General features: G+C 39.2%; 1 protein-coding gene across 2 annotated transcripts; it reads right to left on the reverse strand.

The window, feature by feature from the left end:
- Nucleotides 1-2,117: 2,117 nt before the first annotated feature.
- AHR (aryl hydrocarbon receptor) lies at nt 2,118-59,445 on the reverse strand. Of its 2 annotated transcripts, none has more exons than XM_048510659.1 (11): nt 58,587-59,445; nt 50,115-50,302; nt 32,009-32,124; nt 30,329-30,418; nt 28,323-28,446; nt 26,623-26,753; nt 25,094-25,296; nt 24,570-24,679; nt 23,697-23,838; nt 20,791-22,027; nt 2,118-3,364 (listed from the first exon to the last, which is right to left on the reverse strand). In XM_048510659.1, exons 1-11 carry the CDS (start codon nt 58,640-58,642, stop codon nt 3,326-3,328), a joined length of 2,436 nt encoding a protein of 811 aa, XP_048366616.1. In that variant the 5' UTR covers nt 58,643-59,445; the 3' UTR covers nt 2,118-3,325. The 2 variants fall into 2 exon arrangements, with proteins under 2 accessions (XP_048366616.1, XP_048366615.1); XM_048510658.1 differs by lacking the exon at nt 2,118-3,364 and adding an exon at nt 7,664-10,466 and having other exon boundaries at nt 58,587-59,434.
- Nucleotides 59,446-72,089: the final 12,644 nt, after the last annotated feature.

Below are 72,089 nucleotides of genomic sequence, written 5' to 3' on the forward strand. Positions count from 1 at the left end.
GTGCCATTTGAGGTATAAAACTAAGGCATTTGAGTGGGAATAATCAAAATTTAAAAGACAGTTGACACAATTCTTTAATTGCAATAGAAAACAAGTGGTATATAATCATATGCAAATACAAGTTATATCTGAGGCAAACAATAAGATCCATTGAATTGTGCATATCAGAGCATTGAACATAAACATCTTGATTCCCCACTAGTTCAACATTTTATTGAGAAAGGATACACTTAAAATGACTTCCAGTTTTTTTGTTCAGAAAACGTTCACACACATCGGTGTAATCACTAATATACAAAATAAGTTACTGCAACAAGAATTTCTGAGCTGAACACATTAAATCCTGGAGGACTGAATTCAGTAGTGAATTTTTCTGTTTTCTCCAGGGCCGCTTCTGCACGGAAGCGGAAGCGGCCGGAGTAAAGCTGTGGAAGCTGACACCGACCTGACGGTACAGCTTGGGACCGTTCTCGCATGGACGGTCCCAGAAATTTTGAACCGGGAAGATAGGCGCCGCTGGGCTGCCGTCGCTTGGCAATGGATTCTACCTGGTCTCCAGCCTGTCAGCCGCCGGGCCTGGGGACACGCCTCGTTGCCCTCTTGGCGCCTGCACTTCGCTGCTGCGTCGCAGGGTAGGGCAGGTGTGTCCCCAGGTCCTCCGGCGACTGGCACCGCGAGTGGCCGGGGACAAGGCAAGTAGAAGAGGAGGGAAGTGGGGGAAGCCTGGAAGCCGCTTTCGCCGCTTCGCACGATCATTAGCGCTGCTCCCAGCCAGCGTTCTGCAGGAAAGTAGCGCTTCCAAGCGCGCGACTCTGGAAATGCCAGCTTGCGCTACCGGGTCGGTAATCGTTATCATAGCTCCCTGGGGACGGCGTTTTTGCCGTCCCCAGGGCGTCATAAAATGCCCGTGCGGAAAGGGCCTAGGTTAGATTGTAAGTATTTGGAGAAGTGGGAGTGTTGTGGGCAACAGTGCCCATAAAATAAGTAGAGTCTTAGCTGCTGATATTAAGTGTGGCACCCATGTGAATTTGTCTGTTGGAGGGACTTTGAGTTTTTCCTATTGTGTTATGGTGAATATAGTTATACTGTAATTTATTTTGGTGTAAACTGCTATGCATTGTTATATATTCATGCTATGCATTTATAATTTATATAATTTATAATTTACATATCATTATAATTTACATGTAATTTATAATTGTTTCAGAACATTGGGGGGACAGAACACCATGTTTCATCTTTAGTGAAGACAGTGGTAAGCTATGCTAACAAGTAGAAGCTTTGTATGTAATATGCATATGACAACTAACTATAGTGTGTTTGTCTTTAGACATGGCAGTGCAAAGTGGGATTATGGCATGCGTTTGGGAAAAGTTGTGAAGAAGCATGTAAGAGCGGAATGGATTTACAGCGCTTTCCGTTGACTTCTCCTGAAGGTAAACTTTTTTTCTTCTTGACTTCGTGTTTGGCTCGCCCAGTTAGGAATCTGTTTGTAATATTGTTTTTGCTGCAGTTGGTTTCTTTCTTGCTACAAGATCTTTATTTTGGAGTTCCATGTTCTGATCTACACTATCTTACAGTTTTGGTTGAAATATGGACTATATATGTTTGATGTTCATAACACAATTTGGATATTTGGAAATTGTTGCGTTTATATGTGGCTGATAATGAAATCATATTAATTTGCAACATGATATCTTACTAACTGTTGTTTACCTGGGCCAGCACACATGGTACACATTGTATTGTTTTATTATAAAAGGCTTCACAAATTTATTTGGATACATTGTTTGGGGCTGTGGTACTATTGTGCATAGTTTGCTGTGAGTTCGATCCTATTGTGTAATTTTACATGATTTGATTGTTTCTTTTTTATTGGATGTCCCATCTTGTTGATTATATCAACTCACTTGGTTGTGATCCACCTTAAGTCCCAATGAGAAAGGCTGACTGTAAATAATATAAATAAATACATTTTAAAACATCTTGATATTTAGCCCTAGTCTCACTATGGTGTTCAAGAGAACATAGTGATATTAAAATCCAATACCAAAACCATGCCTTACCTTTTATTAGGACCAAGCAAAATAGCACAACACATTGAGCAAACTTTGGAGTTTTCTAGAACTGTTTATTAAGCCAAATTAAACCAAAAACCAAACAAGCAACAATAGGGTGGAGGAAAAAAACACACAAACAACTTGTTTAGTTCTATTCAGCTGATTAAGATGTGGCTTTAGCAAGAGTGTGAATATGAAAATGCCACTCAAGGTAATGACTACCTCAATTGACTGTATACACTCTTGACAATAAGCTGTCAATTTCACCTGACTTATGACAACCCAATATTTTCTAGGCAAGAAGCATTTAGAAGTAGTTTGTCACCAGAATTTCAGTGCATCTGGATAGCAACTCTGGTATTCCTTCATGGTCTCCAGTCCACATTTTGACAAGGGCCAAACCTGTTAGCTTCTGAGATCTGATGAGATCAGGCTATACTATATTATTCCACTCCACATTCCCATATATACCTTACTCATCTTAAGTCTATCTCCTGAGAATAAATGATATTTAAATTATTTCCATTTCATCTTCTGAAAATAAACTTCTCCTAAGTGAGACTTCCTCACTGATTAACAGGGAGATTAGGAACATTGGGAAGAACTGTTGCTATGGAGTCTGCTTTATTCCCTCTTCTTTTTACAGACCCTGCCCAGCAACAACCTGGAACTTGAACCTTTGCCTGCCCAAAGTTCCACTACCGCTTGACATGGCAGAGACTTAAGATCATGATGACCTGAAAAATCTTTTTTCCTCTTTTTATTTCATAACGTTTAGACTGATAAAAAATTCTGGGGAACTCAAAATCTTGTATACCTGTTATGTATCATTGGGCTAGTTCTAATAAAGGGTATTACATAATATTCTCGGTGCTCTCTGACTGCATAGGTTAGTTAGCACAGCATGTGGAAGGTGATATCAAATTTCCCTTGGGGTTGTGGTGAAGAAGGAGCAAGATGGAAGTCCTCTAGTTGAATCTATTGGATGGTAAACAAGGACCCTTAAAAGCTGAGGACAAAGACAAGAATATAACAGTCCTCATATTAACAATAGTGGAGAATAATTTTACTAGGTGTGTTAAAACAGATCTCTTAAGAAATCTCTTAAGAAATATATTTAATGGCTCAAATGTTTAGGACTACAGCCTGAGCAAAGAGTCAGTTTGTATTAAATGATGGTAATATTGCTTGGTGCAGTTTCCCAGATCTCCTCATCCAGTTGAAATGGCTCTTTCTTCACTGGCTTGAATTCTTGTGTTCTCAAATTAGTTTTTTTTTTTAAAGTCAGTAGTCATATTCGTTCTCTGCAAAATTCAAGATCCAACATTTTTATTAACTTGAATTCACTGGTACCCAAATAACACAATACAGGATGTAAATGTTCAAATTTTCTAGGCACTAACTGATAAAATAAACAAAGTATCTGTGAAACACAGTATCTGTGAAAACCATCTCAGGTGAACTCCAAAATTTTGAAATTGATTGTTACAGCTTTTGTACTTAATAACCGTCATTCTTTTCTAGTTCATCACATACCTCCAAACTCTTTATCAAATACCTCAATCTTAAGACACTGCCCCAATTTTATTGAATATACTTCCTTTTGATGGAATCCCTTGAATCTGTTGTTATTATCGTTGACTTCCATTAAATATGATTCAAGAAGTGGCTGAAGAACTGAAGTTGAATTTCTATACAACAATTTACAATTCACTGGGATGGTGGATAACTGCAAAAGAATAGGGACAGACCAACCTCTTTGGGTAGAGAATTCCAAAGTTTTGGTATTGTGACCAAGAAGACTCTGAGGTTGTCACCTGCCTAATCTCAGATATCACTCAAAGCAGGGCCCCCAAAGATGACCATATTTGTCTAGTAGGTTCATGAGGGAGTAGCCAGTCCTTTGGGTATGTTATTTCTATTGGAAGCTACCTTGAGTTCTGCAAAGAAGAAAGAAGGCTAATAATGTTTTAAATAAATAATAAATAAATTCATCCCATACCATTTAGGGCTTTAAAGGGCAACAGCAGCACCTTGAATTGTACCTAGAAACAAATTGGGAGCCACTGTAGATGGGTCAACATTGGAGAGATATAACCTATTCCAGTTAACATCTTAGCAGAAGTATTCTGCACCAATTGAAAGTTTCCAAACATTTCTCAAGGGTATTCCTATGTATAGTGCATTGTACTAATCAAATCTAGATGGAGCCAGGGCATGCACTGCAGTGGACAGATCTTTTCCACCCAGGAAAAGGCACAAATGGCTAACCAGTTGAAGGTGGTAAAAGACCTTCTGACCACAGTTGCCACTTGCTTATCCAGCAGGAAGCCTGGATTCAAGAGCATCCCCAAATACCTGTTTGTTCAAGGGCAGGCAACTCCATGCAGAATGGGTGACAAATAAAGTCATGCACCAGAATTTTGGCTCACCAGTAGCACTTCCACCTTGTTGGGATTAAACTTCAGTTTATTAGCTCAAATCCACTCCAAGTTATGCAGTGGCTTGGGGATGAATCATAATCAGCAACATAGCGGCACAATTGTGCAGCAGGCTAATGCCAAGGAATTTCAGCATGTTTAAACAATGTATTTCTCTGCTGCTACAGTATGGACTTTATTCTTTTAAAACATTTCCAATATTTGTTCTCTTTGAAGTGTTGGTAACTATGGTAATGAATGTGTCATTGGCATGGATTGGATACTTATTATTATTTTATTATTTATTGAATTTGTTGTACTGCCCAACCAATTTCAGAGTAAAAATTCTACAAACAGCGTTCCCCTAGGTATTGGCAAAAAATGTTTGGTGAAAAACCTCACAAAAGCATGAATAATGTTTTTCTATTTTTGTTTTTACACACAGTGGAGAGAAAAGCAAACGGTGTTCTAACAAATATATCCAGGTAGGTCAGTTCCAAACTTATCTGTCATCTTTTGACAACTCAGCAGTTTTCTCCCCAGACAGGCTGACTAATGCACTGTGATAGGGCCTCTGGAAAAAGAACCCAAGTAATGAAAGTAGAAGAAGATGAAAGGGCAGAATGCCAGAGGGAGAAAAATTCAGTCCACCCAAGTCATAGTTCTTAAAAAAAAAGTTCCACTGTTTTTCTAAAAACACTTAGAAAAAGAGGTAGATACTAGAGAAAATCTTTTTTTTCACATGTAATGTTTTGTGCTAGTTTTATTCTGTTTCCAAATTTGTAGAAATTTAATTTGGAAGGGATCTACAGGGTCATCTAGGCCAGCCCCTACACAATGATCTTCAGTTTTGAATAGTAAGATAGGATTTTCCTTATGTTATGGTGGTAGAATCACCACCCTGAATGTCTGAGCATCCAGTGTGTTTTAAATGTCATGGCAAATCTCACTCTTTGAAGTGAGCAAGCAGAGTGTGGAGTACTGGCCAATGAGCATCAAATTAGTTTTGTTTAAACACTTTTCTCCAATGACTGCCCTCAAGGGAACAAAATTAAACAAGACATGATGAAAACTCAACTTGTTGGGCTTCAAACTGAAAGTGAAATTTACCAGCAAATACTCTTATCATATGACGGAACAAATTTGATCCCCTGCTGCTCTAATTAAATAGCAGAATGCATTTGCAGCATCTAATGATCTGAGTGACTTTAGCTTTGGGTATGACAAAGAGGCAGACACTGAACCATTAAGACAAGGAGAGAAGAGTTACTACAAAACACATTTTTTCCTATGATACCAGAACGGGAGTAATACTGTAACCATTTCATAAATTTTAGAGTGCATGATGTAGAAAACATATTCACAAGTTATCCCATAAGGCTTAGAGCTTCTTAGCATTTAATTCCTTATGCATTTTCCTTTTCTCGTGTTTTTTTTCAGTTTGCCAAATTTTAAAAAGGTTGAAGTTGTTTTTTTCGGATTACACAAAACAGTATTCTGCAACAAACATACCCAGCCTGAATGTTCCCTGAGTTAATTTCATAGCACATAAAGGCAATTGCCATTTAATAAATAGTACAGTGCTGCTTTATGTATGCAGGCCACTTGCAAAATCAGCTCAGGTACTGCAACTCTGGCACTCAACTTGATTTATGATGCATTTGAGTATTCTTTGATGAATGGCAAACTATATGCATCTGTATCTATAGCATGCTGCAGATGACTATGCTCCGTTTCACAGAAAGATGATAGTTTGTGGTTGAGAAAGTTGCATACTTCCACATTAGAATATAGTCCTGGACGAATATAAGAATTATCATTCATTTTTATGCATGGTCTTTGTCAAAACCATTTTGTACATTATCAACATGGTACTTTGATACAAGAGCATTTACGCCAAAATATTTTTTACTTTCAAATGGATGTTTCATGTGGGAGAGGGGCTAGGTAGGCACTAGGACCCAGGTGGAGCATTCTACAACAAAGAAGGTCTCACATGCCTTGTTCTGTGGCAGAGAAATATACAATCTACTGACATCTTTTTGTGGAACAGAGTATAAATGAAACATGCATCATTGCTACAAGAAGTGTGCAAGAAGACTATATAACTGAGGAACAGAAACCAAAAGAGAATGTTATACTGCAATGATTTGACAGATAAATATATTATCTGATGTGATTTTAAACCCAAACATAAAAAAACCAAAGTTGGTTCCATATAAGATAGGACAAAGAACTGATGCAGCTCGTATTTCTTATGCTAAGTAAGGCGGAGTCACAAATTTTTACAGAGGAGAGTTGCATGTTTGGTTTGGTACATACTGTATAAATGATTATTCCTAGATGCCTCATGTGACACATATATGTAGACGAATAGGAATGTCCTTTTGGTATAAACTCCAAGTAATTATATAGCACCACAATAGTTTTTCTATGTTGATATCAATATGTAGAACTTTAGAAAGTACTATATTGGACTCTATTACAACTTTAGACAGGACACTGACATATAAAATAGCATTTACAAAAAAACAGCATTTTTTTCCATCCTGATTGAGAGCAAATATGCACGGTGTAGACTCTAGGATAATGCATAATTACTTAGTGCTCTGTCAGTCATCTTGAGCACATAGTCCTAATGTAGCTGAAGAGTAAGCAAAAAAAATCTGATTCTGGGAAAAACATTAGTCTTGCTTTTCATCAAGCATCATGGCCAATATGGGATTTGAACTATGGATTTAATATGGAAACAAAGTCAGGATACAAAAATAATTTCTGCTTTTATTTCTTTGTCCTTTAGTGTGGCATTTCTAACAAGTAGCACAAGTGCAATAGATAATTTACCTAACAAGCTACCCTTCTTTCCTTTCTACTGCATAGTCAAAAAGTTGATTGTATCAGTGAGGAAATTCCAGAATAGTACTGACAGAACTAAAATAATTCCATTACTGGAGAGAGGCACCAATTCTTATCTTCAATGTGGACATAAGGTAATCTGTGGGAAATATGCAATACATGGCTTGGGAGACAGAGATGTAGTGCTAATAGGTCTTGTGGAAGAAACAGTGCTGAGAATTCTTCAGTAGGATGTTCTTCTGGAAACCACCAGCTAAAGTACCAAAGGTACTATATTTTGCTCTAATGATAAATATGGTGTACTGTGAAAAAAAACTACATTTCATCTATATTCAGGTGATATTTTATTACCATATATTATGCTTTACAAGTTTTATTGAAGGCCATTAAAAGCACTATAAAATTATGCCCTAAACACAAGAAATTAATCACATGATATAACACAGATGACAAAGTGGAACAGAAGAGAAAAAAGCTAAGATAGGATATACAAAAGTAGGTAGTAATACTGATTGCATCTAATTGCTGATTTGCTTGGAATGGAGGAAATAGTTGCGTGGGGCAGGATAATAAATTTATCCTCTCTGAGAAGAACATCTTGGCTTAGATAAACAGTGCACTACCGATACATCAGTTTATAGCTTGTCAGTGCAGCTAATTCAGAAAAACAAGCTGATATTATACCTATAACAAAATTAAACTAGCTTACAATAAGGCAGCACACCAGTTTGTACTGCACCCTTGGCACTTGGTGATAGGATATTTTGGTTTAGCAGAAGCGGCATGATATATACACAAGTCTTGATTTGTTGGATTTTTTTTGTGTATTTTTTCTGAAAAAATGTACATCATCCCTTTGAACCTTTAACTGTTAACATTATTTTCTGTAAAAAACAGACAAAAATATACTACAGAAACTGTTTAAAAACAACAGTACATTAAAAATTCAGGAAGAACCAAGTTACTGCTAATCTATTACATTTAGTGATAGCCAGTCTTAAATACTTTGAGACTAATGGCCCCAAATCATTACACTTTTTTACATCTGTTACTAAAAATACTATTTAATTAAAAGGTATTGTCTTTAATGTTTTTTAAAGTAGTGATAGAGTCCTAATTCTATGAAGTGTTCTACCACCTTTCCCAGAAGTACAAATGGTAAACCAGAGGAAACAAAATTTAACTGCACGATAACACGTGGTGAAAAGAGCAGCAGGAAACCAAGTCTGTGTTCTTAGTATCACTAGCTCTCCAGCAACTTAAATGAACTGACCAACAAACTGTTTCCCCCATTAATACACAGCCATGTCCTTACAACTATTATTTGCTTTTTTGTTTAAGTTTCAAAAACTTCAAGCAGCTGCTTTTTCATGAAAAATGTGACCACCGCCCTGTAAGGCATGGTTTATTTTTTTGTTTCTCTTCTTTTAAAAGAATCTACACTATTTACATTATATATAGGTATGTAATAGACATTTTATATAGTGTAACACTTCAAAATTAATTGGTATAGATTATTCTACAAAGACATTTATAGTGCTTATTACATACAAACTATGTAGCACATAAGAGTATGCAATTATATGAACATATGCACATTTCCACCCTCCTCTGTTTAAACTACTATGAACCACCAAACATTGGTGTCTACAGTTCTAAAACTTCTCAGATAAAACTCCAAACACAATTTTTCAATTTTTTTTTCAAAAAAAGTTTACAACATCCTTTTTTTATTACAAGGATTCTCTTTCTAAATTCAAACTAAAATACATTTTCAGACTCATCTTTTGAACAAAAGACTGTTAAAGTGAATTCACATACATAGATAGCTTTTTTTTCTTTAGAGTGCAATTATCAGGGATATTTAGTATCAGCAGATCCTTTTCCCCATCTCAACAGCTGAAAAGCAGCAGCCAAACAAAACATGACCCTTGGTGTAGAAATCTGTACAAAATTAATTTTAGTACTATTTACTATTGAGACACTGCTTTCTACTGGTTTTTTTAAAAATTAACCTCTCAATACGCATTTTAATGGAAGTTTTTGCATAAAGCAGCCTTGCAGTTTTTAAAAAGACTGTTTAATAAGTACTGTAACACAAGATAAGGCACATGTTTTGTTCATTATTTGAGATTTAGAGATAATCCTGAAGGAATTTTCTCCTACAAGATAATTGTTTTTACCCTGTTCTACCTGAAAAATGCAGAAAAACACAAAACATAATTTCAGTCTTTAACCATGTAAAAACTCACCATACAGAGGATTAACTGAAATTCAAGAAAAGTGAATACTGGCTTAGAATGAATACACTGCTTTTAAAAATAAAATCAAAGTAGCAACTGAACTGTCACAAAGTATAAATGATTAGGTTCAGAGTGATCCCCTTCTATGCTCCTTTCAGAAATAAGGTAGCTAAGTTGTGAGGCACTTAAGGCTAACCATAAATGAGGAATTGATTTGGTTGTACAAAACCAAAATGTTGCATATCAAATTCCTTGCACTGAACTTTCTACTGAAGTGCGACAACCCGAAATCTAATGTAAAAACAGGAGCTGAAAAATAGTAAACAAAGGAAACTAAAGGAAAGAAATTATGCAATAGCATTGAATACTTTACTTGTTCTTCTGTTTGGAACACTGGCTTTATTTTAAAAGCCTTTAAAAGTATAAGAAAACTGTTTTCTTATTCCACACCAAATAAAATTGTCTAAGTGCCTATTTTTTCTTCAAAACAATAAAACCATTTGCCTTATCTTATGTTCTACAATGTGATGCAGTACATAACATTGCACCAGTGCATATTTTCAATTTCTGAAGATTATCGTGCACATTTTAGGCCAAGATTGAAACTCCAACTTCCATTCCTCTTAATATTATGTTTCGGATGATAAAAAAATCCTATATGCATGCATATATGTGCAACCACTTCAAACTCCATTTTGGGTTTTCAATAATCCAACCATGATTTTGCTCTTGAATTACATAAAACCACTGGAAGCCAAATCTGAGAAAGATCTGGATTCTGTTGGATGATGAACAGGCTGAAGATGTGTGCCAGGCTGGGTGCTGACGACATCCAACTGTGGTGGATATGCATCATTCAGGCTTTCTCCATTAAAACTGTTCTGGAACTGAAAATGAGGCAAGACTTTATTATACAGAAATGGTTTCCTAATAAAAAACTAAATATACACAACCAAGCTAAGTAAACAATTTACTTTTTACTACTCAACTAGCGATTTCACTACTCATTTCACTACTCAACCAGTAATTGCAAAGTTCCTGCAAATATGTTACGAAGACTCTTAGATCTTTGTATTCCATAGAATGTCATCCCAAAGCTTTTCCCCAACTGTCCTCTCATTGAGGCAGATTTTAGGGAAACCCAGAAGACTGGTGCAGGGAGAGGAAACTGAAATAATTCTGTTTGCACATTATACATTGTGAATGGCCCTTTGGCTCCCAGTCCCTATAGAGTACAGTGTTTGTTGTGAAAGGGGAAGGGAAAGGAGTTTGTGAGCCCCTTTGAGTCTCCTATAGGAGAGAAAGGGGGGATATAAATCCAACTCTTCTTCTTCTTGATGTGTAACTTGGCAACCTATTCACAGCTTGTGTGTTTTACTACCAAACCAATATTGCTGTTTTTTGAACTGGTGTCTGGTGATCACTGAGAGTCCCCCAAGGGGTCAGAAAGTCCTCTGTAAAGGCGGAGATTGAGCCCCTCTATGTTTTCTAGGAATGGAAATAGGGAAAGAGTAAGCTTCTCCTTCCTTCAAAGGGCAGAAGTTCTCTGAGCCATTGCAGCATGGAGTCACCTGGCTTTTATACTGGTCGCTGACCATGAATTAATTATCTTATCACCTAGCTTTCAACATTACCACAGAACAATACCAAGAAAATACATTGACTGGTTACTGGAATCCAAAAGCTCACACCTAGAACTCTAATTAGCTGAGTGGTATCCAGAAAGCAATTTGGTCATCAAAGTTATTTCAGGAATAAATTTAAACTGGGTTTTCACGCTTTTTCAGTACAAAGGATTTTATCATAGAAATATTACTCTGCATTTCTAGACAATTAAAGTCAATGGTGGTTTTCAGCTGAATACTGAAAGTTTGAGTGCTGTACAATGCTGGTATTTTTTCTATTTCTATGATCAGATCTGAAAGTTTTTAAAGGTCCCTTCCAAACCCTATTCAGCCAGCCTCTGGGTAGAAGTTATTAACCATTACTCCCCCCCCCCCCAAAAAAAAATTAGGTTTTAGGTTCACTGGATTGTAAATATCAGCAAGCCAGTATAATAAAACACTACAAATGACGTTTTACAATGAAATACTAAACAACTCAATGGTACTTGGGTGCTTTGTGGTTTCCGGGCTGTATGGCCGCTATGGCGTTCTGCTACTACTGACCATACAGCCCGAGAATACACAGCACCAGTATTCGATCTCCGCTGTGAAGCCTTACGACCAATACACTCAATGGTACACTTGTATATTTCCTCAAGGTTTCAAGTTTACTTTAACCCAGTCAAAATATAACAAGGGTTGTCTTAGTGTTCTGCAGAAAAGGCAAGTATCTTATAGCTGATAAGCCATCTGGATTCTTACATAAACACTTGCTTTACACTGAAAGCATCATATTTTCTTCTGAAGCATTTGTATAAGTCTTCCATGAACATATGTTCTGCTAATATTATGAGGGTGCACTGTACTTAGATTTGATGAGAAGCATAAATCCATAAGCAATAGTACATTATGTAGTCAAAATTAAACAGGAACCTTGAAAGGCTTTCTTTAGTCATGACAGTACGTATTTCTCAAATACATTTTATTTGAAGCTTTAACCAAATTGTCTGTGTATTCTGTCTTCCTTTGACATTACATAAGCAAAATTAATATTGATGAGAAAAACATACTACTATTTTGCATTTGTCCCTTAAAAGCTGATAAGCACAGCATACAGAGACACCGATGTAAAGTCATGGAAAAGAATTTAATTTGACAGTAATAAAACAACACCTCCACATTTGGAGGACAAAGAAATGAGATCTACTTCTGACAGTATGTAATCAAAAACTCAGTAGATTTCCTCCAAACTTCACCACAGCCCCCTCCCTTATTTCGTCTTCCATTTCCCTTTAGTTATCATAGGCGTGAAAGCGATTCCATTCTAAAAAAGGGCCATTTGCTACTATATGCCAAGCATTATTTTGAGAATAGCTTTTCTATTAAACAGATAAGTAAAGTAATTTTTATTAAGTCTTCCACCATTTTTTGGCGGCCGGGGGGGGGGGGGGGGGGGGATATAGCTGTGAATCTAGACCTCTTAATCAGCCCTGTCAAAGATCTGAAATTTTCTTCTCCTAGTTATAGAGAAAAAAATATGGAGAAATCTGATACTTCATTGAAATACCTCCAAGCAAGTTCTTAGTCTGAACTTGCATGATCTCATCTTAAGGGACGTGGACCTGAGGTAGGGGTAGGGAGGCTGCATCGGAAACAGAACTCCTGTCCAATTGAAGGGGACAGACCAAGTTTGTATAAATTATGAAAACAAAGGCAGCAACCTAGTCTCGTAGATTAAGTACTTTGGCTGAAAACTTATTTTAAGGTCTAGTTTAGTTACTTCTGACAATACATGTCGCTCAGGCTGAGCCAGTGTGATCACAGCAAATTAAAACCACAATAGCTGGTTTGGCAAAAGGCAATCTTAGCACCCATAAAGAAATAATGAACAATTCTGAACAATATCCAGTTATAAGAGGCAGATCTAGGCACCAAATTTTCATCTTCTGGGGGTAACTTGGGATGTTTTGAAGAGAGGTATTACAAATTTCACACAAATCAGAACTAAGTTGTTTTTTTTAAGACTTTAGCTTGTCCTTTTTTCTTGACCCAGAGCTCTGGCACCAGTTCTAAAAATTTTTTCCAGACCATTAAGGGCTATTCAGGTAAGGACAAAAGAAGAAACCACTCAGCAAAGTGAGAAGGGAGGGGGGCATGATATCTGGTATACAGAAACTAGCTGTGGAATGATAAAAAGGAAACTATCTTAGGAACAACTATGGGCCTTCAAAGGTGAGGTAAAAAAGGGAAAACTCAATTAGTAGGACATAAAAGTTTTCATAAGATGCGATCATCAACACCCAACCATCAATAGGGGAAGGAAAGCTGTACAGCAGTCTTACATGGGTCACACTAAGCCATGTGCATTTTGTAAATACAGCCAAGGCATAATCCCAAATAAGAAACATTGGAATTCCACCCCCAATAGCAAAGAAACTCAGGGTAGTGAGATCTGTTAATACGGCAGCCAAGCTAAAGGTCTGAACATAGGCCTTTTCAGGTTCCCTACTTAACACATATGAATCATTCACACTAGCACCCAGGGGAAGAAGGTGGGGAAAAATTGGGTCTGAGCCCATGAAGTGACATAGATGTGAAAATAATTACAGGAAATCTGTAAGTGATAGACAAGGCAGCAGACCACCGAGTTCTTCTCTTTCTCTTGTGATAATAATAAATTTAAAGGATTTTTGACAAGTCCAATCACCAGAGACTTGAGATGCCAAGGATGGAAACTGGCAACTTCAGTATGGAAAAAAATGTGTGTACAACTCTGAAAAATGTGTGTACAACTCTGAAGCAGGTGAAGATGAGGCAATTCTTAAGGATCTGACAGCAAGCCTGTTACTCCCACAGAGTCTTATCAAATGAACCTGTGGAATCAACCTGGACCTCTCTTTTCTTTTAAACACTAATTCTTAGCATGGACTAGGGCAGTCTAAAAAGAGTGACCCAGATTAAAGGCACAGACATACACCAAAAGCATAAGCTGTGATATGCATGGGTATCAGTAAAAGTTCATTAATTTGACAAAAAATGTACCACAAAATGAATGTTAGTGTCACTGAACTCTTATTACACACAGAGACAAACTCTCATTGGAGACACTAAATGGCCTCAATTTACCACGATGGGGCAAAAATTGTGTGTAAAGCTCCCTTCAAGGGGATAATAAAAGGACCACACTGACCTGTTTATCAGCAGTCTAAAGGGAAAGTTTGGCAAAGAAATTCCAACTCCCACCAAGGTTAACAGTTTACAGCATTCACACTGTGCAGTGGATGAATCAGATATGAAGCGTGTTTAATATGCAGGCCATTAACAACAAATGATCACTTGAAGCAAACCTATATTGCTGAAGTAGCAGAGGCTGCAGCAGCAACCAATTTAATGAGAGTTTGCATATCACAGACTTCATCCAATGGGGCACCTGTTTTGAGTAGAAATGTAACATGTCCTTCAAAAAATTGGTATGGAGTTTATTTGTACTCCATCTTACTCCTCAGTATGGCCTCAAAATGGCTTATAACATTTTGCATTTTTCCACTCATCCCCACCAGAACACTGAGAGGCAGGTTAGGTTGAGAGAATGCAACAGTCCCAAGGTAAAATTTTCAGGCAGAACGGCATTCGAACCTGGGTCTCCTAAATCCTGACCTAGTCCAACACTCTAACCAGTGGTGGGATTCAAATAATTTAACCACTGGTTCCAGTGGTGGGATTCAAATTTAACAACTGGTTGTTTACAAGCACCATTTTAACAACTGGTTCTGCTGAAGTGGTGCGAACCTGCTGAATCCCACCACTGACTCTAACCACTATACCACTCTGGCTTTCATTCCAAATGGTGTCACACAGGATTGACTGCAAAGGCAATCTGAACCCAGCTGAAATAAGAATGCTCTTTCAGAAGATGCTGTGAGATTGAGGAGAGTCAGTGTCATTCCCTGGTAGGAAGAAGGGAGTGTGGACATACATTTAACAGAAGGGGAAAATTGCCTACAGAAGGACTGGGCTTAGCGATAGAGGTTTATCATTGCTACTGCAACAACAGAAACAGCCAAGGAGTCTCAAACCATTGCTGATGGTCCCAAAGTCTACCATGGAACTGAGAGGAAAAGCAAACTGCTTAGGCTTCCCTCCAAAAAGCATACTTGCTGAGCTGTTCTGAGTTTTCCGTGGAGATGGCAACTGCAAGCCTTGCCTTGGCTTGAAACAGCACCTGTGCTGAAAGTCCCTGAGGATTAAGATCAGTACTGTCAGATTGAAGCAAGGTGGTGGAACCGAGGCTGCAGCATCACTATGACAGCTTTTAGAACTAGGCATTAACAGGAGGATTCAAAGCTGAGGTCAACAGAGAATCTGTTCTGACCTTGGAATCTAGGCAGTTCCAGGACAGTGACTCATACCTTTTGCTATGCCTGGTAGGGGAGGTGGGCATTTGGCTAAACAAAACAGAATCCCAACCCCAGTACCATGTTGATATTCTGTTTTTTTTCTGTCCTGAAAAAAAGCGCGTGTAGGAAAAGTGGATCCTGAAAAAAATTTTCAGCATTTTTCAGGTCGCTTTGGCCTTTAAAAAAAGAGAAAGCAAATCCCTCTCCTCCCTCCTTTATCTGGTGCCTGGAAAGGTCCACTGTTGAACTGCAGGTGCTGCATCCAATTCCCTGTGGACTTTGCAGGCAGCACCAGCAGTTGAATGCACCTGAGCCTCTAAACTTCACGTTGGTCTTGGAAGCAGTAGGTGGTGCAGGTTCAGTTCTGCGGCACCTGCTGCCTCCCAGATCTACATGCAGTCTGGAGACAGGAAGATTTTTCTGATTTTGGTTTAATAGCCTTTTTTTTTAAAGGCCAAAAATGGATAAGGTTTTTCAAAAAAAAATCCAGTTATATTAAACCTGAATCCAAAATATATTCAGGTAGTGCTAAACTGGAAAGGGATGAGTGCCTTTATACTGGCCATCATGCAGACAAAGATTTGTAGAGAACAGCCCTTATAAAATCCAAGGGTATACCAATCCCCACCTCCAGGATTTTCAACGGAGAGTGGCCAAAGCGGGAAAGAATTCCTTCAGACAGGAAGGCTGTAACCAAAGATTTTAAAAAGAGCCATTCTTGATCTGTGGCTCAGAAACATTTCCAGGTTTCTCCCCTCAGAACTACCACAGCCATGAAGGGGAAAAGACCAGTGAATTGGAGGGTCTGTCAGATCACACTTCTTCAGGGAGGGTACCGCTGGTTCCAGGCTTGATGGTCACCCAAAGCCTTTAAAAAAAGACCTTTTGATTCAAGCTCCATCAAATCATGCCTTCAGGGTAAACTGGTGACACAAAGAGAAGGCAATGTTTATCAGCACCATTTTAAAGCCACAGCTGCCACAATACTGAGGATGTCCTTTTTGAGCCATAATAACAAAGCGTAAAGTCAGAAGCGTTTCTTCTATAAATGTAGTTTATTCCTTTACTAGAACGACTACTGATGACCCAAAACAAACAAAAAACACACCCTTTTCAGGAGAAATAAGTCTCCTCTGCCTCCAATGACGAACTGGAGGGAAAAACAAAACAGCAATGGAGATCTTCTCTTCATTGCAGCAAAAACAAAACTGAATGAACAGCGCTCCTTCCCGTACCATGTGAAAGTATTGGTAGGAAAGCAAAAGAGGAAAGAGAGGAGCTCCCAGTCCACTAGAAAGCTTTGGAAAACTTTTCCATAGTTGGCCTGCGCACAGAAGCCATGACGATTATTGCTTTAGAGCCGTGGTGGCGAACCTTTGGCACTCCAGATGTTATGGACTACAATTCCCATCAGCCCCTGCCAACCCATTGATTGTCCATGCTGGCAGGGGCTGATGACAAAATTATGATCCACTAACATCTGGAAGCATCAAAAGGTTCGCCTCCTACTGTTTTTTAGAGAGAATAGCTGTCAAGTCTTCATGACCCTCCAGATGTTATGGACTACAGCATGCTGGCAGGGGATGATGGGAACTGTAGTCCATAACATCTGGAGGGCTGCAAGTTTTATACCTGTGCTTTAGAGACTCTCCATGCAGAAGGAGAAAACTCCCCTCTACCATACAGACAAAGGATTTTTCAGGCTGCCTCATTTTTAAAACCCCACATTTTTATTGCCCTAAATTTCATCGCTAACATCCTTCTACTCCTTAGTCTCAGCCAAAAGAGTATTAGAAGTTACCCCTCAGCCCACTTGTTATAGCAGGCTTGGGACTCATTCAGCTACCCAGTTTCAGCTCCTGGGTAATTCCATGGTTGGCCTCTTGCTTCTTTTTTCCACAGACCTGCACTTTCTTCCCTATCTTGTCAGTTTCAGCTCCGGAGGCTGCTTTAGTGTAGCTGAGGACAAACTTCCCTCCCTTCTCTCTGAGATCAGGCTTGCATGTCTTGTTTTTCTCCCTTTTAAGTTTTACTCCCCAGTTGGCAGGTACTTCTTTTTGAGGGAAAGATTCTGTGTGATATTCATCACCGCACATTTCCCCTTATGTAACCTCAAATTTTTTAGGCAAATTGCTTAATTTGGTCTTTTTTGTTAATTACATTTTAAAATTTGGTTCAATTGCTTATTCCCCTTCATTCTTTCAATTGTTGGAATGAATTTGGACCTTGATATACACAGGCTAGATCCTTTATTATTACTTTTAATTTTTCTCTTTGTCAAAGGCACTCAAAATAACTGTGTTTGCTCTATGTTAACAGGACCATCACATGTAGACCAGTTTAAGCAATAGTTAAAAAGCTCCACTGAAGAAACAGCTACCTTTCTGTCATGGCAGCACATTGTGTAATGATTAATAGTTCTTCCGCTCTTGAAATAACTGCCCTCCTGTGTAGCTAGGAAAGGATCTCTCTCTCTCATATTTTCCTTTGTAACAAAAATAATGCAAGATGTACCATTCCACCACTTCATCTGAATCAATCGTTTCCCTTCTTGTAATGGGACTCTAAAGCTGAAAGCTTTTTAAAGTTCACTTCCGGCCCCATAAAGAACAAATCCAAGTGGTGACAGCAGCACTTCTGCATCAAAAAACATCAGTAGGTGGGCTCGAAAGTGATTATAAATTATTGTGACCACCCAAAATGCAGACAGTTCAGCTTCATTAAATACGCTCTGCAGTGCAATGTTAACTTAAACATTAATGATCACATCACTCTAATTAGATGCATTACAGAGACATAATAAGACATCAGTGGCAGATGAACACAGAAAGCACCAGATTCTTCCAATGCAAACTAACAGTATACTTTCTAATAAAAAATGGGCTCCAGGAAGAGCTTTCCAGCCTCAAAATCTGTGGTTCAGAATGATTAATAGCATAAAACACAGGCAAGAAGAGGGCAGCCAAGTGCTATACATGCACACTCTCCAAATTGTGCTGAAGTCTGCCTATTCAACTCTTAGTTGTTAACCTTTACAATAAGATATGCAAGCCATACAACCATGACCTGAGTTTTAACGTAAGCTCAATGACACAGCATTACATTACTATTCCATTACTATGATAATTATTTAGATAGTTTGATCAGCGCCTGCGATAAAGGAGAAGTTGTCAGAGACAACAGGAGTTGAGATACTCTCAGGAATTCCAATTATTTCATGGTAATCACAGTTCAGATAAAGACGGAGGCTGCATCCAGATGTCAGAAACAGAGGTTTGCTGATAATGGACACAAACCTGGCTTCTTCTTGTGCTTCTGCACTTTCCCCTCTCCTTTCCTTTCACATGTTGAGAGTGACTAAACAGTTCCTGTTTTCAGAAGTGTTCAATCTAATTCCAATTTGTCATGATGTCCAAATGTGGATGCTGAACAAGCGAGAGTTAACAGTGACATTTTTTGCAATTAAAAAATCGTCAGCTGCTCTCCAAATGTAAGGGGAAAGTGAAGCGGGCTTAGAAGCCAGGCTCTATCGTAAATATAGGACTAGGGCTAGAGAAACGAGTTTTTAAATCACTGTAGTAAAGTAAAAAAATAAATAACCTGAAACCTAAGCTTATATTTTGTTCAGGGTTTAGGCATCACTGAACCCACAAGGACTCCAAGATTTCACTCGTGTTTTTCTTTCTCATGGTTTTATTTTATTTTATAGGTGACACTGGCTGACTTGTTTTCTTTTTAAATTTTGTAGCTTTTCCACCATCCTACTCAGACACGGCATGCCCACTGAATGTGGTGGCTCAAAAATGAACACATGGAACACAAGTTTCTCAATAATAAGCTGAAAACAAAACATCATATGTGATAGTTTTCAAGCATGATTAATTCTAAGTGTTTCTTGATCTGAACCAATAATGATTACTGTGAAGTCCAATTTCATTGAAATAAGAGAAATTTGTTTGCTCAATTGATAGTTGTTATATATAGGAAGATAACTATGCACTATGACCCAGTCCAGAGCAAGCAAGAAAGATCCCTAAAGGCTCAACACAGTTCTGTTCCATTCCTATTCCTATAACTGGCAAGAACATGAGAAGAAATATTCATTGAGAAAGAGAATTTAGATTTGTATTCCAAGATAAGCAAGAGATCTGATGCAGAATGGCAAACTAAGGAAAAGACCTACAAGGAAATTCTACATCATATAAACTTTATTTAGTGACTTGGCCAACTAAGAATGAAGAGCGCTAGAAACACTCTTCGAAGATACTCTGGGAGAAGTCATCACTCGTGAAACTGCCTAAAAGTAACAGTAAGCTGCAGAAAACAACCTCATTGCACTGTCTAATTAAGCAGCACCAGGCTGGAGGAGGCCGAGAACTACAGTTAGAGAGAAAAGTAATCACTTGAAGGTAGCCACTGCTGCATTCCAAACAAAAAAATGTGAAACATTACAAAGACTGAACTACAGTTCTAACTACATAATCTATACTAAAAGCAACAAGCTGCTACTACTTCAGTATTGACTTTTTGTCCAAAGCAACCAATTCTTTCTTTGTACACTAGCTGTTACCAAAAGGAAGTCACACGGGTTTCCTCCATCGTCTGTTGTACGGAAATGTTAACAAGATTAAAGGCTAAAATAGCCTGAGATCACAATATCAACACAGCTCTATAGCAGAAGGTATTATGCTTTCTGGTGTCTAACCTAAAACTTGTTGCTGTAGCCAGTAAAAATACTAATGTTGCACTTTACATTCAAACTGAAGTTCTTAAGCATACCTTTTTCATGGGTCTGACACTAATATGGAGTATTAATAAGATAACGTGAACACATTTTCATGCAATCTTCTGAATCGTTAGTAGTTTAATGTTACATTGAAAAGCATCAGAAATAAGTTTCTGGAACAACCCTATCCTGTATCCTAAATATAAACAAAGTCTGTGCAAGAAATGAAATATTTCCAGCAAAAAAACAAAACAATTTTTTGCCTTCCCTCAACTCCATAAATGTCTTTAGAATGCCCCCTTCCCCTTACAATTTTAAGTACCTGCAGTTCTAAGGATACTAAAATGGTGTGGGTGGTGGGGAGCAGATAACCAACGACAGTTCATTTGTACAATGCAGAGCATATGAGAAATTGTTATCTATAGAAAGTGCCTTTGACCCAATCAAATGCCAGAAGATTATTTTAACAGTTCAAATGCCATACCTTGCTTAGCAATGTCTGCTGTTCTGACACGACAGGATTATACTGCATTTGTTCTGTGCAGTCCGTTTGCATTTCAGAAACACACTGGTACATTGATACAGCACCAGCATAGCACGTCTGAGGAGTTACTATAACTGGTTGAGAATTTACTCCACAATCTTGACTTTCAGGGACTTGCTGCAAACAACTGAGAAAATCCTCCAAGCCAGAAGAACTTGAATACGCTGATCTGTCAAAACTTCCCACTGGGAAATCTATCTGTGCAAAATCTGAAACCTGGGACACGTTCGTGGGGTGTTTGTATGGAATGAATTCTTGCCTGCATGCATACGTCGCAGTGTTGACTTCAGACTTGTAAGGGAACTCCTGAGTTAATTCTTGCATGCCAGAAAAGACACATGGGTGTGACTGTTGCTGTGAAGCATTAAGAGACATGCTGCTGACTGAGTTCCAATTTGTGAACATCTCGCTGACCTGCATGTGGTTCATCTTCTGACACAGCTGCCTTTGTTCTGCCAAAGGTGGGTGTTGCTCCAACTGTTGCTGCATTAAGCAGCTTGAGTTCTGAACCATGGGCTGTTGTTGCTGGCACCCTGAATACAAAAGGTCACTCTTATTTAAGGAATCCTGAACGTAGGTCAAGATTTCATCAGTAATGTCAATGTCTCTAATATCATCCATACCAGAAAGTTCATTTTTAAAAAATTCTTCATCCTGCTGAAAACATTTTATATCTTCAAAATCAATGCCTAGTGTCTTCATGATGTTATACAGCTCACTGTTTTTGCTATCTTGAAAGAGCCCCACGCTGTCGTCAGGGAGCATCAAGTTATTGTTCTGTGGACACACAGTTTGTTCTTGTTTGAGAATGCTGCTATTTCCCATTGGCAAAACATTATCCTGCCAACCACTGGCGATGGCATTACTCAGTTCATCCCTGGCATCTGTAAAAATGTTCTTCCCAAAAGGAATTTTATCTGAAGCAGGCGGACAGCGGTACACAGATTCATCCTGCTGCATCATTGCACCCAAAAGTGAACTGGGATCAACAGACTCTTTGGGTTGTGTAGCCTTGGAAGCTGCTCCTTTTCCAAAGCTGCTTTTAGCCTTTGCTTGAGAAGAATCCATTAAGCCAAGCTGAGGAAATGATACTTCATATAAGACGGCCTCACCTGTAGCGAACATGAAGGGCAGCTTCATGTTTCGCTTCCGTAAGTGCTCTGACCCTTCTTCTTCTCTAAATGGCAGAACACGAAAGGTAGAAAGTTTACCATAATTGCAATATAGAAACAGATTTTTAAAAACAATCCTCAACAGGTAAGATATTTTACATATAGGCCATTTATGTACTTCTGGTCCGCCCCTCACTGAGTTACATTCCCTTTGGGTCAGATTCTTGGTTGCACACACGTTTTTCTCCTCCCAAATTCACTGCACCATAGATCAGAGAAGCCCCACAGCTTCCAAAAAGGTGACTTTTCTTTTTTTCTTTGCTGAGAAAGCAAAGATATTTTGTGTGTATTCATCTCACATTGGCTTTGTTTATCCCTTCCGCCTTCCCTCACCCACCCCATAGCAGTTCTCTTGGCCAGAAGCAGGCTGAAGGGATGTTTGTTTGTCTCCTCAGAGGAAAACAAGTGTTAGGGAAAGGAAGTGGTGGGCAAGGAAACCACTCAACAGAAGCTCCTCCCTCTCTCAGTCAGCAGAGAGGCCAGAAGGATTTTTTTGCTTGTCTTTAGATAAAAAATTAAAAAGGTAGGGGGGGAAAGCATCAGGCAAGGAAAATGGCAGCTGGGAAAGCTTCACAGAAGGAGAATCCCGTTTCAACTAAAACCTGTGAGAAAAACCCACTGTGAAGAAAAAAGCCACCAGGTTAGTACTGCATGCACAATAGGCTGTAGTTTACATATTATGTTAAATTAGTAATGAAAACCTAAATAATAAATTTTATTTTCAAACTATTTTACTAGGGGATCATAAGATTTGTTCCATGAGCTTTCTACAGCACAAGAACCTTTCTCCTAGTGGAAGCAGCTTGCTTGTCTGAGCAATGCTCCTGTTCATTGTTAAAAGCTTTCATGGACAGAATCAATCAGATGTTGTGAGTTGTCCGAGCTGCATGGCTCAGGTCTGATAGTTTTTGCTCCTAACTTTGTGCCATTACAAGCAACTACCAGACCATGGCCACACAGTCTGGAAAGCCCACAACAGCCAATGCTCTTCTGTTACTGAAATAAAACCTTCAGATCCAATCAATTATTACTATATTTTGACGTCCTTGTTTGCTAGGGATGCTCAGACATTTGCCAGTTCAGCTTTGTATTACTTTGCTAATTTTTTTTGTTAATTAACTTTTTGTTCCAAATCCAAATCCAACTTTTTGCAAATTTGTGGTGACCAGGTGATCAGTTAATCAATGGGGTATTTGGCTGTTTGCAATCTGTTTTATATATTTGTAGGAACAGGCTATCTGCAGCCATCAGATGCTGACTCCCAGCTGGTAAGGGATCCCTCCTTGTAGGATTATAATGTTGTGATAAGAGGTCTATCAAGTCCTCTGCATTAGTAGCTTTCATCGAACAGAGCCTCTAGCTCTTCTCATCCTGGAGATATGCCTTTCAAGTAACAAAACCAGGGAATTCTGTCTGACAGGCATATGGTTATAATGCCATAACCCTATGTCAATTGATGTTTTTAAAAAAATCAAAAAGTCCCCCTTGGTATGTATGAGGGAATGGGGTGGGGAAAAGCAGGGAAAGCTGCCACGTGGAACCCCTGTTCCTGCTGTCTGATATTAGCAGCCACAGTGGAGAAATCAAATACGCTCTTCTTCCTGTGAAAAGCACCTATGGTAAAAATTGACTGGAAATTTAGGGTCTACCAAACCTGTCTTGAAGAATACTTACGTCAGAGGTCTCTGGGTGGCAATAATATAATCTGGTCTTCCATTTTTGTAAACGAGCCGTGCATTTGCTTGAACCCACGCCCATCGATTTTCTTTGGTAAGAAGTCTAAATACAGTCATACCACTTTCTCCGGTCTTTATCACTAAAATCAGAAGTGTCAAATACTGTCAATTTTTTCCCCAAGCTGACTTTACAGCTTTATACAGAAAATGTATATAGAAAAGTGTGTGTTGCAGAATCATAGGTATGTACAGCATTTTGTAATTTAAGAGAAAATAATTATACAAACTCGCAAATTAGTTACAACTACATTAAGCCTTTTGGAGAGGTGATAATTAAATAGGAGCTGATCATTTACCACTGTAACGGCAATCTCCCTTTTTCTGAGAGAAGTCTTTTTGGCTTTTATTAAGACAAAGAACATCAATACATCTTCTAAAGGGAGGAGAGCCTTGCCAAACATTATATAGGTCAAGGAAAAAGCACACCCTTTCAATGGAAATGTATACACTGAAATAAAGCTTCTGACAAAAAAAATCCCAACTATATCAAGGTCAGAGTACAACCTAAATTTAGACTTGGCAAAAATCTCTCAAAAGTAGTCGATCAGCTTGAGAGAACTGCTGAACTAGCAGCAAGAGAGAGGCAGACGAAATACAAAGGGTGAGAAGTGACAGGGACACGGAGATTAAAGCTAAAGGGATCCACATTAGAATATTAAAATAGTGCATATTCCAACATTAGCTTAATGTTTAGTTGGAAGAAAGTTCTGCAGAAAAGCTTTTTTTAAAAAAGAGAATAATTTAAGATAAATTTCAAAATTTATCTTGGCAAAGATTCTTCTGCTTTATAGGTTAGCACCACATTTCTTACTTCGGACGTGATTCTCAGCACAATAAAGCATATCAGCAGCATGGATAAACTGATATCCTGTTCCCCTCATGCACAGTTCTGCTTCAGTGTAACCCAGCACAATTCGCCCTCTGTAAAAAATAATAATAATAATAATTTATGTTTTCATGACATCTTTCACAATGGTTCGCACTAACCCCCCCCCCCCCAATGATTTTAAATATAATAGAAACAGTTGTAATCCAAACGGAGCAAGCAAAGAACAAATACCTGAATGTCATCCAAAATGAATATCTCTTACTTCCTTTCCAGAAAGATCAAGGGATCATCCTAACTACAGTAACACAATACACCATATGGGAGACAACAAGATACAAATGTTACAATCATGCCCTATTCTAAAACATTTGGATACCTAAAAATGAGATCAAAGCTTTTTTAAAATCAACAATAATTCTCTGGTGCCAGATCTGCTTCTACTAAACACAAATCCAGGTGGTAACACTCACATGAGACATAATTAATCAATGACATGGTGCACTTACTTTGCATCACATCCCAAAGGCGTGAAGTCCAGTTTGTGCTTTGTTCGGAAGATGAAGTTTTTGGTACGGATTTCAAGGATGGATGGAGGTTGAAGAGGGGTGGCTACAGCAAACAAAGCCAGCTGAGGAGATATAGCACCTCCATCTTTACCCTTCTTGTTCTGACCGTGAAGAAACTTTAATCTCCCTTGAAAATTCATGGCCTTCAGAAAAAGAAAACCAGTTGTATCTATATGGTACACTTCTCTCTGCTCGTCTCACACATTTACTTAGCTGGGTCGATTACGGAGAAGCGATGCCACTATAATATTAGATTTCATTCAAAAATGAATCAATGATTATTTTACTGCTGCAACAATAGCGCTGAAGTTTACTGAACTTCACATTGAATTCACATTTTAAAAGTAAATAGAGATGGAGGAAAGCCATGGTATTGCGAACTCCCTACTGTCGAGTCCATAACTAACTGTTTAATCCAAAACCACTTTTTGTCCAAGAGATTGCATGCCTCATCCTTTTATCCTCAGAACAAACCTGTACTGTAGGTAGAGGTTGACAGACACTGACCGGCCCAAGGCCACTCAATTAGCTTTGGGCATACACAAGGATGGGAAAGAATCCCAATCTTAGTGAGTGTGTGTATAATTTTACACCCAGACAGCACTTTTTCCTGATATGTCTAGAATATTTTATCCTACATAAGGAGCTCTGGCAGGGTACATAGTTCCCCTTCTTCGTTTTATGCACCCTGTGAAGCAGTCGAGGCTGAGAAACAGACTGGCTCAGGGCCATTCACTGAGAATCAAGGCAGGGGGGAGATCTACATTTGTGTCTTCCAGTTCTGATCTGACACATGAACCACTGCACTACATTGGCTCTGATTTTTTAGTCATAGCAGTTTCTTTTGAAAATACTTTACAGATTCAAAAGTGGAAAAAGACAATTGCTGAATTCATTAACACGTGTATTAGTGTTCACTGATAAGATCTGCACCACTTCCAACTACCATTAAAATTCTGTTTTTCAGAAATGACACACTTTTTACTGAGAACAGTGGGCAAATTCTACACTGATCAATTTTTAAGGTTAACACTCAGTTTACTGTAGCCTGTAATACCCTTCAACACAATAAAATCTTTCAAGTGTCTCTTTTTCAACTATGACTAGCTGTGACTCAGCACCAATAGGACAAGAGCTATCTTTATGAATGGAACTAGTACACTTTAATAGTGCAGTTTTCCAACAGTCACCACCCCCTACCAATAGATATGGGGGGAAATCACAAAACAGTGGGACACTGGCCCACTGAAACTGGCTTTGTAAACAGGAAAAGCTACAAGAATGTTGTAGCTAATGTTGTAGCTAATGTCTCCATTAGTACTGTAGATAGTACTTGAATTTTAAACTTAGAAGTATAACCATGCACTGGCTGGGAATGCCCATAGAGAAAGAGAATGTTGCCACACACTATCATTAAAAAAAGCCCCCAAACCAAATACATGAAAGTTTCTTCCTCTTGGAACTCTTACCAAGAACCCAGAAGAATTATCCAGGAGACAGCGTAATCTGCAGATGAAGTTTCGTTCCATAAATGAAGAATTCTCTGGAGGTAGCTGTTCCGGGCTATAATATGTTGCTGATTGTGAAAAGCCATTATCTCCTATAGAAAGCAGGAATTTAAAAACTCTCTCAGAGAAACTTCTACTCTAGTCCTGCAAAAGTAACTCTTCCCAAATCAAGTTTCAAATTCAGTGCCGAACAAGAACACAAAAAAAGGACATCCTTAAAGGTGCTTTTAACTGTAAAACAAGATGCCTCAAAAAGTGTTTAAACTAAAATGATCATTATGAAGCATAATTTAAAAACCCTTGATTTTCCTTCTCATTATATTGTTTTATCAAACTGTGTTAAATGGAATTATGTAGAATTTCTCTTCATCTTTTAATACCAATAACACAAATAGTATCAAACAAATAGAGTTGAGTCCTATGGAGAGTGGGAAGCTCAACTTGAAATATTTCTACCTCAATACTGCATTCCCATTTTGGCAGTCCTTTCGGGGGGGGGGGGGGGGGAAGAGGGGAATTAAATAGAAGCAAAAGTGTTTACCACATCCACACTACTATGGAAGCTAGATCTGATCCTAAAACAGTAGGATTGCCTCATGTACTTTAAATAAGTGGTTCAAACATCACTTCTCTTCCCCATTCAAATGTGTGTTCTAAAAGGGGGAAGAATCTAATTTTGTAGCAATGGCCAAATTTTATACAAAACATTATGCATTGCAAAGTATCGTTTATTGATTGATTGATCGATCAATCGGATTCTTATATCGCCCAGCCCTGAAGGCCTCTGGATGGTGTACAACATATAAAATTCAACAGTATAAAACCCAATTACAGACAGAAAACCAGTCAAAATTAATAAGTTAAGAAACAAGCCCTGCAAAATTTCAATCCCAAATTGATATTTAAAAGGCTTTTTTTTGGTGACCGTATGTACCAGTACTGAGTACAAGCACCTCTTCTCATCACCCTCCAAAGTCCTCATCCTCATGTGCTTGCCTGCCCGATTCAGCCAGAGAAATAGAGTTATCTTTCTCATAAATCAAAAAATTAATGTTTGAGTTAAGCTTCTGAGCTCCTTCTCAAGGCATGTTTGCAACTGGACCAATTTTTCAAATAGTCCCTGCTCCTATGTCTTTAAGGGCAGCCAGAGCTGCATAAATTTCCTATTTATTAGGTCATGGTTTTTCCCTCATCAGTAGGCAATTCTACCAGCAACTCAACAATAATAGAGTCTAGTGCACTTTTGGAAGGGCAAGTTGAACTCACAGGTAGCTTTAAGTCAGGCAAGCCACAGCCTCTCAAGTCTCACTGCTGTTAAAACCCTGGAGATAATAGTACTGATCTACTTCAGAGGCTTGTGGAAAAATTACCAGCTTAAAACATGTGTCCAGCCACACCATTAAGAAAAATTAAGTATCCTTTTTTAAGCAGGGTCAGCAGCAATGCCTCCCATCTACTGCATCTTACTGAGGTCTCGAAAATGTGGTTACTGTGGTTTATTGGGCCTCAAGAACAGACCAGTAGGAATCTGCAGAAGGAGGGAGGAACTGGTGGATCACAGCTCAACATATGTAAGTACTGGATACCTCTTTAAAAACAAAACAGCATTGGGTAGTTAGCAAAATAAAATATTTAATTATTTGCTACTATGTCTCTCTTACCTTCTACCATCTGTCCAGAATCCATAGACTGTGTGGGATTAAGAGCCCAATGAAGCTGTCGTTGAAATTCTGGTCTGTCTTCTGTATGAATTAATTCAAATACACTCTGGTGTATAATGTCAGACTGTATAAAAGAGACAATAATACACAATAACAGTGTCCATTATAATCACTCTCACAGCTGTTCAGGAGGTCTGCTAAATGTACAGTAAATATGCAATTAAGAAAAGTTAAACCTGAAAGAAAGGTTTAAGAAGACGTTCCTGACAAATTGTAATTTTGCAGTTAGGTTTATGATGGCTGTTACTACTGGGAGTGAAACAAAAAGAATATTTTGCAAGAGCCAAAGCGATGCCAGGGAGATATGCCAAACTTACCGAACCAGTTTATATCTTTCAGTACTACTGAGTGGTGCCCTGACCTGGAAAGCCCAGGCAAGCTTAATCTCATCAGATCTAGAAGCTAAGCAGGAAGGACCTGGCTAGTATGTAAACAGGAGGCCTCCAAGGAATACCAGAATTGTGACACAGAGGCAGGCAATGGCAAACCACTTCTGAATGTCTCTTGCCTTGAAACCCCCAGTAGGGTCGCCGTAGGTCAGCTGTGACTTGTTGACAAAAAAATTACAGTGGTACACACTCCAATTAATTTGATGCTAATTAAAAGCAGTGTCTAGTTTCAGTTGACAAATTTCATAAGCTATGTACTGCATTCATGTCATTTAATTTGAAGCTGAAGGAAGCAGTGGAGACACTGATCTTTTAAAAAAAAACCTCTGGTTCCTACTAATCCTGCCAACTACCACCCAATGTCCAACTGTTCATTTCAGGGTAAGGTAGTTGAGAGAGAAGCAGCTGAGCAGCTCCAGGTTTTCCAGGAGGACACATCAGTCCAAGACTTATTCTGTCCAGTTTCTGGCCAGGTCATGGGCTATCCTTGAACTTGATCCAGAAATTCCAATTGGAACAGTATGCAGCAACCCAGGCCCTTTCTTCAAGAAATGAATATCCTCTCAATGGATGTTCAGCAGGTATTGCTAGGCAACCGCAACAATATCATCAGCCTTCAATCCTTGGTTTCTGTCAGCAAAAGACAGGGGAAGTGGGCAGGCCTTTCCAGGGTTGTTTTGGACTTTGAGAGAAGACTCACTGAGCCAAACCTGCCAGCAACCACCAGGTTACTTGCTACCACATGACTTATGTGATTCACCCAGCCCAGTGTCTTGCTACTGTTCAACAGCAGCCATCCTAGTGGAGGCTAGTTTCAAAGTAGGATCTGGAGGCCCAGGTTCAAATTTCCACTGTGCCATGACAGCCTGACCTTTGGCCACTCACAAATTCTCAATCTAACCTACTTCATACCATTGCTGTCATGAAGATACAAGGGAGGTGAGCATGATGTAAGCAGTTTTGGTTCAACATTGTGAAGAAATGTGTGGTATAAATGAAGTAATAAATACAGCTGAAGATGTGGGGCGGATACAAGGGATAGAAGGGAGGACAAGAAAAAATAGTGTAGGGAGAAGATAATAGTAGAAAGTGAGGTACCCCCCCCCCATCAATCAGTGTGGGTTTCCCATTGCACAACTGAGCCCAGTCCAGAAGCCAGCAATGCACAACTGGCCCTTGCCCAGTCTGGCAGTCAGCACCATGAAAAGTTTTCTGAGGGAGATGCTACTGGGGGAAGGAAGGAGGGAATGCTGACGATAGGAGGCTTATAGATGTAGGATGGCTTATAGATGGCCAGAAGAGAAGTAATAAGGAATGGGGAAAGGCTATGGGGACTTTCAGGGAAGAAAAAAGAAGAAACAGTGGAAGAAAAGATGAGATGTCCCTGGCAAGTCCTTGCAGATCCCATTCCTGTAGTTCCTATTTGAAGCATCAAGTAGTTCAAATTCTAGGGTTCTTTTAGAAGCCACCATTATTAGTTAATTCACCCATTACATTAATCAAAACCAAAACAAGGAACTGATCGTCTTTCTTCTTGAATAAGGGCAGAATGCTTACCTGCTGGAAACCCAAGTAATCTTGGATTGTAGAAGAGACATAAAATATGAGTGCGTCGGATGTGACCACCAAAACGAAGCCATTTAGTGCCTAAAAATAGGACAGTGACAATAATTTAAAGTACAAAAGTTAATTGTTGAATGTTTAAAAGGGGATTTTAAAATGGAGTGTAAATATGTATTAACAGAAGAACAGATAAAAGTTAAGATGCGCCCCAGGCATTAACCTGGGGTGCTGTTGCTTGTGAAGCGACCGTCCGGCCGTTCTCACCGGACGAGCCCAAGTCACGTGATAGCAGGAGCCGACGCGTGACAGGGGCCAATACTTTAACATATAAGGGGTTTGGCCGGGAGGAACAGCCTCTTCTGGGTGATCTTGGAATACTTGATCTTTCTCTGTCTCTGTTTAACCTACTTTGTGGGAATGATCTAATGGTAAAATGAGGGAGAGAAAACTGTGTACCTGCCATGAACTCCCTGGACAAATAAAACACAATGTACTTAGACAGATTAGGAACAATACTACAGAAGCTGGGAACTATGTAGTTCCACACATTCACAAAGTTGTTCCTAATTTTTCTTTGTGTTGTATCAAATGCTGCCATGAAAAGTAAGCCCATGCAGCCTTTTGCTTACTGGGCCAAGTCTTTGTCTACGTATCCCCCTCTATTGTCCAGCCCACTAGAGATCTTCTTCTCAAGCACTGCTTTCTGTGCTCATGGCAGTTGGCAATCAGAGACAAGGCCTTTTCAGTGGTGGCACTTGACTGTGGGATGCTCTCTTCAATGAGGCTCACCCAGCCTCACTTTCCTTACTTTACCTTGGGCACCAGGTTTAAATATTACTTTTTACACAGGGTTGTAACCAAGGGGTTTTTAATCTTTTTTAGTTGATTTATGGTCTATTTCTGGCCAGAGGACTGTCTAACAATATCATTTTAGGATGCTCCATTGCAGTTTTATGCTGTTTTGTGGCTTGTTTTCTATGGTTGGTTTTGTTGTTTTATTTGTAACCTGCCTCAAGCAAGTCTGAGGAAACCACATACACATTTTCAAAATATTTATGCAACACAGTAAAATGGTAAGAGTCATGAGGACCAGAACAGATGGCACTCACTTCAGTCTGTGGGAAAGAAAAATACTCTTGTAATGCTCTCCTATTATCTATAAGATGAAACAGCATAGCAGAGAATAGAATAGTGCAAAATATTTCTGTCTGGTTTTTATGTGGGGCATATTTTTTAACAGCCTCCCCATCTGCAGTGGCAAAAGAGACTGTTCAACTTAGTGTTGTTCATTCTCAGGCCTAAATTTTCAAATTGTTTTGCATATATTATCACAGAAATCTCTAAAGCATGAACTGTATATAAACTAGGATAGTTATCTCTGTATTAGTTAATATAGTTCATAGAAACTAATGTGACAGAATACTGCAACATGGCAGGGTATCTAACAAGGTGGTTTGAATATCCCTATTTGCTTTTAGAGATTTTAATCAAGATTTAATAAAGGCACCACTCATGGGGAGGCCCACAACAAGAGCATCAGACTTGAAGTCCTGGGAGAATTTTTTTTAAAAAGTATACATGTAGTTTGACTAGACACAAAAAGTCCACCCACTGTAATCATTCCATACAAATATGGATTTCCCTATACACATTAAACATAATCATGAGAAATACCTGTAGTAAAAGTTCTCCTTCTAGCAGATGTATATTTTCTCCAGGTTTAGTAATTCGACACTTGTCCTGGATGCCATTTCTATCAGGTTTTGTAGAGCCTGATGACTTTAATGTAACTACAGAAACAAATGAAACAAATCCTTACTTTCTCTAAGAGAATTCTCAAGTGTTAATTTCTTAACATTTATCAGGCATTTCATTTATTAGTAGTACTTCTTAGCATTTGTATAGTCATTGACTTTGCTTTCCATATATCATCACAGTAATCCTTACCTGAATATTATCCCTATAATTTAGATGGGAGAACTGGAGATGGGAGAAAGTAGTTGTCTAAACGCAGTGACACTGAGGGCGAATCCCCACTTGAAATTGCAAGCGGATCCAAACCTGTTCCTTGTGAATCCGTGTTCTCCTCATCGCAGTTTCTCCCTCCCCACCACAGCGAGCACACAGCAGAGACTCCCGGGTGCAGGCATCGTTGCAATCCCCACAGCCATGTGATCGCGCTTCATTGCCCTAATCTGATTGGTCGGTGTTCAGTTGGGTGGGACCTGTTAGCCACTTCAGAAACACTACCCATTTTTACCCATTAAAAATCCTGTGCGAACGCTGAAGTGCAACCACTATGAATACTTGTCATTTACAGTAAAGCAACTATTTTCTGAAAGTTTTACTGTTAAATCGGTTACCAGGCGACCGTTTACTTGTATTGCACATGCTCAGAAACGTGATCGTTCTATCAACCCGGAAGTAGACTGCGCAAGGGTCAAATCAATCTGATTGGCTGCACGAAATGCACGTCACACTCTGGGGCGGGGAACAACTCCAGGTTCCAAACCTTGTTCCTCCCCTCGGAACAGCCGTAAACTGTGATAACGGGGCCTGAACCACTTGCATCCAGGTTCTGCCAGAATGCGGATTAACAGGGCGAACGAGCGTCAGAAACGGTTGCTGCCACAGAAGTCATGGGGAGGACGTCGATGAAACCGTGTTAGTAAGTGGCCCGAAACCGTGCTAAGGAGGCAGTGGGAATTCGCCCTGAATCACTGTACAGTAATGATGCGAACAGTATTATGGAACAACCAAACTAACCACTGAAAACCCATTATTATGGAGCAGTCGAAATGACCACTGAAAACCCATTATTTCTGCATCTATATATTCTGGAAGCTAACTACAAGAGCATTACAAGAATTTATAGAAGCTAGTTAACATTTTTTACATTCTTTATTTTACTTTTCACATGGAAAATACTACCAATTTAAAGATGACATACATTTGAAGCTTCTGCATAGACGACTTTGTAGTTTAATGAATCAAATCAATGTGTTCATTTTAAGTGATTGATTACAGAAAGAGTAAAGCCAACAAAGAGCCGAATTAAACACATCAACCCAAATAAACAGTGCCTACCCACTGGATAGGCATGCATGCCACATCACATGCTAAGTACTTGTGTTTCAAGGTCATCTTCCCATGAACATGAGCATGAACAGGGGTGGGGGTTAAGGGGTAAAAAAAATCCTTCTGAAACTAGAAGTTATGTAGCCAGATTTCTCTTGCATGTGAAACTGTCATTTCCAAGAATTAAAGTTTGTTTTAGCAACCAACTTCCTTTAGGCAGAAATTCTAATACTTGGAATAAGAGATTAAAGCAGCATTTATTTTTAGTGTATTCACCTCTGCAAGAATCATCCCAAGATGACATACAAAAACATAAGAACTGGAACTCCAGCACAATACTTTGACAAATCTCTGGCTGTATTTGGTTTTGAATGGATATATTATTCACACTGACTGTTCACAAGCTAATCATTCACTTTTCCACTGTTGAACTGATAAAGTCCAAGAATTTTCTGCATATAGTGCATTAAAACCAACCTTCCAGTTTAAACACAAATATTTTAGATAGTTTATAGGCTTACCAATAGAACAACACCACTGTTAGAAAAACACAACAGCAGTCTACTTAAACCAAAGGCATTTTATATTTCACAGAGTTGCCATGAACTTTTAAATAAGGAAGAATTTAAAAAGCATCCTACTAATAAAACTAAACCTTCACATCTTCAATAACACATGAATTCCTTAATAAAACTAGATAATTCGCAATAAGAATGCTGCTGTCGAGAAAATAGTTGTAGACATTATTTTAAATTCCTCATTACAACACGAACTCATTTATTCATATCTATACAACACTGCTTATGACACAGGTCACCATTTAGCCTACTGTAGTTTTATAGTCTTATTTAGGCCTTCAAGCCAACATATCAAAATTGAAAGCAGTTCTAGTAAAACTGGTTTCTTTAATAATTTATTTAAAAATATCTAAATTACATGAACTACATGTAGTTTCTTATTCTGTGCAGACAACTAAATAGAAGTTAAATTAATGTAAGTGATATGTAATATCAGTAGTGTAATGTAATTTAAGATCAGTCTACTAGAGTGTTGGCAATACTGATAACTGGTGTAAAATACTGTGAAAACACATTACTGAAAAGACAGAGGATATGCATATTTTTATTATAAGCAGAAGAATGAAATGCCTTAAGCAGAGTAGGAACCGAAATTCTATCGCTTTTATAATATGAGACAGAAATAAGCCAGAAGAAATCAAATGACTGCCTTATTCGGTTTTCAGAATGTAGAACTGTAGTAATAATTTGCAGAATATTTACTATAAAGAGAATGAGATGCAATTTCTATTTCTAGTAAACAGATCAAAACATATCACATTATTATATTGTCTGCTAGCCTTTTGTAACAGATAATGAAACACAGACAAATTGACACTGAACAAAAATAATGGTTGCCAGTTATACCCAAGTTATTTCAACACCACAAGATGCTTTATTAAATTCAAGGAAGCTTGTAGGCTATAATTTAATACAGAGTGGAAAGCAGATGGATGTTTGTGCAGGTTCTTCCACAGACTTCAAAGAACACTGTACATCATTTATTAGTATGAATTTATAGACTGTTACTACAATTTGATCCAGAAACAGAACAAGTGAAAACATGTATGGTCAGATGGATACAAAACTTTGAGCAAGAAATACCTTTTCAACAATGGGAAACGTTATGGACAAAAAAAATATAAGATTTACTGCCAGTCAAAACGAGAAAATTGGTATCAGAGGTTCTATCAATGGTACATCACTCCAAAGGATATCAAGGAGATGGACAAGAATTACAAAGGTAAATGCTAGGAAGAAGTGTAATGTAAAGTGGATGGCCCTTGTAGCACATGTGGTGGACATGCAGAAATGTTAAAAATTCTGGAATGAGGTTAATGCAGAAATTCAGAATATTTCTAAAATTAAACTTGTAATGGATGTTATTAGATATATTACCAAAAATATTCCAAACATTTTAAAATAGTTGTTTCAATACATGATAACAGCAGCCAGAGTAGTACTTGCAACAAAATGGAAGGCAGTATAGAATGTCCAAGCTAAGAGAACTGCAAAATTAAACTAGTGAAATATGTTAACAATGGCAGAGCTAACAAACTTTGTGAATAAGTGATCAATTAAAGAATTCCAAGATAAATGGAAAGCATATTATTTATATTATTCAAAAGGAAGGAAGGAAGGAAGGAAGGAAGGAAGGAAGGAAGGAAGGAAGGAAGGAAGGAAGGAAGGAAGGAAGGAAGGAAGGAAGGAAGGAAGGGGTATTGCTGAAATGATATCTATAAATTATTATTAACTTTGATAAGAACATATTAGACTGAAAAGGGGCTTAAAGGGAAACAAATGATTAATCAGTATATAAAAATGATAATATGTTAATACATATGTGAGAACATTTTTAGAAACTTATAGAAAGCATTTATCAGTATCTTTACATACTTTGGGTTATTAGAATTTTAATTGTTTTTGATTTTTATATAAAATTACGCAGAGTTTGGTTTGTCTATTAGTCTTTGGAATGAACCATAATTACTACTTCAAGTTTCTTTTTTGTTAATTTTGACCTATAAAAATATATTTTAAAATAATTATTCTTAAATGTGCTATGCTGGAGGTGCTTGGAGACAGTCAAGCTTGGCTGTATATATTACAGACTAGTTTGTGCATTGGAAGAAAAACGAACAAAACATACTGTAGCCAAAGATGCCAATTGTATGTCCAGAAAGGAAATGGTTTAATATTTTGCTTTGTCAGTCAGTTTTCTTCAGTTTAAATCATTATTGTGCTATACTGTAAGATGAAGCATCACATCACACCACTAAATAAAACAGCTAAAAAATCATCTCAAGAGTGACAGAGTTGTACACAGATCTCAAGAAGCTATACAAATTTATTCAAGGCATTTATGCAATACTTAGAAATGAATGAGTCTTCAGAGCATGTAACTAAGCCTGAGATGAACTAAGAAAACGAAAGAGGGATAATGGTGTTTTCCACATATTTACCATTTTCAAGGCCACAGATTTAAAAAAAACCTACATGAATACTTATATACAAATTATGCCACAGAATACTGGCTGCGAAAGCACCCAGGGAACTGAATTTAAGACCACCATCTAAATATTTAATGAACCACCAGCAATTTGATTGACATTCTACTAGACGCATCAAGAAAGCTCACAACCTTAGCAACCGGCAGCCTGAAGGGCAGCCTGAAGGACAGCCATACCACACAAAAGATGCACTAGGAAATTCTGGATTACACACATCCCCTTCCTCCATTTAAAAGTATTACCAGCAGAACATTTGGTTTACAGGCCTTGGGAAAAATGAATTTAGGAGACATTTAAGGAAAAATACAAACTGAGAGCAAAACAATTTACCATTTTGCAGAAGCTTCCGAGACTCGATTAAGGCGTGTGGGTTTTTTGCCAGTATAATGTCTGTGTATTTTCTCCCTCAATAAAATAAGTCTCAGAAGGATTGTGTCCTACTTTCACAGTATAGTATTTCATAGTTTTAAGCAGTACTTCTATTGAACTACTATAAGTGCCGATTTAACTTTTTTATTAATATATCTGTCCAAGAAAGGCTCCAACTTAAAAGTGCTACCCTACATGTAAATATTGCAACAGCTGTTGACTAAATGAATTACATATTCCCTTTTTTCTCCCACACCCCACAAAAACAAAAATATGTAATTCTGAAATTTTACAAATACTTGATTGTACATGGGACGCTGAATATTTTGGATAAAGGAATTAAATTTGAAAATCCTACTGAACATTTGTTGAACAGACACTTTGAACCATTTTTATTGATACAGACATTCTTCTGAAAAGCTATAATTAGTACATGACATGCTCCAAGTTAGCAGGTGTTCATTTAGTACAAGGCAATCAATTATTAATACACAATTTTGTGTGAGAAAATACTTTTTGGGGGCTGTTAAGTAGGTCATTGTTTTCAAACTGCATGTCCAAGAGTAAATGCAGTAAATGCAACACCACATAATACATACAATATGAATAGTGTTTAAAATGTACAGAAGTAGAAACTGTTGAATTTAAATTCTAAAATAGACCGTAAAGTTTTCCATTAAAATTTCCAATGTCCTAAATGTGGGTCTAGTATATTTACTAAACAAGAGCAAAACACAAAAAGCAAGGAGAAAAACAAAATTGAACTAATCTAATTCATTAGAAAAAACAAAGAGCATATAATATATAGAATATTCATACCACTCTACTCATTTCAGCAAGACCCAAGAGCTATGGATGATACACCATTATTCTAAACATTTGTACTAATTTATCACAACATTTACCACACACCACCTGAAAAGAAAGTTAAATTCCAACTCTGAAACTGCCCAATGGCGGGGATTGTTGTCATTTGCTAGGCTTTAACTTTACACAACAATACATTTTAGAAAAAGATTTTTTCTGGTGAAAAACTGCATCACAGTAAACTTATTGAAAACCAAATGACACTATCCATTCAATATACTAAAAAATGGAACCAACATCACACTCCTCAATTAAAGCTTCAGAGAGAGCCTTTCCACCAACAGTTGAACTTAATATCAGTTTTGAAACTGTAGGGATAGATGACCTCTTATTTAAGACATCAAAACAAAACAAAAAGAACTCATTACACAGAAGCTATTTCAAGAAAACAAGTACAGCATTTTGCTGAACTGGAACCAACATTATTATAAAACAGAACTATCAATATAGTACCCAGAGTTATTAGTTTTTCACTCACATAAAATAATTCACACAAAAGTGATCTCAGTCATGCAAACATTCTCTAATCTAGACCATACCCAGAGACAAGAATTGCAGTCTATATGAAGGAAAAGGGAGTGGGTTTCACATGTCCTTTCCCCTAAGGGTTTAATTTTCCAAATCCAGTGAAAAAGGGACATTTAAAAATAACCACCATCCTATCTCCTGGTTCAACTGTATAGGCATTATCTTATATTCGTGTAAATTCACATCTCCCCACAATAAAAAAAAGTGAGGATGTGTCTGAAATCTCAGGTAGAATTCCAAGAGAAATTGAAATAAAATGCTTAAGGTTAGAAATGCTATTACATTAGAACTAGAATGCTATTACATTATTACATTAGAACGTTAGAAATGCTAACTGATTAAACAGCATCAAGGAGATGGAGATATAGTTATTTGCAGTACTGTTTTCCAGTGCTCTGTTTTCATATGATTTCTGCCTAAAAAGATATGTCATTTTGCATCCACATACAATAATCCACACACGGCAGCTTTATAAGAAATTAAATGTAAGATTAATTCAAGTTGCACACCATTGCTAAAGTTAAGGTTTGGGGACCCCTGGGAGTTTGATTTATTTGTTCTGTTTTTATTAACAGCTCTGAAAGGTATTCCGGGCCTCTTCCCACCTACTTTTCATCTGTCCTCTTTCCAGAAATTTACTGTTCAATTGGGGGGGGGGGGGGGGGTTGTTTGCAACCTCCAATGCACACTTTTCTCCAATCAAGAGGTGAACTTGACTAGAACTTGCATCAACAGCATTAATGGTAGCAAAGACAGATCAGTTTTATAATGATGAGTTTTATTCATTCTAAGATAGTTCTAGTACTTGAGATTTTGTGCAGGGAGAAATGCCATGTCATTCCGATTAAGTGAACAGTTTCTAGGTTTTTTGTTTGTTGGTAATATATCACACCCAATCTCTCTCAAAAAAACCCCCCACCCATCTGTGATGTTCCTTAGATTAGCATATAAATTTAATAATAGCAAGAAGACTGCAGGTTTTATTATATCGACCTCAGATTTAGGATCAATTACAGAAATATTATATAGGAAACATCTCAGAGCTAAGTAAATAGTTTAAGAACAATTTCTGCAAATCACTAATGAGCTCAAGAAAGAACATAAATGCATCACAATGGTCTGGAATCTGTCCCCAGATTTCAAAGGTGCCACCCTCCAGCTAAAAGGAGGGGGCAGAGAAACAGTGTGGAGACATTGGCCCTTTCCGCACGGGCCATATACAGCGCCCTAGGGAAGGCAAAAACGCCGTCCCTAGGGAGCTGTTCGCAGCCGCGCCACCCTTGCTCCTCCTCAGCAGCCCAAAGCCGTCATTTTCCCACCTTGCTCCCCGAGCGAGGTTTTTGGAAAACGGCAGCTTCCAGCCGCTGCTGTGCAAACGGCAGCGGCTGGAAGGTGCCATCCCTCCCCCCCTTTCCCGATCGACTTACCTTCCCTGCGACTGTCCAGCGCGTCGCTGAGGCCTGGGGACACGCCCCCCTGCCCTGCGACTCCGGAGTGGTTGCGCAGGGCAGGGGGCGTGTCCCTTGGCCTTGACGATGCGCCAGACGGTCGCAGGGAAGATACGTCGATTGGGTGACGGCGCCCCGTAGCACAGTCTTCCCTGTTGTTCCCTGTCATGCGAACGGTCCCGGGGGGGGGGGGGGGTGGGTCGGCATCATGTACGCCGACCCAACACCCATTGTGGCCATGCGGAAGCGGCCATTCAGTGTATTGTCGAAGGCTTTCACAGTCGGAATCACTGGGGTGTTGAAGATCCTGTGAAGATGCCAGCCATAGATGCAGGCGAAAGATCAGGAGATAATGTTACTAGAACATGGTCATACAGCCCGGAAACCACACAACACCCCAGCATGGAGACAACTTTGCAGTTTGACTTCAGAGTGAAACAGGCAGGAAGAAGAGAGGTGTAGTTGGAGTTAGTGAGATATGCGCGTGAAAACCTTAAATTTGGCTAACACCTCTTTGGAAATCTGATATGAGAATGCAACTTTGACTGTATCTCTTTGGGGAATGTTTGCTTCTGCTCTACTTCTATGTTTGTAAACAAAGCAAATATTACAGACACTGAAAGTCTCCAAAGCTCATGAGTCCAGAGGAAACTACATCCTATAGTGCTGCCATTTGGAAAATGGCAAAATGTAACACTTCAAACACTATAGACAAAGGAACATGACAGATTCAGTATGCTAGACAAAACTTTTGATTAAGTTACTTTTATTATACATTTACATCCAATGCTAAAAAAACAAAATTGCACTAAAAATCCTGCTGAAGCTTGGCATAAATATCTTGGAATGTCATCAATGGAAATCAAACTAGTCCACTTATAAATATCACATGCTAAATACCATGTGATTATGTCATTTCATACCAAACTTGAAAATGTAAACCAGATGCTAACATTACATTAGGCTGGAAGAATAACAAAATTCACAAGATCATAAGAGCTGTTATGAAACAAAAATCATGCTTTCATCCAACAAAAGTGTGCATATTCTTAATACACACCAACTCATATATGTGATTTACTCAAGAGCTTGAGGGTACGTCATTACCAACTTTCTTTTAAAAAAGGAAATAAGCCATTTTTCTAAATTAACACTAGGATGTAAATGACAGTCTTCACTGAAGAAATTTCTTTAAACCTTGTAATGTCAGGAAGGCATGCAACACATATTTATCAACTGCATTTAAACTGGATTTGCAGGTTATCTCTAGAATATTTGCTAAGATACAACCAAATGTTGAAAAAAACCCATGTAAAACTATTACACGTAGATTTTCCAATCCTCCAGAAGCCATAGGGTCATTATGATATGTTAAAAGGCTGTATAATAGAACTCACTTTCTATGAAATGATATTAAAATTCCTACTGAACAGTTTCCAAGGCCACAGACAGGGGTTCCCTTAATGAATCACATAGAAGACCCTACCTAGTTCCTCACTGGCCACCACCATATATTCACTACTATCCAATGAACACAAACGTGGGTTTTGCAACCTTTAATTCTGATTAGGAACCATAATATCAACCTTCCTGAGTTTTTGTTCTAACATACCAAGCTCATCCAGACTTAGAATGTCCCTGGTCTTCATTTCATCAACACAATCCAAACCTCATCAAGAGCTGGGTGCTCCCAGGTCTTAATCCAATCATATCTTTCTCTATAGCATTGCTGGTGTCTGGGAACAGAACTTTGCTTTGTTTCAGAAAAATCATTCCTCTTATAGCCAGAATGCGGAGTCAACTTTAACTAGACCTCACAAACAAGGCCCATTCAAACTTGGACCCTACTGCTTGTGCCCAATGTCATTTCCCTGTGAACAGCACTGGCATTGTCTCTCACTTCCTTAGACCTCTTCTGGATTGGTAAATATAACCATTTCCTTAATGCTTTCTTCTACTCCCTCTATCAATCACCTGTCTTTATATTTTAGGTTTCTCAAAACTCTGTGTATGTGTATTTGCAACTGGCGTGTGTATTTTTATTATTTTAAATCTTTAATAAAATTATAAACTTTCTCCTTTATTATGGTTTTTTATGGATTTCTAAGGGCAGTGACCAATTGTATAAATTGGTGTGGATCTCATTACACAGCCTCTCCCATTGCAGATCTGTTCTTAGCTAATTACCCAACCAAAAAGGGAAATGACCATACTAACACTAAGGTCATGTGATAATATACCCTTTCTACTAGCAATTTTAATTGTCCAGTATAAAAAGCATACATATGACAATGACCACTCTATAGTAAAAAGTCAAATCTATACTGATATAAAAGGACACATATGGGTTCCCACAGAAGACCTATTATTCTTGTCTGTGGGAAGTAAGAATTGCCCTCAGATAAGCAGGAAGAGTTATTTCTGGACTAAACAGATTTGTTTTTCAAGTTTTTGTTCCAATGCCTCACCCTGGCATCACTACACAGGGCAGTAAAAAAAATTGAGAGCTTTTTAACACTTATTTATTAAGTTGGTCTAAATATAGATTATATAGCCACACAATGATTTCTTAGTTTTGATAAGAAAAAAAGAATTGGGAACTTCAGCCCTCAATAACTCCTTTATTACCATAGTTAAAGAGGACCTGACTCTCAGCCAAAAGCCCTGCAGCATTACTGAGGAAGGTTTCTTAAGTCATAGGAAGGTGCCACTGCTTCCAAAATGGATATGATCCTCCGTTGTATACAGTATATGTATAGCAAGCCATAGTTATATTACAAGCAGGAACCTGCAAAGACTTGCAGAAGGCCTGTCATTTCCCTCTCGCCCACTATTTCTTCTTTTCTTTTCTTTTCCTGAAAGCCCCCACAGACTCTCCCCTTTTCCTACTTTCTTCTCATCAAAGAGCCAACCTACCTTCATCTGTCTCAACCCCTACCAGAAGCTTCTACCTAAGAAAACTGTGGCCCAATTGTATGGTAGCGGCTATTGTAAGGCCCATTTGAAGAAGAAGAGAAAAAGAGTTTGAATTTATACCCTGATTTTTCTCAACTGTAAGGAGTTTCAAAGTGACTTACAAATGCCTTCCCTTCCTCTCACCACGAAAGACATTTTGTGAAGTAGTTTTTACCAAAAAATCTTCTGGAATTTCTAAGCATGGAGCTGGGAACCCTAAGCCTAGCCCCAGTGAATCATCCACAAAGGTCAAAATAGTTCTGGAAAGGGTCTTGTCCCCTCTCCTGGCCTTTTACTCACAGGAACTGGTCAGGAATGATGTAGTTGCCTAGCAACAGCTACTGAGGGTTTCTAAAATCCCCAATGTGTTTTCAAATTTCACATGTTTCTGCCAACCTGGGGGCTTTATCAGGGTTGCAGAAAGATCTATCTTGCAAGTTCATAGCTTCAGTCACCATACTGACGTATCAAAATATTTTGCCAACTTTACTGTTAGAATATAAGATAGTGCCACAATGACTTTTACAGTCTATTCACAACCATCTGTTCTTCAGCCTGATACTCTACAAGAGCATTCACATTTATTTCTTATGAATGTTCTTGTGACATTTTTTCCTACAGAATTGAAGAACTTGCTTATATAGAAAAAAACAAATTATGTAATGAATAGCTGTGACTGTAAATATCTACAAAGTTCAGCTACACAAAAAAAGTATTTCTCCCTTATCAAAATTTTGATAAAATCAAACAGGAAAACAGGCATTTAAAAAACAACCAAGAACAGCTAAGTAAAGATGCTGAATCACAAAGATACTGATCTTGAAAATATGCTTTGAACAGAACTCTCATTTAAGTTACACAAAGAGTATTCTTTCAACAGTGCCTTTTAAAATTAAACTCTAGCTCCTCTGATTACTATTTTTTAAAAATTTAACCAGTTGTATTTACAGCATATTTACTACCTCAAACTGAGTCAAATGTCACACAAAAACAAATCTGATATTGTAAGGCAGAGTGTTTCACAATTTCCACAACACCCAAGGCTTTGATAATACTGTTGCAAAAGGAGCAAAACATTGCATTTATCTGTAACTGTTGTTTATCGAATGATCTTCTTTGTGGGTACTCATTTTATTCATTTATTTATTTCCTGGACACTTATTTCCTGCGTGTTACCAAAGTCCCTGGGTGGGGACTGTGCAGGCCTGCTATGGAGACGAGTATCAAGCGTTTGAAAGGTCTAGAGGTAAGAAACTATAACACCAATGAACCAATGACAGGCTCCACTGGATAATTGGCTGTCTGTGCAGGGAATAGAAGTTATCAAGGCCCTAGGGAAATCTTTGGCAAAAAGGGTTTCAAAAAAGAGAGGCAGACTCGAAACCCAAATGAAAAGTAGAAATGGCTGCTAAATGTATTCTGATAAAGGTATTAGCTATTCCTGCTTCCTTTAATGACATGAGGTAATCCAACATACAAGGTAATAAACACAAAACATGGATTAACATCCCTTTGCACAACCCACAGGGAAAAACACTTCCATTTAGATTTGTAGGATTTTCTGGCAGAAGCCTTGAGGGAATTAAGGAGTACACTCTTGACCTTATCTGACCAAGTGGTCAATGCAGTACCAGCCAACCTGCCAGGTGGAATGCTTGAATACCCTCATACTTCAGGCTCCCCATAGAGAGCAGGTCCTCCAGCAGGAGAAAAAAAATGTAGTCAACACTGGGCCTTCTTCTGCAGGGTCAGGAACCAGAGTCTCCAGTTTTAAGCTAGAGCTATGAGAATGCAAGATGACTGGTCCAACCGCAGCTTCGCCACTACCCCAGGCAGAAGGGGAAAGGGCAGAAGTGCATAGAGAAACGTTCCATTCCACATATATTGAAATGCATCTCCTATGGATCCCTGTCCTATTCTCGAACTGGAGGAATAATGGTAACACGGGGAGTTGTGCGATGAAGTGAACAGATCTACATTTCGGATGCAAAGGCACACAGGTTGACGGACGAATCTAGATAGACAAACTGATTGTGTTTTTTTCATGAAGTTACAGGTGTAAGGACAAAATGTTTCATATGTACCATTTTCATATGAAGCATGGCAACCAATGGAGCAACAAAATTCAGTCTGTAGCATAAAAGACAAATCACATTCTTGCTTCATCTTCAACATTGGCTCAATACACCAACTGAATAAAACATAACAAAGCAGATTTAACTTCCATTTTTACCAAGTGTTACATGTCTACTCTTAGCTTTAGGGAAATTGCAGTAAATTAACAGGAAGTTAAAAGCTACCACAAAATGTCAACTCATATTGACAAAAAGGTACAGTACTCAGTACCCTTAAAACCAACTAAATTTCAAAAAGCTTAAATATCTATTTTTTGGTCACTTCTGAAGTTACGGTTTTCACAGCTGCAGACAACATTCTGAAACAGTGAGATGTTGGATCATTAGCAGTGGAATCCTAAGAACACTTTCCCAGGAGTAAGCGCCACCAAATTAACCTGAATAGGATTCTGAGTACACCTGCTTAGGTTCATTTTCTAACTAAATGTCTAAACAATGTTAAAACTAAATGTCTAAAAGATGTTCATATCTAATATTCTCCAGCAGTATTCATAAAGGATTATACAAAAAGCTTCCTGTGCTAGCCAGGCCAACCAGAGTCAAGGCAGGCAACAAGCAAAAGGACAGTCAAACAGTCCAGAGTCAGGGCAGGTGGCAAGTAAAGGCACGGTCAAAGCAATCCAAAGTCAAGGCACAGGCAGGAGGTTAGATAGGCAGGCTGAGAGCTGGAGGGCAGAAAGAGACTAGGCATGTGGGACAGAAAGTACACTCACTGCACCTAGGCAGAGCCAAGTCCAAGGAAGAGTTTAAAAAGAAAGAATTGGCTAATGAAGCTGGGATGCTGCAAGAGTCCAATCCTCAAATGAAGATGTCTCCATCTCGCAGAACCTTCTGCCATACCTAGCAGCAATGCGAGTACTTCTCCTTCGTTTCTGCAGTTGTAGCCTCTGTCTTTGCCTCCTTTGAGCAGCTTGCTCGTTATTTAGCTCTTTGGCTATTTCTGATGGCTCTCCCAGCTGCACAGCATCGTACTCTGCCTTGGCTTACAAAGACGGGCTTGGAGATGGCTCTGCTGCCTGCATCTCCTCATAAGGAACCAGCTCTGGTTCCACAGTGTCTTCAGGCTCTATGTTAGAGTCTTCAGTGTCCAGAGACTGGATCATGACACTTCCATAGACACACTGTTTTGGATGCTGGGGTTTTCTTTTGGCATATGAATATTAATATTTAATATTCCTCAAAATCATACACTGGAGGCATTAAAAAGGAAGCACAGAATTTAATGTGATGGTTCATTTTGCTTGAAGCATAGGATGGCATAGGAACATTTGGGTACTCTCCTACCCCTGATCCTTAGCATTACAGAATGTCATCCTCTTCTGAAGCGAAATCCCCATTGAAGTGTTGGAATAAGCGACTTCTGCATGCCTGGACACTGGGGGGTGCTGTGTATCTCACTCTAACTGTGATGTCGCCTCTTTTGTTTGCCCTCCTTGTCTGGGCCAGGAGACCGCCCACTAACTTCCTTTCTTCCCCATGCTAGCTTCACTTCTGCTCTAGCCTTTGACCCGAGCGCATGGTCAATGGCAGCCTGCTCAGTGGGGCCTTTCCCACTGCAGCATCCTCTCACCTCCACACACGTGATGGAGCGTTAGTTGTGCCCACTTGTCGTAGGGAAAGTAATCTCTTTAGACTAGGGTTCTTTCTATCTACCTTTTCTTGGAACAAAGTTGTGAACTGAAGATGATTGAATAAATTTTTACCTTTTACCTTATAAGTTTTACCTTTTACATTTATGTCTCTGGAGAAGTTTCTATAAACTGCATTCACACACACTACTGGGCATATCCATGACTTTAAACGAAATCTAACATGAAGCTCATGTAAAATAAATACATATGATACTGGAAAGGGACCAGACTGAAGAATATTTATAGCTTGAGTGAGATTCTTAATTCCTTGTTCCCTATGCACAGATAAATTCTACGAGTGACAATCATATCCTAAACAGAGTTACATTTTACTAAGTCCACTTACTTCAAGACTAGCATTCAAATTGCATATCATGCTGAAGACAGTAATAGATTTTTCTAACCTCTGAACACTTCATAAAATTGTTTCAATATCATACAACTTATACCATACAACACACTTCCAAGTGAATCTCTTATGGTGCCTGGCTAATCAACTTCCCCATTAGATTATTTAAACTGGGAAAAATGCAAGTTGCTCTTTTAAAAAGTCTATTGTTACTGCAAAAATGTGGGTTTCCTTTCAAATATGATCTTAAGAGTACACATTTATATTTTACTTTCCTCAGGAATTCACACACCCCTCATTTGTATCCTGTTATTCATTTAGCATTTCCCTTCACTTCAGTAAACTATTAAGGATTGAGCTAGCAGGTACTTGTTAAGACCAAGCCACAATGTTCAAGCCTGCATTTAGAACAAGAAAAGTAGTGTGGTCACTGCACAGCTCCTCAGCTTCACTGTTAGTGTCTGAAAACAGTTGTTATTGAACTGCAGATTACAGAAGTAGGGCATGCTGGAAATGGTTGCAGCCGACTTCATACTCAGAATAAAAGAGAATAGCAAGCAATACAGTGGCTTGGTTCCGATGGCTAAAGTTTGGGAAGCCAATGAATAGGCATTTCTAAATTATGTCCATTGTGCGTATTGCAGACTTTATGCAGGAGGTACACAACTGCATGCTGAAGTTTCTTGGCAAGTATGACACAAATTAAGATCATGAACATTTACACTTACTTTTAGGAGGCTGAATAAATATATTTTTTCACAACCCTGATCCTGGTTTATGTTAAAAATTTTACAGGATTTCTTTGCTTAACCATTAAAGATTTAACTTTAAATTTCAGCAGAGTTTGGTATTCTTTGGCTACACACTGTGCTTGTATATGCAAAGCCCTCTCTACAACCCCTCTCTTAAAAATCAAGGCTAGAAGAGTACAATCTGCAGCAGATAAGCAAACCACATAAACCCTACACACAAATGGTTTTATGGTTTCTACCTACAAGTCCTCTTCATCCCCAACTTGCTTTTCCCCCTGTACAGATTCCACAGCCAAGTTTTTGACAGAAAAATGGGTCTAAAGCCTCTGGCTAGTAGGGAGATTTGTTTTGCTGAGAGTGGGGGCACGCTAAAATGCAAGAATAGTAAAATATTCCTTTCCTACCTAAATCTTCTATGCTGATCTAATGGCAAGACTTTGAAAACACAAATTTAAGGCATATGAATACTTTTTATCTCTGACTAAAGGTTTAATTACAATAAAAATCTAACAAGGCCAAAATAAAACTGTTTTACAAAATAAAACTCTTTCACATTCACATTCCCCCTCTTTCTTAACAAAAGCTCATGTTAGCTAGGAGTAATTAACTAAGTTGGTCAGAGTTCACAAGATGCTTGAAAAAATCAGGGTTCACAAAACTGCAAGCACACATTGTTTGGCAATACTACATGGTTCCTCTCTTTCAAAATACAATTTGAGAGCACCAGTTTGGGTCCTAACCACTGCACAAGATTTCAGAAATATTTAACTGGTCTTTCATCTCCCTCCGGTAGATATGAACAAGTTATAATTGCGAATAAATCTCATAGGAAAAAACACTAACTTCAAAGCAACAGCCTAATGCTTGGAAACACATTAGAAGCTCTTTTAACTGGACCTTTGATTGTACTGGTACAAAAACAGATTTACATCATGACCCCACTTAAAAAAATAACATAAAGAAATATTTTAAATATGTTTCCATATAAAAAGAAGGAGACTTTGGAACTTCTCCAAGTTCTACTTGTTCACGCGAGAGCTTTTACATAAATTAATTTCCAGTAGTCAGGGGGTCTCTATAGTTAACCCTTGCATATTGCAGAAGTTAGGGACACTATACGCAGCACAATCTGGAAATCTATATAATTTTTTTGACCCTTCTACAAAACTAAAAAAAAATCCCATGTAATTTCTTATACTAACCCAAGATATATCAAAACAGCGATGGGGAAAGTTGTGATAAGGAAGGGATAACTGTAATTTCTACTAGGGTTGTTCTCAACTATTTAATGCACCTAACTACACTTTTCTTTCAGCTGCGATCTGTTGATCTGCACCATATTCTAAAAGCATAGCAAAAAATACAAATGATTGAATAGCGTGAAATAATTTCTGACATATAGTTTGGTGAGCCTAAAACCCACTATGCTAACACATGATTATCAGAATAAACAAGCATTCTGTTTCTGCTGTCAACACAGCAAAGATATACAGATACTACAAATAACAATGTAATACAAGATCTGTTTCAGCTTCTTTTTTTCAAGTTCCTATTTTGTCCTCAGATAACATATCTATTATTTATTACTGAAGTCCGTACCTTGAACTATTGGTTTACTAATGATATTGAATTATACTGAACCATATCATTTGGGATTCTTATTGGACATGCAGAACTTCTATTCCTGAGTTTTTTTAAAAAAATAGATTCTGACTCTTCTACTGGGAATGGGGCTTCCACTCAGTTATGTTACTCCTGATACCTTCTCAGGATACTTCCTCCAGTCTTTCTTCCGCACTACCCCATGCCCTTCCATGCTAGGTAAGACTTCACAAGCAAAAATGTGCTGCATTACCAAACGCTTTTATTTAAATTGCCAACCTACTCAACAGAAGTTGTCTAACACAAACCACAGTTACAGTCACAAGCAGTTCACAATCCACCTACAGCTATACCTCAATTCCCAGAAAAGAGTCCTCACTTCAACCCCCCTCCCCGCCACCAAAAAAAAAAAAATACTTGAGTGAGACTGGCCAGAATCATGTGTTTCTTCAGAAGTTTTTTTTTCTGAGAGACTCGGGAACATGGCAAAAACATAAAGAGAGGGATGCCAAAGAGGAACAACTAGACAGAAAGGGGAAATGACACTTAATCAGGAGCAAGCAGAAGACTTATTTCCACATTCTCTCTCAATTACTGCAGCTAGTCATTAGCAAGTGGGCTACATACATTGCCAGGCTTTGCCAACAGCCTGGCAATGCAAGGGAGCTTGGCCTAGCATTCTGGGATTCTGCTTGGAGAAGGGAAAGAAGTCAACTAACCGGGATTTCTGAATGGACTGTGATCTGTTATGTACCTCTGGCAGATTAATTAGGTTTGTGCAACAAGCTGTGTTTGTCTCTTTATTATGACATCCAAATGCAGCCAATATTCTGCAGCCCCCCTACACATCAGGTAAAACTCTGAAAGGGGCATTAAGAACGCTACTTCCAACATTTTAAAGCACTGCAATGCCTAAGACAGCATTTTGGATTTACAGAACTACTTCAGCTAACTGTACAGCATATTTATAGTCAATCAGGAAAAACTCAAATTTCTTACCATCAAAGAAACTTTTGGCTCTCAGGTAACTAACGCTGAGCCTAAGCACAGACAGTTTATCCAACTTGGCAATAACATCCTGGGGGAATGGCAGAAGACCAGCCAGGCGATCTAACTCTGCATTCAGTCGGTCTCTGTGTCTTTTTGATGGGTTAGACTTGGCTCCTTCAGGAAGGGAAGCTTTCACTCTGGCATTAGAGAAGAAAATAGTATAAAGTCACATTTTAAAATATCTGCATAATCATTTATAACAATATCTGTCAATTATTGCACCAAAACCAAACATGATATTCAGTTATTCTATCAAGTTGAAGCTATAAATCTTCTAAGCACATTTTCACTTCCAAAGGAAGTTCCTTTCTCTCAAAAGTAAACTATAAAAAGGGGGAGAGAAGATCTGCTTTTGTTCCTCCTGCTTCTGATATACAAGCAAAGGCTTCATTGCTCTTTAGAGTCTGACATTTTAACAAAAGTTTGAAAATAATGCAAATAACTTGAAGTACATTAATAAGTGTCTCCATCCCAATTCACAACACTGACTGGCAGGAACTGATACAAATGGCAAGCTTTATGGTCATTTGAACAACTGCACTGCACCCTCTCATGCTGTGCACAGTTAGTCACCATGGTGGCAGCCACATGTATTAACACCTTGTCAAATGAAGCAGCCTGTAAACAGTTGTTTCTAGAAACTACCAACACAGCAATGGACACCTGTGAACAGGGAGTCAACTGAAGCCCAAAGAGAATTAGCAACGATTCCTGTTTCCCTAACTTGCCCTCCTAAAAATATCAGTAAGCAGTTCTAGGTATCGCAGATTCTTTGATAAGACAAGGATTTTCTACTGTCACTTCATACTTATAATAGTCTTTACTGTGGCAAGCCTTGATCAGGAAAAATTACTGATTACTGATCAGTAATTTTTCCTGATCACATTTATGCTGGGATAGTATTTTCAGCTCTAGGAACCAGACGCTTTTCTTGCCTCACTTCCAAAGGCAGGGGTACCCGACCCAGGCAGGGTTTTCAGTTATAATCCCAAGAAAAGTACAGTTCAACACAAGAGCAGGCATCAGGTGTAAGGACAAAATGACCCCCACATGTGAGGGTCAAGACCAGAATTTGAATTGTTTCAGAAGTCAGACTGGAACACCAAGAAACACATACATGTGTAATATGTTTATAACATAAAGTTCCAATTAACCTAGCACCTGATCCTTCAGACCCAATGTAGATTACAAATGGTTTTCAAGTGTAGTCTATCATAACAAAGAGACACTGTTCAGTCTGACAGTTACTAGGATTCCAGAAAGACCTACTTTCCAACAAGAGAGCCCAGTGAAGAACCAATAAAAGGACTTTCTGGCTCCAAATGGCACCTTGAAAATGTAAATTACATCCCTGAATTGTAAGCTTTATCCTTAAAAAGGAAACAGCAGCCAAGGCAGACAAAATATGCCTCCAATATCACTACTGAAAAAAAGATAAAGGTGTAAGCACCAGATCATTACTGACCCATGGGATAACATCACATCTATGGAGGCAATTTTCTACATAAGGCCGAAAGACTATAAGTTTATGGGATGGTTTTGCCCATGGCCTTTCCCCATTGCTGTCAATACCCCACCACAAAGGAAATGGTGATCTGTGGAGTGGGTCCTGACAAATGGTGGGATTCAAATAATTTAACAACTGGTTGTTTACAAGCACCATTTTAACAACTGGTTCTGCCAAAGTGATGCGAACCTGCTGAATCCCACCGCTGGTCCTGCCCGTATCCTACCACTCCAGTGAGCAAAGTTTGTTTTTTGAAATATTTATAAGCACAGACTTTGCTAACCTTTTTTCTCAAGTTTAAAGTTTAATTCCAACTTAAGTGACTCTTCTGTTGATAGCTGGTTACTTGGAGGATAGTTGGAGCTATCTTGGCTGGTGGCATTTCATTTTGTTTGCACAGGGCTTATGGAGTTACATAAAGATTTAAAGATCAATGCATATTACATCATTACTTATTTTAAATGGCGACTTTGCATAACTGTACCTGCTCACCGACACATCTTGTTTCTTTTATCCCACCATTTGTTTTAGCAACAGCTAAATAAACTTACTCTACAATTCTGCTTCAATAACTACCCACCCACTTATTTTTCAAAGTTACTGCAAGTTGTGCAAATTGCCCAATAATTTGCAAGTTGTGCAAATTGCCCAAAAATACATAAAAATTAGCTCCAGGAAAAAAGACAAAATTGAACAAGGACTGATATGAAAGTATCTCCTGAGTCTCAATAAATAGCAGACTATAAATCTGGCAGATAAAAAATAACAGAGCAACAGATTCCTTCAATAATCTCTGCAGAAAATAAAATTCTTAATTCTAACCCCTAGTAGTGTACCTCTGAAACCTTTGCAGGTGTTTACCCAAGGAAGAAATAAAAGATGGACAAGAAATAATTTACAATGTTTTGTATATTATCAAACAGTAATGCAAAAAACAACAACACATCACCCGCTCCTCTTGGCCATTAGTTAATTATTAACAACATTTAAACAAGCTAGGCATTTTGAACAGTGTTTAATATCTGAATTATCAGTCCTTAACATATTTATTAACAGCTATGAAGAACATACAGAAACTCATTTCAACTAACTGAAGTACAATGTAAGCAGTGAAATTTAACAAAGTTCATTTTAAGTACTTTGAATAGCGTACTAAATGGAAGAGTCACCAAAGCCTAGCGTCCAGCTCTGAGATGCCTGCTGCCTCCATGAATCACATGGAGGCAGCAGGTGGCGCAAACTTGAGCACTGGACTGGGCTGAGTGGAGCCCCAGCATTCAACTCTGTGCTGTCTGCCGTCTATGAAATCCGGCCACCCAGCAGATAAAAGATTCAACCCCCCACCCCATTTCTTTTTCCAAAAAACGTCAGTGAGGCCAAAGCAGCCTGAGTAATGCAAAAAAAAATGGCATTATTTGAGATCTGCTTTCCAGCTCCTATAAACTGCTGTAATTTTTTCCTGAGAAACCCTCCCCCCAAGAAATAGAAACAAGGTATTCTTCGGGGGGGGGGGGCAGTTCGATTTGGGTTTGCCAACACATATCCCTACCACTCCACTCAACAACAGTTTATTCTCAGTTTCACATATAACAAAAGCTCTTAACATCTAGATTGTTTCTAACTCAGTATAGAATGTGGAGATAGCAATATGTTTTCACTTACCAACACATTGTTAGATACATCCTTTATGTTTTCCCCATACTACACCTGTTACCATACTTCCCTCCCCCATTTGCCATGAAGTCACAGCTGACTTCTGCTACCCCTGAAGGGTTTTCAAGGCAAGAGATATTCAGAGGTGGTTTGCCATAGGTATTCCTTGGAGATTTCCCTTCCAAATACTTTCTAGGGTCGAGGCTGAGCGTGGTTTAAGGTTACCCAGCAAGGTCCCATGGCAGAATGGGGATTCAAACCTGGATTTCCCAAATACTTATGACACTTAACTACTATACCAAACTTGCTCTCTATTGCCAAACTTACTTCTTCAATAAGAAAGTTAGTTCAGCATCTCCTGATAAGCAGTCAAGTTAGTTAAATAGGCATAACCACATGCTTCCTAGTTATTCTATATTTTATTGCAGTTTGTAACACTGGGAAAGGTCACATGTATTTAGTTAAGATATACAAAACATTTGATGCACAGAAAACATACTAAACTTGAGAGTCCATTTGGGTGGAATGGGTGACATAAAAATGTTTTGAAGGAAATAAATTTCATTATATATGCATAAATTGAAATATCTGTGTTAAGCAGAACAGGGGAGGATCAATACCATCTTACTGAAACAGAAAGCCACCAATTGAAATGCTATTCAAAGCATCAACACCTTTTATCCAGCAATCTTCCAAAAGCATATTTCATTCTTAAGCTTCTGAAAATGTAAGCTTATTTTGTAAAGACTTATGCTACCACTTTTTAGCCTTCTCCTAGATCCTGACTGTCTTCTGCTATCGTACATATATATTTTAAGGGGGATCTCCAAATCTGAAGATGTGTTGAACAAACAGATTGAAAAAAAGATTCATTTTTAAAAATCTGGGGACATTCACTAACACATGACAAATATTAAAGTGACAAGTTACTGGTAAGTCAAATGAAAAGCAGTTTTAAAATTCCATCCAAGTCTATTAAACAATAACCAGCAATCTAAGTATCTTTTACTGACAAATCTAAAAAATAACTGAGATACTACGTACACTGGACATAAACACTAAAATGAAAAGAACCCTCATAATTTCAATTCTTAACCAATGAAAAGTGCCAAGGCCAACAGCCCAGGGTGAGTGTGGGGGGAGCAAGTTAGAACTGGAACTCCCAGACCCATGTTGAAGGAAGGCTCATTAAGTCAGGGAAGAGAAAGCATAAAAAAAGGGGTGCCTATCTGCGTTTTACAGACAGTAACAAACAGATCATTCCTATGACCCGCTGAACCCATGTAGTAGCTTGTCACATCTCACAGCCAGTGAATTTCCAGCACTTAGTTGCAACCCTCAGAAAATATTACACCTGCTCCAGCTCCCCTGATTCTAGCCTTTATTAGTGAGAACCAGTGTGTTTCTTGTCTCCCTTTCCACACTTGCTAAGTTGTCTGAAAAGCTTGGTTTCCTTTAGGAAGTTCTCCATGGGCATAACGGGGGGGGGGGGGGGGGTTGTAATGCACTACTTGGGTGATACATTGCTCGTTCATGAATGTTGATTACTTACTTAGGGAGGGAGTGATTAAAGCCTTTGTTTTTACAAAGCTTATGACTGCTTTGCTTCACTTACGAATTCACAGTAGAACTTGGCTGAGGCATGCTTTTCTTTTTGTCTTTTTCCTTGCCCCTGCAGTGCCAAGATGATTATAGATACCTTAACTTTCTCTTGTAGGGTAACAAGTTCTTCATGGGCATAAACAGGCATTCTGTACTTGCTGAGGACTTAGAATTGTTTGCTTTTCCTGTGCTGCTTGGCAAATAGCCTTTTTGCACTCTTTCTACCTATGCCTACCATGAGCACTATGCCTGGCTTCCACAGGTCACTAAACTTAATGTCGTTCAAGGGGCAAAAAGGGTTAGATCTCTTACAAACCTAGTTGCTGTATTCCTGTTCCTATTGTAATTGAAAACAATAAGACATTATTTATATTACACCAACAGAAGATACTTGGGGGAAGATCCACTTGTAACTCCAGATATTACTTTAAAATAAATGTGGTTGAAATTGCAGCCGTAAGCCTGATCCTCTGAATATTTATTCAAGAATGAGTTCCATTTAGTTCAATGAGATTTACTTCCAAGTAAATGTCCAAAGGTTACAACCTACGTGCCATCCTAAACAGAGTTACACTGAAGTCACCGGACTTTAGATGGGTGTAACACTGTTTGGGACAGCCCAATAAAAACCTAACAGATTCTACTAGTGTACTGTACACACCAATGCTTGCTTACACTAGGATTAGCTGCCAATTTCCAAAATGATAATTTAAGAGCAAGTCAATCCAAAACTGAAATACTGAATCTGAGACTATTTTTCCACCAGTATTTCTTTAACCCAGATTTTCATAATGTTCCATTTACATCAGTTAACAAACTACTGGGTACTTTGTCAGCGGCAGGGAAAAGAACAAGCAAATATTAATTTGAGATTCCAAGCCTTAGAAAAGATAGATCAATTTTCACAAGAGCAACTATTAAATAGCAGTATTAATTTAGATGTGTTTCATTTTGATTGAATGGGAAGGGTAACTAACTGTACATTTCTATATCAAAAACAGGGGTTTTCCCCCTTTTAAAACTGCAGCGTTTAAGAACATGTACTGCCCAAAACAGATATAACTTCTAGTTTGAAACTTCCCAAGGCCTTACTTCATCTCTCTTTATGTCCATTTATCATTTGTGTATAACATTAGTGACTGTATACTATACTACACATACAGGGAGAAATCTGTCAGGTTTAATAAGTAATTTTGTTTATTCCCATTTGCAAACAGGCAGCAAATGTCAAAAGGAGTTCTGGATATGATTTTATGTCTATCAATCTGACTTGTTGGGAACATATTTCATGTGTATTTCAAGAGTCTGGTATTATATAGCAAACCCTATACCCCATGAAGCTAAGGGAAAGTCACAGAAGTTTGTGCATCAGTTTTTAAAGACTTCTCGTGAACAACCGAAGCTACATTTCATCAGAACAGAACTCTCAAGCAGAGGTTTTACATTTTTGGAAGAAAGAGGATCTTTAGGGTGATAGTCCCTGTGAACACTATCCCATTTATTCTAGGAAGGGTTACAAAAAGGTAACAAAAAATGGATACCAGCAGTCACTCTAGCTTACAAAACAAACTACAACAAGTTACTTAACAGCAAGTGTTGCATAACCAACAACTGTCACGTCTAAAGTAAACTTTGAGATCACTGCTCTTCTTTTTATATGCGTGTATAGCCATACAGGCCTCAGAACGTATTCTTCCTAACACAGCTTAATAAGCACAAACAAATTTCATTTAATTAAAGCAGATAAAAAGTCTCAAGCAATTATTCCCATTGTATACCTGAAGTGAACATCATGCATTTTCATGATACAACAGATAAATACATTATGATTTTTAAAAGTGTCTAAGAAGCATTCGACACACATTATACAATTCAGTTTGTATTAGCTGAACCATTATATTTGTAGGGAACCAGTTAATAGGAGACTCAAACCAGTCAATAGAAGACTTTAATAGAAGACTCAAAAATTACAATCCAGAACAAGTATCTGTGTGTTATAAACTTGGAAACCACTCCAAAATATTCAGTTAGTGTTCCTTAATGTCTCTTGGGCAAACCAAAATGTAGCAAAGTGATTTCACACAAAGGAACAAATATTTTACCCTAAATCCTAGTTGAGCAGTTACATATTTAAAATACCTTCCCTAAAAGTTATGAATACAAAAAATCTTTTTAAAAGTGTTGTTTCTTTATATCTAAATGTTCTTCCAAATTAAAATAATCTTCGCATATCACTTAGAATCCAAGCAGTCATGTCAAAATTAATTTTACTCATCGAATTCAAGTATTTCTAGGAACAGAAGAATTCATTTGAAAACATGAAGGCATAAACTCCTACATCCCATATAATGTTGTGTTGAAATTAAAAAAAACATTTAAAGATCCTGTTTGAAAATTGAAAGGTCAAAGACACTGTCAGAAGAGCGTGTGGAACTATTATAAACATACAATGCTCTTTAATTGTGTTTCTATCAATCATGCACCATGCAAGTAATCTTCAGAAGATTTTTATGCTGTACCACAAACAACCATCAATGGAACCAGGCCTTCTCTGACGAAGAATGACCGCTAACCTTCAAGCCAGGGACAACTCCAGGTACAGCACAATTGGGCATTCCACACAGACACATTGTCAAACCCACAAACCAACAGCTAGATGAAGCCACAAGGCCCTCCAAAAATCATTTTAAACTTACATACTGTGCACTCATCACCTTAAATGCCTACCTGGCTTTCACAAGAGTTTAGACACGTTAAAGACACAAGTCCTTTTTTTTTTCGCTTCCCCACCCATCCCTTCTTCTGATTTTAATCAGCTGCTTGAATTCATGTGGGTCATCCCAGCATTATCCAAACAGAACTCTGAATCAGAGCTTAATGTCTACCGGGCCTCTGGTGAAAAAAATTGGAGGAAAACGCTCAGTGTTTACCCAGACCGAACATTTAAAACCCAGGGATAGGTTTTCCAGAAACATGGCAAATCTCCAAAGTAGAAGCTAGAGACACAGCACATCCTCAAAAAAAAAAAAATTGGGGAGAGGGGGGTTGCTCTGAAGCCAGTCTTCAAAGTAGAAGCTGACAAGGATGCAAACAGCCTCCCCTGGAACCTTACAAATTATTTACAAACACCGAAAGAGTCACTGCAAGCGGTTGTAAGGAAGCCATGAAAGGGAGGGGCGGCACACGGATTGCGCAAAGCGGCTAACTCAGGCCACCAAGAGATTGTGCACGTGTAGCAACATCTCTCATGCTCGGACAACCGGCGACCCCACCGCCCCTGCTCTTCTTACTCCCCCAACCCCATCCGAAAGCCGGGCAGAAGCGAAAAGGTGCCCTCCCGCAAAGAGCCTCGCTATTCAAGAAGGCGCCCCGTTTCCAGTTCCCCCAAAAAAGTAAGGAAAGGGAGAAAGGAAAGTAAGAGAGACGCTATAACGCGGATGTGGGCAGGGGAAAGAGGAGTCGGGGCCGCTGCAAGTAGCACGTTAGAGGGAAGAAAGGAAGCAGCGAGGGAGGGGAAGGTTATGGGGTGGAAAGGGCGAGTGATTTGTATGCAAAAAAAAAAAGGAAATGCAAATAACAGACAGCCGACCCAAAGCCCGCTCCCCTGCAATAATTCACTCACACACACACACACACACACACTTCTCTGGCTCGCTTACATTTTCTGCACGGGTTTCCGCCGCTTACGGCTGGCGTAGGTGACATTGGGGTTCATCTTGCAGCTCCAGTTTCTCTTCGCGCCACGGGCTCCCGATGCAAAGATTTCCTCTCCTTCCGACCCAGGAGAGGGAAAAACAGACAGAGGAGAAAGAGAAAAGCCACCCGCAAGTGCGTCAGCGGCGGCTTAGAGAGGTCCCTCCGGGTGTCCGCCTCGGCGAAACAGGTCGCGGCTCCACCCGCGGCTCCCCGGCCCTCCAGCCGCCGCTGCTGCTGCTGCTGCTGCTGCGCCGCCTCCCGGGTCCCGCGGCGGCGCGCGCTCCCCGGAGAGGCGGGGAGGGAACCAGGTGCTTGGCGGCGCCGGCGACACCCCCTCGCCGCCTCTTGGCCCACCGGCGCAGACTCGAGACAGGTGCGGAGGCGGCAGCCGGGGCTCTGCGGGCAGCTGCCCTTCCTTCCTTCCTTCCCTGCCTTTCGCTCGCCAGGAGAGTGAAGCGCCCGAGGCGGCCGGGAGCGAAGCCTCGTCGTTCTCCCGCTGCCTCTCCCGCGTCCTCCTCGCTGCCAACGGGGGCCCCTCGGCTGCGGCCGCGGTCCCAAAGTCACCCGCTTAGCTCCGTCTGCCTCTCTTTCCGTCTCCCCCGGCGCCCACTGAGGAGGCCCCTGTGGGGCTGGGGCGGTGGCAACGTAAAGGGGCGGTACGACGCCATGTTGGGAAGGTCAGGTTAGGGGGAGGCAGCTGGCAGAAACTGTGGCGGACGAGGAGGAGGCGGCCCTCTTGGGCGAGCTCCGCTTCTCCCCGCGCCGTGCCTTCCTTCCAAGGCGTTTTCCCCCTCGCAACTTTGCAGTGAGGAGCAGTACTTGTTTGCACACGCAGGCATCCCGGGAGAGCTCTCCCAGGCGCAAAACGTGTCTTTCTTGCACGCAGCTGCCCAACAAACTCGAGAGATCTTTTCTTCAGCCCTAAGGAGCCCACTGATAAGTGAAAGAGACTGTACCTGTTCTCTCAAAACTCAAGTTTGTTCGATTTTTGGAGACAATGAAGCGACGGTTCGCTCGTTGGTGGGAGACATGGCTTATTCTGTATACATCTGCTGGCTGTGCTGCATTTAAACCTTCAAGGATCTGAAGTTAGTATAAGCCACAAGACCCTTTTCATCTACAGACCAGTTATTAATAGTATTTATTTCGATTACAGTCAGAGACCAACATATACAAATAAGCAAGTTATTAATAGTAAATAATTTAGTAACATCACACAGTCCGTTAGAGGGCATTCGTTTGCATTCTTGTAGGAACCATACATCTGCAATAAAAGCAAAGAATCTTGGGGATCTTTAAAGCCTTGCATGTTTATTGCGATACTGAGCAAGAATACTTCAACAGATGCGCAACCCTGAATGTGCTTATTTGAGTGCCGTGATGGCTAGGATTAAGTAAACTCCAGGAATTAATTGTGTAGGACACGTGCAGATCCTAGTGTTGTTACAAGTGTTTTCTAGGGCACTCTCGTCTTCTGGTGCACAAAAGAATATCAATGCAGACTTTTGGAGAAGGAAACAAACCGAAGGATTTTGCAACACATTTTGTTCTGTGGCAGCTGAGAAATCAGTTCTCTTTACTCTTTCATCATCCATTTATCTTTAAGGGAAGAGGAGCTGAGGAGCCAGTGTATTATGTGTGATGGGGCAATGGTTAAATCTAGCCACAGATCCATGAGCAGCATGCAAAATAGAGAGCTGTAGGGTTTCCATAGTCATCCTGTGGTTACAGAATGCTACTGCCGCCATCATTATAAACATTGTTACCGAGAAATTGTATTGATGTAATTCAGAGTTCTTGAGAAATAACAATAAGGGAACTGTGCAAATAAGGCTGCCTCGTCCACATGAAAGGAAATGAAAACTAGGGTGCTTATGCAGAAATAACTGGGAAGGTACATGGCACTGTGGGTTACCTCTGTTAACCATGTGGACTTGTAATACGTTTCTACAGGATAAAAGTTCAGAAACTGAAGAAGGGGTGGATTGGGATATTCAGAAGCATAAAGCAAAATTCAAAGTCCAAGTCAGTTTTCAAATTCAGGAATGTAGAGAGAATTCAGGAAGGAAATAAAAATAAGGCCTGAGTTTTAAAATCCTAATTCATTGCTTATTGAATGTCCCGTTTGTACTGACTCACTATGTACAATCTGCCTTGAGTCCCTGTGAGAAAAGGCAGAGTATGAATAATGTAAATAAATAAATCAGTCAAAGAGCAGGTCAATCCAGGAAGGCTAGAACAATCTCACTATATGAATAAATTCTACTGAGTTGTACTAGAGAAAGAAAGAGCTCCATTAGCACATTCACACAGGAAGGAATACATAGTAGGGGTGTTTCTTGGACATGGCATTTCCCAATCTTAGGTGTAGGAAGAAAACTAGGCTTGCAATCATATGCACACTTCCTGGGAATCTCACTGAACAGATTGAGACACAGCCAAGTAAACACTTAGGCCTGGCAAAGGATTTGACATAGCTAGTCTACTGCAACTGAGCTCTTTGGGCAGGTCATATTGGAAGTTCAGGTTTGAGGTTTCTGACATCTGTTAGATTTTTAGAATGAAAAATTAGATGAAATAGCTATTTTCATAGTTATATGACAAAAACTGAGAAAGCAGGAGAAGCTTTCCATGATAATGTGCCTCAAATGAGTCAGGAACAGACAGACTCCCCAGACTGCCCCTCAAGGGGAAATCAGCCACTTTGATGATCTCATAGGACTGCTGTTCCAGCATTCAGTCACCTTCAAGAATGGGGACGAGATGTTGGAGGGGACACAGGAGAAGGAGGAGTTCAGGCCTGCCTCAGGGAGAGAGCAGTGACAGCTCAGGTCTGACTCAGGAAAAAGAACAGATAGAGTGAAGTAGTGTGGCAGACCAGTTCTATCTCTGGGAGATAAGGGAGTGCTCAGTTGTTTGGCCTTTCTCTGGTAATGAGCAGACCTAGTACAATTTACCCTGACTCTGGAAAAAGGGTTGTCTGGTGTGGGAGGTATGAAAGAGGATCCAACCAGTGGCTAGTCAATTAAAAAATCTGTTTGTGCCTGAAAGCATTGTAGAAAAGTCTAACTACTCCCTGAAGTCATGGATGAGTTTACATTGTGCTTCAGCCAGATTTCTACCTTGTCTACCTGGAGACCTGTGCTCCTGGTTTGTTCCTTTAAAACCAACCAGTAAATAAATAAATTTTTCCAGTTATTTATATATTAATCCACCTTCAGTGATTTCAATAATCTCCTTGTGCACTATAAAACTTACCTTACAGCAGCAACCCAAAACCTATATATCCTCCACCAGTACAACTCCTGGAAACTGGGGATAGTTTTTATTTCAAAGAAAAATCTTAGGATACTGTGTGCATCCCCTCAATAGAGGGAAAAAAGGGTTGTCACAATGACACTGACCCATTTGCACAACACAAATAACATATTTTGAGACTGGAACATATTGGATTTTCTCCAAGATGGCATCAGCACCAATATGAGATCTTCTTCCCTGAGGAGACAGCTCTGGCTACAGTTGTCCCCTATATAGAGAGTTAGAAGCTATCAAACCACCCTCTTATCATCAGCTTTCTAAATGGAGCAAACACTACAGAATCTCCTCAACTGCACAGATTTCCTACATGGAGTCTTCCTACTGTATTCCATGTTGTCATGTCAGCTCTTTTCAAACCCATCGCAGACATCACATTAAAATCCTTCATATGAATACCATTTTTCTAACAGTGGTCAATTCAGCTCACAGAGTATCTTAGGTTGGAACTCTATCCTTCAATTTCAATCTCTGCATCTTTCACAGGGATAAGGTGGAGCTCACAACTGACCCTTCATTTTCTCCTAATGTCAACTGTTCATTACATCGTCAAATATGTTTACCTACCTTCTGTCCTCAACTGAAGCACCCTAAGGAGGCCAAATGGCATGCCTTGGATGTTCTGAAGACATACAGCATCAGAACTCACAGCATCAGAAAATCAGAGGCCATGTTCATAGCGGTCTCATCTCCTAACCTTGGCCAGAAGATTTTGACTACTACTATCAGCAGATGTTTGAAGCACTGTATCATTGAAGCCTACAGAGTACAGAGGTTGACCCCTCTGGAGGGGATCACAGCCCATTCTGTCCATAGCTCAATAACCAACATGGCAACAGCCAAGAATGCCTCCATTGAGAAAATATGTAAAGCAGCCATGTGGCCATCAGTACCAACTTTCATATGACTATACAAATCAACAAATATAGTTTGGCCTTTGGGTGTAAAATTCTCCAACACATTCTAGAGGCAGATGATGATGACCCACTCAAATCTCAGGGACGTTGCTGTTGGAGGTCCTGAAGATGTCCTCCTCAGCTGGAAAACAGCTATTGGTACTTACCCGTGAAAGGTCTTTTTTAGCTGAGTCAAGGAGGACATCTTGGGCCCCCCCCCCCCAACATCATCATCCTTAAAGACATTGTATAGTTTAGTTGTCATTGCTGTTATCTGTTTAACTGCTATGGTCTTTTTTCTACATCTTGTGTTGTCATCTGTCCACTCCCCACCTCTGGTTATAAGTGCTTTGATTATTTAACTGCTAAGGGAAGTACCAGAACTGAGGAAAAGGGAGTGGATCCTGCAGGAAACAGGAAGAAGAAAGCCTTGTTCCTGCCACCCTGGCAAATAGCAGGAATCACCTAAAGTTGCCATCCTTGATTCAGCTGTAAAAGACCTTTCACAGGTAAGTACCAATAGTCGATCTGTTGCAACATACTATCACTTTGAAGTGATTCAGAGGAAGTGGAATTTCCAGTTAATTAATAGGTGAATATTTCAGATTTCTTTGTTGCCTAGCTTTTCAGAAGTCTGCTTCAAGACCATTAGTATTATCATAAAACCTGTAAATAAAAAGATAGGTAAATCAGTATATCTAATTAAAAAAATCTAATTCCATCCTTTCTACAGAAGTTGTATTGGTATTTTGGAAGTGATATCTAGATTTCTGTTTATCAAGCCTGGAGTGAAAGTATTTCAAAGTAAAATTTTTGGCTGTGAGTGGCAGCATCTTTTCACTGTTAAGTGTCATGCAAAAACAAATCATTTGGGGAAGATTCTCCAACTGTTTTGCATAATAATACTTTTGGTGTTCTTCAAGATATTTTTGCACATGAATTCTGAAGCCACTTTCTTTCACTTACTCATGTTCTCATTCATGTTCCATAAATTATTTGGTCAAGGCCAATGAACTGGACCTGCTTTTGTTTACACTATATTCACCAATAGTAACTGGTTGTAACCGAATATAATAGATATATTTTAAGTGAGAATCGGTCAAGGGCTTATTATGCAGGAATTCTTAACCAGAGAATAATCAAGGATAGCAGCTCTTATGCAATATGATATTCTATCCCCTCATAGCTGCCAGAATATTACCTGAAGCACCTGGAGCAGCAGTGGCGTAGAAGGTTAAGAGCTCGTGTATCTAATCTGGAGGAACCGGGTTTGATTCCCAGCTCTGCCGCCTGAGCTGTGGAGGCTTATCTGGGGAATTCAGATTAGCCTGTACACTCCCACACACGCCAGCTGGGTGACCTTGGGCTAGTCACAGCTTCTCAGAGCTCTCTCAGCCCCACCTACCTCACAGGGTGTTTGTTGTGAGGGGGGAAGGGCAAGGAGATTGTAAGCCCCTTTGAATCTCCTGCAGGAGAGAAAGGGGGGATATAAATCCAAACTCTTCTACTACTACTACTACTACTACTACTTCTTCTTCTTCTTCTTCTTCTTCTTCTTCTTCTTCTTCTTCTTCTTCTTCTTCTTCACAAACTGCTCGGACTGTAATGCTTACTTAATGAGGTCATTTAATGATGAAATAGATTATTAAAGAATATAGAGTAAAAACAATTTAAGTAAAAACTAAATATAAAAATGGAAGTACCAACCTCTAAAGCTGTACATAAATAGAAAGAGTATCAACTAGCGTGAAATAATGTACAGAATGTTCAACTGATATCTGAACATCTACAGACTGTTATGAATGTTTTTGTTTCTGGCTGGATGTAGTCATTAAGGTGCCTGTAAAAGAGCATTTCTCCTAACATTTCATAGAGGACTTTTGGTCTAACATGCTGAAGACACATAGCTTCCATTTTGCTTGGCATAAGTGTAATTCCTTTGGGCATAATGAGCTTAATGCTTAATATAGTACTGGTCAACTTAACTGCTATACATAGTCCTCTGGATGTGAATCATTCTTGGTACAGAATGAGATATGTAAATACACATAGTTAATAGATGGGTGTAACTAATATTAATTATGTCTTCCAGAAAAGCAGTTCATATATTACAAGGCAATACATGACCTGTAAGCCTTTTAATCATTACACTTCTAAAGTTCAGAAATATAATTTATTTCATTCAAGAGTTACAGTTTTGTATTGTGTAGATGAGAATTAAAATTAGGTTTTGTATAGGACTTCTAGTGCAATCAATGAACAGTTCTAGTTCTGGCCCCTGGCAAAATAATAATCCTGTTTTGTCCTTTGTGAGCAGTTTTGTAATGCCTTTTGTAACTATGATATGAACTCTGTAGGGGACAGAACCCAATTTTTGCCTTCCGCACAATAATGCAGGCTATCTTGATAAAGCCCGGAAACCACACAACACCTTAGTATCTTGATCTCATTAGAGCTCAGAAGCTAAGTAGGGTCAGCCCTGGTAAGTATTTTGATGGGAGACCACCAAGGAATAGTAGGGGTTCCTATACAGATGAAGGTCATGACAAATGGCCTGTGAATGTCTCTTGCCTTGAAAACCATAAATCACACAAAAGCAAATCACGTGACTTGCCTAGCCACCAGGGTGACCATGATTCTTGGGGTTTCCCATTTTTCATCCTCAGTAGCTTTTTTTTGTATATGAAGAAAATGGTGGCTGTGATCACACAATTTGACAGCAACCCACTTTAGGAAGTAGCATTAGATTCCTGAGGAATCCTAAGTGGATTTCTTCGACTCAAATCTCAGTTGTCCCTTCAGTAAGACTAGCTGTTAACCCTACAGATATAACCCTTAAAAGGAAACATGGCAAAAAAGTAGTGATGTGGTTCTGACAATTTCTAATCCCCAGGTTCTGATGCAACAATAATATAACAAATTGAAAAAATTGAATTCTTCTCAGATTATAAAATCTAAAATAACCTTGATATTTTAAAGAAAGCAGAACGAAGATATTTGAAAAAGAATGTATTGTGATGTCAAATCCAATTAAATATTTGTGAATAAGCTTGATTAAGCAAAATCACACTTTATTCAAAAACTACAAATTAACTTGAATGAAGGTATAATAGGACATGCAAAAATAGTACAAATATACTAGAAAAATCTTGAGGGAATGGCAGGAACAGATAAGCAAGTTCATATAGAATGCCAAAAAGAATCAGATATATTGTACAATCCAAAAGGAGGGCTGAAGCTGCATTGAAAGTGGCAGAAAGGGTGCGCCAATGTCTATGCCACCAGCGCTGTGCAAAGTGGCATGGATGCCAGTTCTGGCAGACTTAACTTGGTGGTTGGTGCCACAGAACAGGACAGGAAGCGGTGTTCCATGCCGCCGTTCCCCCATCTCAGAAGACTGCACTGGTGTTCTGGGTAGTGTTCTGGGCGCATTTCTGGGGGTAATTCAAAGGACTTTCAGCCCATCCATGCCCCCTATGCTGGCAGATGACTTACCCCACCCCAAAGTGTGCATAAGTAAGCATAAGTGTCTTTCCCGTGTGATTTTTCAGGCAGCTGGGTTTTTTCCTGTTTTTAATTCTTCCCACACTGCCTGAAACTCCATTAGAGGCTGTATAGTAGTTCTGTGGTGCCATCCACAGCCACTGCTCGATCCTTCCCCTCCCACACCTTTGGATTGGGCTGTTAAAGTATCACAAAATGAGAAAAAAGAGAACTACAAATGCCCAATTAAATTATCAAGCAGTCTGGATTGTGGGCTAAATCAAAAACCCAGATCAAAGAGGAATAAAATTAGAAATGGCAGTTCTGGAAGAAGGCTTAAATGACTGCTTATGGATCAAAAAATTAAATATAAAAAATATAATGCAATAAAAAGGTGATTTAATTAGAGATGGACTTCTTAGAATATGGGGATGTATACAAAAAAGAATGGGACCTCTAATATCCTTAATAATATTTCCTATAGAGGCCCATAAATGTGAGGAATAATAAAAATTGTATAATGGAGATATAATTTTAAAAAATTAAGTTGGGGGAAAAAGTAAAATGGACATTATATTCCAATTAGTTTCAAGATTAAGAAAGGATATTTATACAGCAAGAGACACAATAAGGAAACTGACAAAATTTGAAAAGGTGATTACACAGTAAAATCAACATCTGCTTGAGCACATTTGTAAGCTATTACTTCAATATGATACAGAAACAGAACAAGTACAAACGAGTTTATCTACAGAAAATGGAGCTCAGGGCAAGCACTGAAATTGCACCCTCCTTCCCGCTCTTGAAAATCCAGACACCACCAACTTGCATACCAGGGAGGGAGGAAGAGGGTTTGCTTCTGGAATTGTTTATTCTAGGATTAGGAAAGCTAGGGATTGTATTGAATCAACTGTAAGGATACGATTAATGCCCTTTGAGGAGTTTTCTATAATCGTGACAGGTGGTAACAAACTGGATTCAAGGCTAGAGGGGCCCCTTCTGACTCAAGAGTTCAAGGATGAGCATCCAATCAATCAGGTAGATGTCTTCCACTAATCTTCAGCTGCTGAAGTATGCATAGGTTATGGATATTCAAGGTCACTGTGCCTGAAACTCAATATTTTCACCATTCAGTTAGACTTCTACTCAAGAAACTCGTGCGTGCCAAGTCTGAAAAGGAAGTGAGTATCTGACTTGCTATTCACTCATTGAAAGGCTATTCACCCCTCCCCTTACCTCCCCTTCCTTTGCATGACCCCTCCCTCCCTCCCTCCCTCCCTTTCCTTTGCATGGCACCTCTCCCACTCCCTCCGCTATGGTGGGTGGGCCATGTCCAGATGCCAGCCCCCCTTCCCTCCCCTTCCTTGCATGCCACCCTTATTCACTCCATTTCCTTTGCATGGCACCCCTCCCCCTCCATTCGCTAGGGTGGGCGGGCCATGTCCAGATGCTGGGCCCCATCCCCTTCCCCTTCCTTGAATGCCACCCTCCCTCCCTCCCTTTCCTTTGCATGGCACCCCTACCCTTCCCGCCACTAGGGTGGGTGGGCCATGTCCAGATACCAGGCCCCCTTCCCTTCCCTCCCCTCCCTTGCATGCCATCCCTCACTTGTTTCCCTCCCTCAGTCCCTTTCCTTTGCATGGCACCCCTCCCCCTCCCTCCGCTAGGGTGGGTGGGCCATGTCCAGATTCCAGGCCCCTTTATTTACCTCTACTGAAAAGGAAGAGGGTTCTAGCCCACAGGAGCTTGTGCTAGAATAAAAACCTGCTATCCTTGACCTAAGATGGCCAGGTTAACACCATCTCAGAAGCCAAGAAGTGTTGACACATTATTAGTATTTGGATGGGAGACCATAGTCCTCAGTCATTGTGCAGAGGTATGCAATGCCAAATCTTCTAGCCCAGGGGTAGGGAACCTGTGGCTCTCCAGATGTTCAGGAACTACAAGTCCCATCAGCCCCTACCAGCATGGCCAATTGGCCATGCTGACAGAGGCTGATGGGAATTGTAGTTCCTGGACATCTGGAGAGCCGCAGGATCCCTACCCGTGTTCTAGCCTTTTGCCTTGAAAACTCTATAGGTAGCCATCAGTTGGCTGTGACTTGACAGAAATCTACACCAAGAGAGAGAGAAAGTCCTTTAAAATACCACAACAGCACGCTTGCTATTTTCCCTACACAACTGAACATTTATAGCTGTCAGTGTAATGCATGGTGTTTCACAAAAACTTTACATGTCTAGTCAAATTGCATCAAGGCAGATTTCTGTGCAAGCATACATAGCTGCCCTGTTATGCTGCCAACTTTAAACCTGCTCACCAAGAAAAAGCTATTGTCCATGACATAACAACTTCTTCTGAATCTATAACAGGTTTGAGGAACTTCCTTCAGGACAGAAAGAGACATAGAATCTGATCTGGGTTTGATAAATTATGGGAATGCTTATGTGTTCCTTCAAAGCAGCATACTCAGCAAGGCCAAAGCAAAGCAAAATGCGTTCTCTGAGCACGTGCAAAGGGCCTTTTCCATCATTGCCTGCCTTTTTCTTTGACCACAGTTCTCCCATTTCCTAAGCCCACAAAAGCTGAACTGCCAACCATTCAGAAAGAAAGCAAAACCTGAAGAATTTTGCTGAAGACAGTTTTGCCAAAGACAATTTTTTGTTCTGCAAGCAATCATGCCACAAGGATGATGGAGAAAGAACAGAAGGGGAGGTATTACATTGAGAAAACAGCATAACAAAATGGAGATTATTATTTTTTGTGCTTAACTAAGGAACCATTTATTTACGAAACTATGTAGAAGACTGAGGATTGTGGAAGACTGTGTGGGCTGAACCTGGCAGTCTATGACAACAAGCTCCATGAATGTCCATTACTATATCATTTTATATTGTCAATAACAACTATTGTATTTTGTCTATTGTCTAGTAGATTATTGTGTATAATGTCATATGAGTAATTTCTTTTTTTCTTAGTTTTCAAATGTAATTGTTACACCTGTTCTGATCATTTTCTTCTTCTGTTCTGTTCTTTTTATATCTATATCTATATCTATATCTATATCTATCTATCTATCTATCTATCTATCTATCTATCTATCTATCTATCTATCTATCTATCTATCTATCTATCTATCTATCTATCTATCTATCTATCTATCTATCTATCTATCTATCTATCTATCTATCTATCTATCTATCTATCTATCTATCTATCTATCTATCTATCTATCTATCTATCTATCTATCTATCTATCTATCTATCTATCTATCTATCTATCTATCTATCTATCTATATCAATTAAAGGATCTTATAAAGGAAAATTTATAGATAAGGGCCTATAGAGTTTAGATAAGACGTGCGCCATATTTCCTTTTAAAGCTATCTTGATATCCTAATTATACTTATGTTTGCAGCATAAATTTTTCAGGATTTCTAAGCATTAGATTTTCTAGCATTTTGTCAAGTCATGCAATCAAAACCACACAAGGAAACTAAGGAGGAAGCAAACAGACTCTTAACTCAATTGTAACTCAAAGAGAAAGTAAGACCTAATGAGGTCATTTATTTACAGTTAACATTAATTAATTGTACAGATATGTTCATTATATTGGGCTAATGTGGTACCAGAACAGTACATATCTAGGTAAATATTGCCTTGGCCTCTTCGAGTTGGCCGATTACTTGATATAGAGACACCCAATCACTTCTTATATAGTTGAAGACTAAGAGTGCAATCCACAGTTGGAGAGGGGCAGATGAAAGTACGGATGTGGCACAAGGGCATGCCAATGTGAGTGCCTCTTACTCTAGTACAAGGGGCAAATGCGCTGGTGGGGGAGGAGGGCAAATACACTGACATCAGGGTGCTACATAGCAGCAGCTTCCCAGACATGAATGCTACTGCTGTGCTGGCACTCCTCTGCCACACAAGGCCTCACCATCATGGGGAGGGGCATTCCAAGGGTGCTCCGGGGGGGGGGGAGCTGGGGTGGAACATCCCAGTGAGTTGCAGGTTTAGGGAATTTCTGCATTTTTGCTTCTTCTCTGCACCTCTTCTTCAGTCACCGTGAAATTGCCCTCCCCCCCGCCTCATTTGGCAAACATCTGAAAGTGGTGAATGTGTTCTTTGTGATCACTCCCATAGCTTCCTCAAAGTCAGTTGAATGACATAAATTTTCATTCACATGTCCTTAGTTTACTTGTGCATTCAAACCATCAAGCATTTCACACACACGAAACACACTATTCTTATATCAGCAGCAAGTGCTCTGCCCCTTCCCCTCACCATTACGTATCGTCCCATCAACCACAGACCTTTACTACTCAGTGGTCCATTCTCTGGTCATTTAAAAGCTATGTGAATAATAAAAAAAGAAGAGACTGGAATTATACCCCCTTTTTTCCTGTAAGGAGATTCAAATGGTCTTACAAACTCCTTTCCCTTCCTCTCCCCACAACAGACATCTTGTGAGGTAGTTCTGAGGAACTGTGACTAACCCAAGGTCACCCAGCAGGCTTTATGTGTAGGAGTGGGGAAACAAATCCAGTTCATCAGATAAAATTCCACCAGGTAAAGGAGTGGGTTATCAAATCCAGTTCTCCAGATTAGAGTCCACCTACACTTAACCACTACACCACACTGGCTCTTTGGATTAAACATATTCTAGAGAAAATAACTTTCTTTTAACATGTCAATAGGTCAAAGTTGTATCATGTGACCTGGCAGGCTGAGCACCACATGGAGCCTTACTGTTCCTGCACAGGAATGCAAGTATATGTTTATGAGAAGCAAAATACACCTGCCGCCTATTTTGAGTGACTTAAGGAGGGTCGGAAGACTCTGAAGAATGGAAAACTACAGTGCCCCACAGGAATGAAACTTGGGCTCATTCCGCACATGCAGAATAATGCACTTTCAAACTGCTTTCAGTGCTCCTTAAAGTTGTGCGGAATAGCAAAATCCACTTGCAAACAGTTGTGAAACTGGTTTGAAAACGCGTTATTTTGCGTGCGCGGAAGGGGCCTAAGTAAGGCATTTTGAAAAGGCAAAAATGGAACAATGACTTACCAGAGTCAAATTCCAGAAAGTCTCTCATAAACGGGTATTTAGGGTGTATGTGCACCTGATTTTAGATGCATGGCATAATTGTGTCTAAGAAGAAACTAAGATGTGTTCCTCATTTAAGGTACGACCACCCTGGCGTTTGCATGTCAAAGGAATCAAAGTGGCTGTGCCCATGTCAGCCCTACAGTCGCCCTTATTTGCAGATGGACATTAGAGAAATCAAATGGTCTGAAGGTTCTTGCATGCAACTCCTTTGGGAATCATCTCAACTCCATGGGCATGTCTGATTCTGTAAATCAACATGTCTGATCCCGCAGACAATACACATTCTGTGGATACCTTAGGGCTTCCTTGCTTTATAGACTTGCAGAGTTCAACTGAATTACTCTCCATGAATTAAGAGAATATTTCCCCTCATTTTGTCAAAAGTCATGCACGAAAACCAGATAAGGAAGGAAAAGAAAAAACAGGCAGGCTCCTCCTGTTTATTCAGAATTCAAGGAGGAAGTAAAACCTAAAAGGGCCATTTTTTAAATTTATCATAAATTAATTATAGTGATATGCTAGTTGCCTGATTGAACTCTGGAAATCACAGCATAATCCCACAAAGCTTTTACATTGAATAATTTCTGTTCATTTCAGTGGTTTTGTAGGTTGTGGCAATTGGTCATCTGTAGTTCTCAAGTTTGTGCAGCTTCACCAAC

The sequence above is a fragment of the Sphaerodactylus townsendi genome, linkage group LG11 (genome assembly GCF_021028975.2).
Source record: "Sphaerodactylus townsendi isolate TG3544 linkage group LG11, MPM_Stown_v2.3, whole genome shotgun sequence".
NCBI lineage: Eukaryota > Metazoa > Chordata > Lepidosauria > Squamata > Sphaerodactylidae > Sphaerodactylus > Sphaerodactylus townsendi.

What these genes read in the sequence shown, in the direction of transcription:
- AHR (XM_048510658.1), bottom strand. Translation starts at nt 58,642, where the DNA reads ATGAACCCCAATGTCACCTACGCCAGCCGTAAGCGGCGGAAACCCGTG. An exon ending in AGCCAAAAGTTTCTTTGATG is followed by an intron (nt 32,125 to 50,114) that starts GTAAGAAATTTG and finishes TTGTTTCTGTAG; the next exon opens with TTACATTAAAGTCATCAGGC. An exon ending in ATAATTCTTCTGGGTTCTTG is followed by an intron (nt 25,297 to 26,622) that starts GTAAGAGTTCCA and finishes CTTTTTCTGAAG; the next exon opens with GCCATGAATTTTCAAGGGAG.